Here is a 72,089-nt window from a genome sequence, read left to right on the forward strand (position 1 = left end):
TGATTACGTGAAGGAACCGGTGCCTAATAGCCTAATTAAGGAAGCTAATTGATGCATGTCCAACTAAATGTGGTAGGTAATTAAATAACTAAAACAACCCCAGGAAAGTGCGGTGGATGTAGCCATGGGTCCGTCCTATGGATGGGTGGTCCTGGTTGGCCGGCAACTTTTCTCAATCATGATGGACAGCAAGAAGATTGTTCAAAGGACACGAACAACAAGGGCATTGACCTAGAATCTAAGTTACAATAATCTCAGTTTACGCTGTTTTAGGGGAATGGAATGGGACTATGCCTTATGGTAGAGAGGTCGAGCCTTGCATCCCTTTTGTTTCCCATTATCCTTGAACCAAGTGCAGCGTGAATCTGCTTCGAACTTGGCGTTTATGTGTAAAGTGATTCGCTCGGGTTTGACGCTAGTTACCATTTAGGAAATGACCAATAGGGAAAACCCTAATTTAGGTCGGTCCTAAGTGGGAATGGTGAGAATACTTCTGCTACTTGGCAGACGTGGAAAGTCCTAGATCGCAAACCCTGTAACATTCCATGGGAGTGCCAGGAAGAGCTTTCTAGACATCCTTTCCGATGGACTGCTAAGACGTGTCCTAAAGACAGCAGATGGACATGTTATAGTTGGTATCAGAGCGAACCAACGAAGGATTTGTTGTAAGAAATCTCAATAAAAAGAAAGAAAATAATGGTGTTCCAAACATTTTCTTACTTTCGATGCTGTCTTGTAGAATTATGAAGCATGGAACAGGTTCTTAGTGTTCCGAGTCATGTTTATGAGTGTGATGCATTCCACAGATTATCAACAGAGGTTTAAGATGATGAACATCCTAGAGCGTATCTATAATCCATCGCCTTTGTACGTGGAATGAAGTTGGACGGGTGCGTCAGGAATCTACTATATAGCTGCCCACCAGTTTCCATACCTTCAAACCAACTTAAAGAGGATCAAGTGGTTGGAAGACCTGAAGATCGTGAAGCTGTTCATTTTTGTGGAGGCTTACGTAAACTCAACTTTACATATTCGAGGTCGGAGGGTTGACCTGAACTCATATGTATATGAGGAAGTTACCCATGTAATCCCCGCCAATAGGATCAAGGTATTGGGGCGCTATGAGAAGAATGGGTTCCAAAGGAAAGGATACCCCGATCTTCCAATGACTTACCGATTCTTGAAGATCCATGATCCCAAACCATACTATTATCCAGTTCCTGTAGATGAATGTAATACAACATTATTCTCCCCAAACTAAATGTAAACAATTACTCTATCATCTCTGGAAATGTTGTACTCCAAAAGGGCTATGCCCATATGAATGCAATAAGACTTCTTTTTATCAATGTCTGTTTTGTCGATGAGAATTGATAAAAAGTTAAGTGGCTAGGATTCTTGATTGATAGCTAAAATGGAGATGAAATATAAATCATAATGATTAACGAGTAATAACGTTAAGAAATTTTTATCCAGGCACAACCCCAGGTACAGATTCCCAGTTTGCCTCCTATATCAAGTACTACTATAATCCATGAGAAGAAGTTTCTTCTCAAGCAGATTAAGCCGCCTGAATTGGATGGGAAAGGCAGAACTGTCCAAGTGGATGCTGAAATTTGGATTGAATCTATGGAGGATTACTTTGAAACAGCCGATACTACAACCGCCAACTAGGCTATGCTCGCCAAGCTAAAGCTCACCAGCAAAGCCACGCTTTGGTGGAAACAATGGTGCAGAGATCGAGGGATAGTGGAAGGATCTGTTACCTGGGAGAAACTGAAGAAAGCCGTGCAGGGAAGATACTTACCACCTACGTATCGCACGCAGAAAATGAATGAGTTCTATGAGCTAAAACAGCTGGGACTCACTCTTGATGCATACTATTCTAAATTTGTCTCACTTCTTAAGTATGTGCCGCAAATGGACATGACACAGCAGGTGTCAAAATTTTGTGCTGGTTTAAACCCACTAGTGAATACCCGTCTCGAATCTATGCGCCCATCAGATCTACAGGATGCACTCATTTGAGCTGCGCCTATAATTCAGGAGATGTAGACTAGGCCAAGAGGTCAAAAAACTTGGTCTTTCAATGACCCGAACAGAGGAGCATTTAGGCCTCAAATGAAGAGAGTTCAAGGTTAGAATCGGGGACAAAGGAAGAAAGCAAGGACTAATAATGTCAACAACTTTGTCCCTACCCAAAGCAATGGCCAAAACCTCTGTTGTTTCCACTACAACGAACCCGGTCATTTCAAGAGGCAATGTCACAAGCTTGGAGGAGGACATCGCCAAGCACCTTTCCAAGGAACCGGCCGTGGACAGGGAGCCGCTACCCGAGGTAGAGGAAGAACTGCCTGCGTTGCCAACAGGGAAATGTGCGAAGAAGAAGATCCGACTATGGAAGTAGAGTTTGAAAGGGCGACAGTCCATGCCGCTCTCCACAAGAAAGGGCGGAATCGCCAGTTCTCGGTGATTTAGACACCGTCGGACTATCAAGGTAAAGGTTTCAAGACCTTGATTGATTGTGGCAATACACATTCCTTTATCTCACCAGCTTCTGCAAAAATATTAGGAATAGCCACAATAGAAGCACCTACCTTGCTTGTGGAATTAGCAAATGGTCGTGAGGTCACTTGTACTAGGCAAACTGCTAAGGTGGAATTTTTTCTGGGAGGAAAGGTGACTTCGGTTAAATTCAAAGTCATGAACCTAGGTATCCATGAGTGTCTACTCGGTATGGATTGGCTTAAACGGAATGACGCCCACATTCATTGTGAAAAGGGCCAAATTTCCTTTTGAAACTTTGAAGGGAAATTGGTTACAACTCAAGGTGAAGCAGGGAAGCCAAAAATTCAATTGGCCAAAGTATCTCGGATTATAAAGGGAGTCATAGAAGGACTACGTGTCTACTTGATTAAGCTCAACAAGATAGATCAGAAGCAAGAGTCTAGTGAAGGACCTTCATGGCTAAAGGAATACACGGATGTATTTCCTGAAGAGTTGACAGATCTCTCGCCTCAAAGAGAAGTGGATCATGAGATCAAGCTAGTGCTAGGAGCTGCGCCAATTGCAAAGAGACCTTATAGAATGTCCATCCTGGAAGCAATTGAGCTGAAGGAACAACTTAAGCAACTACTAGATCAAGGCTACATTTGTCCTAGCAGTTCACCATGGGGAGCTCCAATACTGTTCCAGAAAAAGAAAGATGGAATGCTTCAATTGTGTATTGATTACAGAGGGTTGAATAAATCAACTATCAAGAACAAGTACCCTATTCCTAGAATAGATGAGCTTCTTGATCGTCTTTAGGGTGCGAAGATCTTTTCCAAGATTTATCTCAGGTCTGGTTACTATCAGATAAGGATCAAGGAAGAAGATATCCCAAAGACGGCCTTCAACACAAGATATGGACACTTTGAGTTCCTAGTTATATCATTCGGGCTTACGAATGTGCCTGCCACCTTCAACAGGTTAATGCAAGATATCTTTAGGCCATATCTTGATGATTTCATACTTGTCTTCTTCGACGACACTTTAGTATATTCTAAACAGGAAGAAGATCATGAACCTCAACTTCGGATTGTCCTTGAGACAATGAGGTCACACAAGCTGTATGCTAAGATGAAGAAATGTGCATTCTTCAAGCATCAGATTGAATATCTGGGATTCATCGTATCAGCGGAAGGAATCTCAGCGGACCCAACCAAAGTCAGAGATGTGCTAGAATGTCCAATACACACAACTGTCAAAGAAATACGAAGTTTTCTTGGATTCACAGGATGGTATAGGGTCTTCATAAAAAACTACGCTTTGATTGCAGCACCTCTGACGGACTTACTGAAGAAGCAAACTTCCATTGCATGGTGAACTCTTGAACAAACCAGCTTTGAGAGATTGAAGCAAAGTTTGATATCAGCACCTATCCTAAAACTTCCAATCCTCAGTAAGGAGTTCAAGGTAGTAACTGATGCAAGCGCACTTTCCTTAGGATGTGTGCCCATGCACGAAGGTCATCCTGTAGCATACTCTTTAAGGAAACTGAAGAGCCATGAGAAGAATTATGCCACTCATGATCTAGAATTGTTAGTTATCATCCATGCTCTAAAGCTTTGGAGACACTATCTATTGGGTAACAAGTTTACTCTAGTGACTAACCATAAGAGTCTCAAGTGGATCTTTACCCAGAACGAGCTCAACATGAGGCAACATCGATAGATTGAAGTGCTAGAGGAGTATGATTTTGAAATCAAATATCGACTAGGAAAGGAGAATGTAGTTGCTTATGCACTCAGTAGCAAGGCATTCTTTAACTCATTAATCTTGCAAAATCCATCAACAGCTAGGTCTCTAGCTACAAAGTTGTCCATGCCAAGCAATCCAATACTTGAGCTAGCTAGAGAGGAATCATGCCATGACCCAGTCTATCAGAAGATGCTAAGGGAGATCTCTATCAAGGACTAGGATCAAAAGCTACAGACTAAGTATTATGAATTCTCTATCAATAGTGGACTTCTCTACTATAGAACAAGAGTATGTATACCGGCAAGCCAGTCACTTAAGCAGAAGATATTGTGGGAAGCTCGTGATTCCTCTTTCTCAGGACATCCTGGCTATGCGAAGACTCTCAATGCAATTAGGAAGAGCTACTATTAGGAGAGGCTTAAAGGCGAAGTTCTCAAATATGTCACTGAGTGTTTGTCTTGTCAACATATCAAAGCCGAATATGTCAAAATGCCAGGAAAGTTACAACCACTCGAGATTCCCCAAATGAAATGGGAATTAATCAGTATGGACTTTGTTGTTGGCCTACCCCAAGTTCAGGGAGAATACACCTCCATTATTGTTGTGGTTGATATGTTGACTAAGGTTGCACACCTTATTCCAGTTAAAGACAAACTATAAAGCCTCAAATATTGCAAGGTTGTTTATCAAGGAGATATTCAAGCTACATGGGCTACCCAGAAGAATCATTAATAGTGATCGTGACTCTCTCTTCACATCACACTTCTGGAGAGCTATCGTTGAAGCCATTGGAACTCAACTCTGTTTCAGCATAGCTTACCATCCCCAAACTGATGGCCAAATAGAGCGATTCAATCAAGTCATAGAGGATATGCTAAGGGCACACTGATGTCCTGAATTCAATACTTGCCTTTGGTGGAATTTGCCTACAATGATTCTTACCAACAAAGCATTCAGATGGCCCCTTTCCAAGCATTGTATGGTCATGACTGTCGAAGTCCCCGAAACTTCTCAGATCCAACCTTGAGGGTTGAAGCTTCAAGGCAGATGTTGGAAGAGATGGATGACCAAATAAAGTCAATAAAATAGGACATCCAAGCCACCAAGGATAGATAGAAGGCATACACATATATGAAGTGTCAAGATAGAATCTTCAAGGAAGGAGGCATGGTCTTCATTCGGGTACGCCCAAAGAAGAGTTCTCTATCCTTAGGAGATTGCAAGAAGCTAAGTCCAAGGTATTGTGGACCATACAAGATCCTCAAGTTACTAGGAGCTAATGCGTACACTACAAGGGAATGGGGCAATAGCGACACTGATTAGCAATGGCGGATATCGGCGTCGCTATAGGCGTCGCTATTGGCGTCGCAATTGGCGTCGCTATATGCGTCGCATTTGCGACGCATATAGCGACGCCAATTGCGACACCGCAGGGAAAAAAAGCGCGGCCGAAACCAGAGCGCCGTTTTCATTTTCTTTTCTTCGCCTTTTGAGAGCGAGAGCGAGGGAGGGAGCGAGGGAGAGAGCCAAGGCTTTGTGAGAGAAGAGGAGGAAGAGACCTGCCGCCGCCGCCGCCGCCGCCGCCACCGTCGTTGTTCGCGAAGGAGAGGAGGAGCCCTCGTTGCAAAGAGAATCCGCCCACACTCGCCATATCTCATTGGTGAGTCTCCCTCTCTCTTTCTTTTACTTGTTGAAGGTTTAAATCATTCTCTTTTGTTTGTTTAGGAGAGGAAATGAAAGAGAAGGAGAGGGAGAGGGAGAGAGAGGGAGAGAAAGAGAGGGAGAGGGAGAGAAAGAGAGGGAGAGTGCATTCTCTCTCTCTCTCTCCCTTTTGCTTGTTTAATGTTTAAATTACTTTCTTCTTTGCTTGTTTAGGAGAGGAAACGAGAGAGTAAGAGAGAAAGAGAGGGAGAGGGAGAGGGAGAGGGAAAGAAAGAGAAAGAGAAATAGAGGGAGAGGGAGAGGGAGGGGGAGGAAATAGGAGAGGGAGAGAAAGAGAAAGAGAGGGAGAAGGAGGGAGAGTGCATTCTCTCTCTCCCTCCCTCTCCCTTTTGCTTGTTTAATGTTTGAATCACTTTATTTTTTGCTTGTTTAGGAGAGGAAATGAGAGAGAAAGAGAGTGAGAGGGAGAGGAAGGGAAAGGAAATGAGAGAGGGATAGAAAGAGAAAGAGAGGGAGAGTGCATTGTATCTCTCCCTCTCCCTTTTGCTTGGAGGATGTTTAAATCACTTTATTTTTTGCTTGTTTAGGAAATGAGAGAGAAAGAGAGATAGAGAGGGAGAGGGAGAGGGAGAAAAAGAGAAAGAGAGGGAGAGGGAGAGGGAGAGGGAGGGGGAGGGGAAGGAAATGAGAGAGGGAGAGAAAGAGGGAGGGGGAGGGAGAGGGAGCGAGGGAGAGGGAGAGGGAGAAAGAGGGAGGGAGAGGGAGAGGGAGGGGGAGGGGTGGCTCGCATGAGGGAGTTATGCCAACAAGTTTTTCGGCACAACGTCCTGGACCATTGGAGGAACATACCAGAGGGGAGCAAGGAGTACATAGTAGCATCCTTGCACGAGGAGTTCCTGGTGCCAGCCGCAGTGGATAGATTCTCTACGGGCTGGATGATGGATTGCATGCGTGCATACATGTCACATAGACGATCCGACGCATGCAAGGCAATCAAGAGTGGGGCTCCAAAGCCCGAGTGGTTAGATGCAGACGACTGGCACCGACTGAGGGAGGAGGCTACAAATTCACCAGGATGTTGGAGTCAGCAGAGTGGGAGGCGGCGAGGGCACGAATCGAGGCCGGATCGGTACATCATCTTGGGAGTGGCGGCCACAGGACATATTTGGAGGACTTTGTAAGTTTCTCTTTTGTTTTGCTTATTTGTTTTTTTGAGATATTCTTTGTACTGACAATCATGTTTCTAACAGTTAGCATTTTGTTTTCTTTGCAGCACTCCATTACAAATTGCAATCCGCAAGGCCTTGAGACTCGATATGCGGAGAGGCACGGTCTCAGATCATTGATCGACCGATTGTATAGACGCGGCGGCCCAGTAAGTCACTCATCTTTCTTGTCCATAGTTACCATGAGATATTTGAATGCATTATTGTATGGTGGATTGATATGTTGTTTCTTTTTCTGCAGAATCCGTTTGATGCTCCTTTACAGCGGGAAGAGCTTTCGGGGGACGACGATTTGTAGCTCGCCCTTGGATCCTTAGAGCTCACATACCTTTAGTTTTTAGTCGCCCGATCTATGTAGACATTTTCTATGTATTAGTGATATTGTTTTATGATTGTACCAATCGCATTTTATGCGATATCATGTATTTATTTCATCCATCAGTTTTATGATTTCAGTATACATTCTTTTTGTTTGCAAACGCTTTATATGCAGCAGTGCAGAAACTATTTTGTATGGCTCTCATACAGCACACAGTGCTACAAATTTTTTTTTTCTCTATTACCGTCGCTATTTGCGTCGCAAATTTACTGCACGCGTTGCTATTGTCGTCGCTATCAGTGTCGCAAATTCTCTACAACCGTCGCTATATGCGTCGCTATTTACGTCGCAAATGCAACGCATATAGCGACGCATATAGCGACAATTCTATGGCGTCGTCAATAACGACGCTTTTTGCGACGACGGGGGCAAATTTTGTTGTTTGTATTTTCGTCACTTTAAACGTCGCTATAAGGTCTATATCTTGTAGTGGTATAGACTACAACTCCCTGAGAGCCTAAAGGTTCATAATGTATTCCATATCAGCCTATTGAAGAAGTATGTACCTAATCCTAACCATGTACTTGATGACCAACAATATGTAATGCCTAGTCAAGGAGTCCTTGAACTACGGCCTAACAGGATCTTAGATGTTAGGGAGAGACAACTGAGATCTAGAACCTTGAGAAAATGCCTCGTCCAGTGGAAAGATTATCCCAAGGAGGATGCCACTTGGGTAGATGAAAGCACTCTCAACCATCAATATTCCCAGTTTATCTCGAGATGAGGACATCTCGATTCCTACAAGGGGAAGAGAATGTAACATTTCCGATTTCTAAACCCGCATTCTACTCAAGAACCTCCTCTTAATAGGAGGTTAGGAGGATAACAATTGAAGATATGGAAATTTTTTTAAAAAATTATCCCCTCTTTCCACCAGCCGATTGTCATGCTAGAGGAGAGGGAGGGAAGGCACTATGACCTAGCTCCTTGCTAGAGCTCATTGGAGGAGTGAATGCCATGCATAAGGCCACGTGGGGAAGGGAGGTTTCGCTCCCTTCACCTAAAAATACCTTGCGTGGAGGGAAGTGAGGGGAGAGCTGAGTGTAATGCTACGAGAAGGTGAGGGGGTGGAGATTTGACGCCGCTAGTCGAAGGCTAAAGGAGTCGTGGAGGAGCCATGTTGCTCTGCCGCACCGTGAGGGAGGAGGGCCGCTGAAGGCGTCAGCTGCCGTTGCCGCCAACACGCCGCCATTGAAGTCATCTTTTTCTCTCCACGTGGAGTGGCCACACCCACAGAAGCTTCTCACAAGCTTCTTGAGAAGCTTCTAAAGGGAGGAGCTAAGCCCCCCTTCTTGTGGATTTCTTAAGCCTTCCTCTTGAAGGTTTTTTAACCTGTTTTCCCTCGGAATTTAACCCTTCACAGGCGATCTATACATTCCCCCTTCTTCCATTTTTCAATCCATTAAGTCCATTTAAAACCCCCCTTTTCCCCATGGGGTTCCATAAAAATCTTTTTTATTAGCCACCTTTGAGCCTCGGGTTTCGAAAAACCTATTTTCCTATTGTCTCTCAAGAGGGTTTTTATAACCCCCCCTCCCCGAGGTTTAAGCACCCCCTTCCCCGTGGAAATCCTGATTTCCGAGTTTCAAACCCCTTTCCCATCGGCCCTATAAAGCGGGTTTTTCAAACCCGGAGTTTAAGCCCCTTAGCATTTCCACAAAGTCATTCTTGACGGTTGTAAGGTCCTAATCGTGAAATCCCTACTTCAAGGAGGAAACTTATAAAGCCTTCTAAAGCCCATTCCGAAAGATGGTGCAAGCGGTCACAAAGGGAGTTTCGCATTCGAAGGAGACGGGCCAAGATCATAAGTCCATGACCAAGGCGAGAAGGTCGAAGTCTCGATGGCTCCTAAGAAGGCACAAGGCGCAACCCCAAGGAGGATCATCTCCTAACATCCATGTGGACATTTCACCACAAGTCCAGGTTTTTCTTCCTAAATTTGATTAACGTCGTAATATGTCGATTGTGCATGGATCATTTAGGAAATTAGGATGCACTTTTTTGATTGAAATACTTTGGATAAATTAAAAGGAAATAGCTTAGGATCAAGGAATTTGTTATTTGTCTTTTTCCAATGGAACGAATGAAAGGACATGAGACGTCTATGCATTCTTAGCAATTTGTTATATGCATTACAAGTAACGAATTTAGATCAATTAAAGATCATCTTTATAAAGTCAAAATTATTATTGTACACTTCGATTAGGCATGGAAAGAATAAATCCCATGTCGCGTTATTTTGCATCTTTCCTTTGAAATGATTTATTAAAAGAAGGTTGCTAATAATCCGTAGGAATTTGCAAGACATGGAAATGGTTCTTGAGCTGCATAAAGTAGATTAAACTCTAGTCGATTGGCTTAAATCTCAATCAAATACTTAAATAGTTACGAAAGGTTGTGTAATGCTCATTCAGCGTACGAAAATCTCATTTAGAAAAGAAGTTAGAAAAAGCTGCATGGTTCAATCATAAAACCCTAAAGTTTACTAGCATGAATCTTGAATGCATGTTATAAAAGGATCAATTGGAATTATTCTATAAGTTAACATATGCTTTGATCTTAACCCGAAAAGTTAGGGTTTGTAAATCAAATTATACAGAGGCAATGAATCATGTGGTTACAAAAATGGTAGCATAATTATCTTCAAGAATAGACAAGTAAAATTGGTTTAACCTAAACACCTAAACCACAAGGGACTCGTTTACGAATGGTTAAATCAATGCAACATATCTCAAGTGCTAGCTAGGACTTAGCACGTTGAGGATGTGACCTAGTCACTCTTATGGCCAAAGCTGAAACTCTTATACCCTAAAGACTTGCCCACATTCACGGAATGTAGGGACAATAGGACATACTTGTGAGAAATGATCTAGGGTTTTTACCCTAAGGATCACTCGCTAAAAGGATGAAACTCGATTTGAATTTGGAGCCCTAGGAGCGACAATGCCGACCTAGTGCAATCAGGAATGGATTGTTATGAAGACACCCTAACCCTGTTCCCTATCTAATCGTGATTTCATGATTAGAAGACGCCATTCGATGGGTAAAATAGTCCCATGGGTTTTGATGCGACACTTGTTTTCCTGATTATGGCAATGCACATTCCTTTATCTCACCAGCTTGTGCAAGAAGATTGGAAATAGCCACAGTAGAAGAACCTACCTTGATTGTGGAATTAGCAAATGGTTGTGAGGTCACTTGTACTAGGCAAACTGCTAAGGTGGAATTTTTTTGGGGAGGAAAGGGGACTTCGGTTAAATCCAAAGTCATGAACCTAGGTATCCATGAGTGTCTACTCGATATGGATTGGCTTAAACCGAATGATGCCCATATTCATTATGGAAAGGGCTAAATTTTCTTTCGAAACTTTGAAGGGAAATTGGTTACAACTCAAGGTGAAGCAGGGAAGCCAAAAATTCAATTGGCCAAAGCATCTCGGATTATAAAGGGAGTCAGAAAAGGACTACATGTCTACTTGATTAAGCTCAACAAGTTAGATTAGAAGCAAGAGTCTAGTGAAGGACCTTTATGGCTAAAGGAGTATGCAGATGTATTTCTTGAAGAGCTGACAGAACTCCCGCCTCAAAGAGAAGTGGATCATGAGATCAAGCTAGTGCCAGGAGCTGCGCCAATTGTGAAGAGACCTTATAGAATGTCCATCCCGGCAGCAATTGAGTTGAAGGAACAACTTAAGCAACTACTAGATCAGGGCTACATTCGTCCTAGCAATTCACCATGGGGATCTCCAATACTTTTCCAGAAATAGAAAGATGGAACGCCTCGACTGTGTATCGATTATAGAGGGTTGAATAAATAAACTGTCAAGAACAAGTACCCTATTCCTAGAATAGATGAGCTTCTTGATCGTCTTTAGGGTGCGAAGATCCTTTCCAAGATTGATCTCAGGTTTGGTTACTATGAGATAAGGATCAAGGAATAAGATATCCCAAAGATGGCCTTCAATACAAGATATGGACACTTTGAGTTCCTGGTTATGTCATTCGGGCTTACGAATGCGCCTGCCACCTTCTCAACAGGTTAATGCAGGATATCTTGAGGCCATATCTTGATGACTTCATACTCATCTTCTTCGATGACACTTTAGTCTATTCTAAACAGGAGGAAGATCATGAACCTCAACTTTGGATTGTCCTTGAGACAATGAGGTCACACAAGGTGTATGCTAAGATGAAGAAAGGTGCATTCTTCAAGCGTCAGATTGAATATCTGGGATTCATTGTATCAGCAGAAGGAATCTCAGTGGATCGAGCCAAAGTCAGAGATGTGCTAGAATGGCCAATACACACAACTGTTAAAGAAATACGAAGTTTCCTTGGATTGACAGGATGGTATAGGGTCTTCATCAAAAACTATGCTTTGATTGTAGCACTTGTGAAGGACTTACTGAAGAAGAAAACTTCCATTGCATGGTCAACTCCTGAACAAACCAGCTTTGAGAGATTGAAGCAAAGTTTGATATCAGCACCTATCCTAAAACTTCCAGTCCTTAGTAAGGAGTTCGAGGTAGTAACTGATGCTAACGCACTTGCCTTAGGATGTGTGCTCATGCACGAAGGTCATCCTGTAGCATACTCTTCAAGGAGACTGAAGAGCCATGAGAAGAATTATGCTACCCATGATCTAGAATTGTTAGCTGTCATCCATGCTCTAAAGCTTTGGAGACACTATCTATTGGGTAACAAGTTTACTTTAGTGACTGACCATAAGAGTCTCAAGTGGATCTTTACCCAGAACGAGCTCAACATGAGGCAACGTTGATGGATTGAAGTGTTGGAGGAGTATGATTTTGAAATCAAATATCGACTAGGAAAGGAGAATGTAGTTGCTGATGCACTCAGTAGCAAGGCATTCCTTAACTCATTAATCTTGCAAAATCCATCAATAGCTAGATCTCTAGCTACAAAGCTGTCCATGCCGAACAATCCAATACTTGAGCTAGCTAGAGAGGAATCATGCCATGACCAAGCCTATCAGAAGATGCTAAGGGAGATCTCTATGAAGGACCATGATCAAAAGCTATAGGCTAAGTATTATGAATTCTCTATCAATAGTGGACTTGTCTACTATAGAACGAGAGTATGTATACTGGCAAGCCAATCACTTAAGCAGAAGATACTGTGGGAAGCTCACGATTCCCCTTTCTCAAGACATCCTGGCTATGCGAAGACTCTCAATGTAGTTAGGAAGAGCTACTATTGGGAGAGGCTTAAAGGTGACGTTCTCAAATATGTCACTGAGTGTTTGTCTTGTCAACGTATCAAAGCCGAACATGTCAAAATTCCAAAAAAGTTACAACCACTTGACATTCCCCAAATGAAATGGAAATTCATCAGTATATACTTTGTTGTTGGCCTACCCCAAGTTCAAGGAGAATACAACTCCATTATGGTTGTGGTTGACATGTTGACTAAGGTTGTACACCTTATTCCAGTAAAGGCAAACTATAAAGCCTCAGATATTGCAAGGTTGTTTATCAAGGTGATATTCAAGCTACATGGGCTACCCAGAAGAATCATTAGTGACAGTGACTCTCTCTTCACATCACACTTCTGGAGAGCTATCTTTGAAGCCATTGGAACTCCACTCTGTTTCAGCACAGCTTACCATCCCCAAACTGATGGCCAAACAGAGCGAGTCAATCAAGTCATTGAGGATATGCTAAGGGCACATTGCTGTCGTGAACCAAAAAGGTGGATTCAATACTTGCCTTTGGTTGAATTTTCCTACAATGTTTCTTACCAAACAGAGCATTCAGATGACCCCTTTCCAAGCATTGCATGGTCATGACTGTCGAAGTCCCCTAAACTTCTCAGATCCAACCTTGAAGGTTGAAGCTTCAAGGCAGATGTTGGAAGAGATGAATGACCAAATAAAGTCAATAAAACAGGGCATCCAAGACACCAAGGATAGACAGAAGGCATACGCGGATTTGAAGAGTCAAGATAGAATCTTCAAGGAAGGAAACATGGTCTTCATTCGCGTACGCCCAACGAAGAGTTCTCTGTCCTTAGGAGATTGCAAGAAGCTAAGTCCAAGGTATTGTGGACCATACAAGATCCTCAAGTGCCTAGGAGCTAATGCATATAGACTACAACTCCTTGAGAGCCTAAAGGTTCACAATGTATTCCATATCAGCCTATTGAAGAACTCTATACCTAATCCTAACCATGTACTTGATGACCAAGAAGTTGTAATGCCTAGTCAAGGAGTCCTTGAACTACGGCTTGACAGGATCTTAGATGTTAGGGAGAGACAACTGAGATTCGGAACCTTGAGAGAATGCCTTGTCCAGTGGAAAGATTAACCCGAGGAGGATGCCACTTGGGTAGATGAAAGCACTCTCAACCATCAATATTCCCAGTTTATCTCGAGATGAGGACATCTCGATTCCTCCAAGGGGGAGAGAATGTAACATTTCCGATTTCTAAACCCGTATTCTACACAAGAACCTCCTCTTAATAAAAGCTCAGGAGGATAAGAATTGAAATTATGGCAAATTTTTTTAAAAATTATCCCCTCTTTCCCTCAACCGACTATCATGCTAGAGGAGAGGGAGGGAAGGCGCTATGACCTAGCTCCTTGCTGGAGCTCGTTGGAGGAGTGAATGCCATGCGTAAGGCTGCGTGGGGGAGGGAGGCTTCCCTCTCTTCACCTATAAATACCCTGCATGGAGGGAAGTGAGGGGAGAGCTGAGCGTAACGCTATGAGAAGAAGAGTAGGTGGAGATTTGATGCTGCCAGTCGAAGGCTAAAGGAGTCGTGGAGGAGCCACGCTGCTCTGCTGCACCATGAGGGAGGAGCACCGCCGAAGCCGTCAGCTTCCGTTGCCACCAACATGCCCCCATTGAAGTCATCCCCTTCTCTCCACGTGGAGTGGCCACACCCAGAGAAGCTTCTCAAAAGCTTCTTGAGAAGCTTCTAAGGGGAGGAGCCAAGCCCCCCTACCTGTGGCTTTCTTAAACCTTCCTCTTGAAGGTTTTTTAACCTGTAATCCCTCGGGATTTAACCCCTTCATAGACGGTCTATACATCCCCCTTCTTCCCTTTTCCAATCCATTAAGTCCATTTAAAACCCCCCTTTTCCCGTGGGGTTCCATGCAAATCTTTTTAAATAGCCACCTTTTAGCCTCGGGTTTCGAAAAACCTCTTTTCCTATTGGCTCTTAAGAGGGTTTTTATAACCCCCCCCTCCCCAAGGTTTAAGCATCCCCTTCCCCGTGTAAATCCTCATTTCCAGGTTTCAAACCCCTTTCCCATCGCCCCTACAAAGTGGGTTTTTCAAACCCAGAGTTTAAGCCCCTTAGCATTTCCACAAAGTCATTCTTGACGGTTGTAAGGTCCTAATCGTGAAATCCCTACTTCAAGGAGGAAACTTATAAAGCCTTCTAAAGCCGATTCCGAAAGACGGTGCAAGCGGTCACAAAGGGAGTTTCGCGTTTGAAGGAGACGGGCCAAGATTATAAGTCCATGACCAAGGCGAGAAAGTGGAAGTCTCGATGGCTCCTCAGAAGGCACAAGGCGCAACCCCAGGAGGATCATCTCCTAACATCCATGTGGACATTTCACCATAAGTCCGGGTTTTTCTTCCTAAATTTGATTAATGTCATAATATATCGATTGTGCATGGATCATTTATGAAATTAGGATGCACTTTTTGGATTGAAATACTTTGGATAAATTAAAAGAAAATAGCTTACGATCAAGGAATTGGTTATTTGTATTTTTCCAATGGAACGAATGAAAGGACATGATACGTCTATGCATTCTTAGCAATTTGTTATATGCATTACAAGTAACGAATTTAGATCAATTAAAGATCATCTTTATAAAGTCAAAATTATTATTCTACACTTGGATTAGGCATGGAAAGAATAAATCGCATGTCGCATTATTAGGCATCTTTCCTTCGAAATGATTCATTAAAAGAAGGTTGCTAATAATTTGTAGAATTTGCAAGACATGGAAATGGTTCTTGAGCTGTGCGAAGTAGATTAAACTCTATTCGATTGGATTAAATCTCAATTAGATATGTAAATAGTTATGAAAGGTTGTGTAATGCTCATTCATCGTACGAAAATCTCATTTCAAAAAGAAGTTAGAAAAAGCTGTATGGTTCAATCATAAAACCCTAAAGTTTAGTAGCATGAATCTTGAATGCATGTTATAAAAGGATCAATTGGAATTATGCTATAACTTAACATATGCTTTGATCTCAACCCGAAAACTTAGGGTTTGTAAATCAACTTATACATAGGCAATGAATCATGTGGTTATGAAAATGGTAGCATAATTATCTTCAAGAATGGACAAGTAAAATTGGTTTAACCTAAACACCTAAACCACAAGGGACTCGTTTAGGAATGGTTAAATCAATGCAACATATCTCAAGTGCTAACTAGGACTTAGCACGTTGAGGACGTGATGTAGTCGCTCTTATGGCCAAAGCTGAAACTCTTATATCCTAAAGACTTGCCCACATTCACGGAATGTAGGGACAATAGGACATACTTGCGAGAAATGATCTAGGGTTTTTACCCTAAGGATCGCTCGATAAAAGGATGAAACTCGACTTGAATTTGGAACCCTAGCAGCGACAATGCCAGCCTAGTACAATCAAGAATGGATTGTTATGAAGACACACTAACCATGTTTCCTATCTAATCATGATTTCATGATTAGAAGACGCCATTTGATGGATAAAATAGTCCCATGGGTTTTGATGTGACACTCGTGCAACAAGTTGTAGAGTCGCATGAACTTGTGAATTGATCACAAGGGAATGGCCAATTCCTCAGAATGAGATTGGCAGATTCTTACGCAAGTTTATCTTGCAAGAGGATGAATAATCATCCTAATATAGTACCTTTCTTGGGTAAAGTGACCAAGATTAGGGGATTACATAATTTCTTGGAAGCAAAAGACCAATCAGTAAATTGGAATAACATATTTACTGCTAATTGAACTTAAGGTATTGATTAAGTCGGGTTAATAGGGTATGACCCTAACCCAAGGATATAAGGGTTAATAGACAAACCCTTGGGGATCTTGCCAAGTCGCAATTGATCCCGGATTGAGTGCTGGATGCATTCGGAAAGAAGAATTCGCTCCTTAGTAGTTGGCCAAAAATAACGACCACTGGAAATGATTGTGCTTATAACAATTTTGAGAGCATGGTTTTGCTTTGTTTGCTCAAAGAATAAAAGGATGAAAAGATATCTAATGCTTCAGATTGAAGGCCTGAAGGGAGAGGCAGCTTCAGTTACCCCCGACTGCCTGCCTGACCCTAACCAAGGGGGTTATTAACAGCAGCAGGAAGCTAGACCGAACCCGCCACGAGAGGTCTCTTCATTAAGCACTACTTGGAGTAGGAGGATGCTTGGGTGCCAGAGGGGGCTCTGGCCGTAAATCCCTTGCCTTCCGGGCCCTGCACAAGAGGCCAACGTGACTCGGGATTGGATCTCGTGGTCCGCATACTAGTCCACGGGCGAAATCTTGGATTAGTAATCCCTGTGGATTGCTAGATAGCCTTTGGGTGGATTATGGATAAGCCTACAGGCTAGACTTTATAAATGTATTTCAAAGATAAATATGATAAGCTGTGAAAAGGAACTTGTTTGACATTACTTTTTTATGTCAAGTGCTATGATTACGTGAAGGAACCGGTGCCTAACAGGCTAATTAAGGAAGTTGATTAATGCATGTCCAACTAAATGTGGTAGGTAATTAAATAACTAAAACAACCCGAGGAAAGTGCGGTGGATGTGGCCATGGGTCCGTCCTATGGATCGGTGGTCCCGGTTGGCCGGCAACTTTTCTCAATCATGATGGAATAGCAAGAAGATCGTTCAAAGGACACAAACAGCAAGGGCATTGGCCTACAATCTAAGTTACAATAATCCCAGTTTACGCTGTTTTAGGGGAACGGAATGGGACTATGCCTTATGGTGGAGAGGTCGAGCCTTGCATCCCTCTCGTTTCCCATTCTCCTTGAATCAAGTGTAGCGTGAATCCACTTTGGACCTAGCATTTCTCGTAAAGTGGTTCACTCAGGTTCGACGCTAGTTGCCGTTTAGGAAATGACCAATAGGAAAAACCCTGATTCAAGTCTAAGTGGGAACGGCCAAAATACTTTCGCTACATGGAAGATGCAGAAAGTCCTAGATTGCAAACCCCGTAACATTCCATGGGAGTGCTTGGTAGAGCTTTCTAGACATCCTTTCCGATGGACTGCTAAGACGTGTCCTAAAGACAACAGGTGGACACGTTACAGTTTGAGAAGAAATCGGTCACTGAAATTTTATATCTTCAAACTCGTTTGAAGAATCTTCAATATAAGGTTGGTACTTCTATGCACTCTCATATCAAGGCTTTTAAAGATATTATCAATCAGCTTGGTGCTGTCGGTGATCGTGTTGCTAAAAATCAGATTGTTACTCAACTTCTTCATACCATTAAAGATCCTTTATATGATAATATCATCACTATTTTGTCTAACAAGGATGATATCCACTTTGACAAAGCATGTATATCTCTTATTGAATATTCTCAAAGTCATGAGCATCATTTGGAAACGTCAGATGTTGTTTTGGTCACTTGCGAACAAAGGGATTTTGATATTGCTTTTGTGGCTCGCAAGCATCTCGCTTCACGTTTTCAGCAGGGTGGACGCCCTAATCAAGGTGGTAAATCTTCTCATCTTGCTTATTCTAACAAGTTCTTATTGTGATAAGAAAGATCATGTGGCTTCTGATTGCTGGGCACGTCAATATGATGAGGAGCATGGAGTTACTACAAAGCAACCTCGCTCGTCCAAAACTTTTCCTCCTTGTGATTATTGTGCACATATAGATCATCCATCTCGTTGTTGTTATAAACGCATATATGATGAAGAACGTTCTCGAGCTTATATTGTTCAACAAACTACAACTGATGATGATCATAGTCATCAGGAGCTCAATTTCGTCCATCATGATATCTCTCTAGAAAAGGTACTTCATGTTCATGATGGTTCTCTATTCATCGTTGATTCAGGTGCCACTAGAAACATAACATACCAATCACAGTGGCTTCACAATTATCGTTCTTGTGGATGATACGACTTGTCAAGTCAAAGGAGTGGGTGATTTATATCTGGGGACTATTTCATCCACTAGAATATTAAGAGGAGTTCTTCATGTTCTAGATTTGCAAATAAATCTTCTTTCTGTTGCTCGTCTAGTTGATATTGGTTTGTTTGTTGGCTTTGATCATAATCAATGTCGTAAAGAGAAAGATGGACATACTATAGCAGTGACTCGTCGACATGGGAATCTATTTGAGCTATCATTGAACGATACGGTTGCAAATGTTGTTACTGCCCCTGGAGATGCAGATTGCAAATTATGGCATCAATGATTTGCACACTCCGATTTTGCCAAAATTCTTGATCTTCATCGTCATGGTCTTGTGCAAGGTATGGATCTTAAATCTCATCCACGTATGGGAATATGTGAGTACTGTGCACTTGGAAAACACAATCGTTCGCCTTTCCACACTTCTACTTCATCACATTCCTGTGCTCTCTTGGATTTGGTTCATACCGATATTTGTGGTCCTTTTCCTGCCTCAAAGTCTCAATATCGATATTTTATAACTTTCATTGATGATTTCTGACAGTACACACATGTCTATCTTCTTCGACATAAGTCTAAGGCTTTATTTATATTTAAACAATACAAGATAAGTATGAAATTTCAAACTGGATTCTCTATAAATACTCTTCGCAGTGATAATGGCGGTGAATATGTATCCAATCTATTTGATGACTTCTGTAAGGATCAAGGTATTCATCATGAGTTGACAGTTCCTTATTCTCCTCAACAAAATGGTGTTGTTGAGCGCAAAAATCGCACTATTCTTAATGCTATACGTTGCATGCTTATACACTCTGGTTTGTCGCAAAAGTTTTGGAGTACTGAAGCAATTCTAACAGCCGTTTTTATTCAAAATCATCTTCCAACAACTGCACCTACTGGTAAATTTCCTATAACAATTTGGATAGGGAAGACACCTTCAGTCTCTCACTTTCGCACATTTGGCTGCATTGCTTATATTCATGTGCCCAAGGACACTCGACATAAGTTAGATCCTCCAAGTTTGAAGGTTATTTTTCTTGGTTATTCAGATCATGCTCTCGTTGTGCTCTCGAATCCTGTCAAAATCGCTTGTCAATCGGAGTTCTGGATCAAAAGTTATGACAGTTCATGATTCAAGACAACAATTCTGTTCGAATTTGCGATTCTTTATTTAAAACTATAATTCTAATTACAGCTCGTTAATCCCCAATTACAGTTAGTTAATCGCTCGTCTTCGTTAATGACGTTGATTACGACAAGCAAACATCTTGCTATTTTTAGCGATGTTTTATTCTCGTTCACGTTCTTTGTTCGACAGAAATAGCACTTTTCTTATACGCGTCATCTCGTGTTGCACATCACGTCTCTCTATTTCGGGCTTTCTTTTTAGTCACTCAATATTTTTCGTCATTCTTACATGCATCTCCCTATTTTGATTGTCACGCGTCTCAACTACGCTCGTCTTGTTCATGGTTTGTAGATTCTGCGATCTCATCTTATTTGTTTTCTCTCGAGATACAGGAATGGCCAATTACGTAATTGTTAACGGAAATTCGTTTACCCAATGTTCGGTTCTCTTCTTCCAAGGACAAGGCTTTCTTGGGTGGAAAGCAAAGATGATGCTAATTCTTGAAGGTGATGAATTATTTGAAGGCACGTTATTTGAACAATGCAAAATTGATCATACTGATTGGATTTATCCTGACAAAGTGGCTCCTCCTTATATATTGTCTACACTTCTTGACTCACTTATGTTGGATGTCTTTCCATCTGGAAACCTTTGATGCTATTTGGGAGTATCTTATCTCAACATTTGTGTAACATTTTCGATTTCTAAACCCACATTCTTCACAAGAACCTCCTCTTAATAGGAGGTAAAGAGGATAATAATTGAAATTATGGCAATTTTTTTAAAAAATTATCCCCTCTTTCCTCGAGCCAACTGTCGTGCTAGAGAAGAGCGAGGGAAGGCGCTATGACCTAGCTCCTTGCTGGAGCTCGTTGGAGGAGTGAATGCCATGCGTAAGGTCGCGTGGGGGAGGGAGGTTCCCCTCCCTTCACCTATAAATACCCTACATGGGGGGAAGTGAGGGGAGAGCTGAGCGTAACGCAACGAGAAGGAGAGTGGGTGGACATTTGACGCCGTGAGTCAAAGGCTGAAGGAGTCGAGGAGGAGCAACACTGCTCTACCGCACTGCGAGGGAGGAGCACCGCCGAAGCCGTCAGTTGTGCCGTTGCCGCCAACACACCGCCATTGAAGTCATCCCCTTCTCTCCACGTGGAGTGGCCATGCCCACAAAAGCTTCTCATAAGCTTCTTGAGAAGCTTCTAAGGGGAGGAGCTAAGCCCCCCTTCCTGTGGCTTTCTTAAGCCTTCCTCTTGAAGGTTTTTTAACCCCTTTTCCCCCGAGATTTAACCCCTTCATAGGCGATCTATACATCCCCCTTCTTCCCTTTTCCAATCCATTAAGTCCAATTAGAACCCCCCTTTTCCCATGGGTTTCCAAACCAATCTTTTTTATTAGCCACCTTTTAGCCCGGGGTTTCGAAAAACCTCTTTTTCTAATGGCTCTCAAGAGGGTTTTTATAAATCCACCCCCCCCCCCCCCCCCCCCGAGGTTTAAGCACCCCCTTCCCTGTGGAAATCCTCATTTCCGAGTTTCAAACCCCTTTTCCATCGGCCCTACAAAGCGGGTTTTTCAAACCCGGAGTTTAAACCCCTTAGCATTTCCACAAAGTCATTCTTGACAGTTGTAAGGTCCTAATCCTGAATCCCTACTTCAAGGAGGAAACCTATAAAGCCTTCTAAAGCCGATTTTAAAAGACGGTGCAAGTGGTCACAAAGGGAGTTTCGCGTTCAAAGGAGACGGGCCAAGATTATAAGTCCACGACCAAGGCAAGAAGGTCGAAGTCTGGATGGCTCCTAAGAAGGCACAAGGCGCAACCCTAGGAGGATCATCTCCTAACATCTATGTGTACATTTCACCACAAGTCTGGGTTTTTCTTCCTAAATTTGATTAACGTCATATTATGTCGATTGTGCATGGATCATTTATGAAATTAGGATGCACTTTTTCGATTGAAATACTTTGGATAAATTAAAAGGAAATAGCTTATGATCAAGGAATTGATTATTTGTATTTTTCCAATGGAACGAATGAAAGGACATGAGATGTCTATGCATTCTTAGCAATTTGTTATATCCATTACGAATAACGAATTTAGATCAATTAAAGATCATCTTTATGAAGTCGAAATTATTATTCTACACTTCGATTAAGCATGGAAAGAATAAATCGCATGTTGCATTATTAGGCGTCTTTCCTTCGAAATGATTCACTAAAGGAAGGTTGCTAATAATCAGTAGGAATTTGCAAGGCATGGAAATGGTTCTTGAGCTGCATGAAGTAGATTAAACTCTAGTCGATTGGCTTAAATCTCAATCAAATACGTAAATAGCTACGAAAGGCTATGTAATGCTCATTTAGCGTACGAAAATCTCATTTAGAAAAGAAGTTAGAAAAAGCTGCATGGTTCAATCATAAAACCCGAAAGTTTAGCAGCATGAATCTTGAGTGCATGTTATAAAAGGATCAATTGGAATTATGCTATAACTTAACATATGCTTTGATCTTAACCCGAAAGTTAGGGTTTGTAAATCAACTTATACGTAGGCAATGAACATGTGGTTATGAAAATGACAACGTAATTATCTTCAAGAATAGACAAGTAAATTTGGTTTAACCTAAACACCTAAACCACGAGGGAATCGTTTAGGAATGGTTAAGTCAATGCAACATATCTCAAGTGCTAACTAGGACTTAGCACATTGAGGACGTGACCTAGTCGCTCTTATGGCCAAAGATGAAACTCTTATACCCTAAAGACTTGCCCACATTTACGGAATGTAGAGACAATAGGACATACTTGCGAGAAATGATGTAGGGTTTTTACCCTAAGGATTGCTCACTAAAAGGATGAAACTTGATTTGAATTTGGAACCCTATGACCAACAATGCTAGCCTAGTGCAATCAGGACAGATTGTTATGAAGACACCCTAACCCTGTTCCCTATCTAATCATGATATCGTGATTAGAAGACGCCATTCGATGGGTAAAATAGTCCCATGGGTTTTGATGTGATACTCGTGCAACAAGTTGCAGAGTTGCATGATCTTGTGAATTGATAACAAGGGAATGGCCAATTTCTCAGAATGAGATTGGCAGATTCTTATGCAAGTTTATCTTGCAAGAGGACGAATAATCATCCTGATATAGTACCTTTATTGTGTAAAGAGGACGCTTGGGTGCCAGAGGGGGCTCTGGCCGTAAATCCCTTGCCTTCCGGGCCCTGCACAAGAGGCCAACGTGACTCGGGATTGGATCTCGTGGCCCGCATACTAGTCTACGGGCGGAATCTTGGATTAGTAATCCCTGTGGATTGCTAGATAGCCCTTGGGCGGATTATGGATAAGCCTACAGGCTAGACTTTATAAATGTATTTCAAAGATAAATATGATAAGCTGTGAAAAGGAACTTGTTTGACATTACTTTTGTATGTCAAGTGCTATGATTACGTTAAGGAACCGGTGCCTAACAGGCTAATTAAGGAAGTTGATTAATGCATGTCCAACTAAATGTGGTAGGTAATTAAATAACTAAAACAACTAGAGGAAAGTGCGTTGGATGTGGCCATGGGTCCGTCCTACGGATGGGTGGTCCCGGTTGGCTGGCAACTTTTCTCAATCATGATGGACAGCAAAAAGATTGTTCAAAGGACACGAACAGCAAGGGCATTGACCTAGAATCTAAGTTACAATAATCCTTTATACGTGGATACTTTGGAACCTCTTTTGGATATTACTTGGCTTGTTATAGATTTACTTGGGTCGTACATGATGTACTTGGATTCTATCAGATGCTTGACCACGTACATGCTCTTGGTGCTCTCATGATGTACGGTCTTGGCTATGAGATATCTTATGAATTTACATGCTATATCTAAGCTTGGTTGCTCATTTTCCATCAAATTTTGTGCTAGTGGGAGTTTTATGCTTATGGTTTTGGATTTACCGAGAGCTTGCATGTTATGCATTTGAGCCATTACTTGAGATTTGAGACTAGGATCTCTTACACATTCTTGACTATGATATTTTCTTGGTAGATGCTTTCGTGTCTACTCTTGGATTCTTATGAGCTTATTTAATCTGTCTTCATTGACCATGCATCGACCTTTGTCATGTCTTTCCACCAATGGTGTGTACATCTTGCTTACCACTTACAAAATGTATCGGTTGTACTGACAGACTCTCTTGACAAATTTGGGTATTTGGCTCATGTTCATTGGCTATCATACAGCCTCTCTTATGACTGCTTGATGCATGATTGGACTTGGCAGTCACTATTGTCATTGGATCTCTATTAGCTCACTATTTGTTCTCATTTACTCACTACTATCATTTATTATAGCAAGTTGTTTTATGTGGACTATGATTTATTTACTGAGCTTAATCATGTCCTTTTTATGTACTTTTGGTACTATTTGGTAGATAGCTAGTCATTCTAGGAGTTTCTCTTATTTTTAGCTTGTTTTGGCAGTGGTTTTGGCATGTTTACTACTAATTACAACAGGCTGCTTTCTGCGTAGTCTACCTCTATTTAACTCATTATGGTTGGTCATCTCAAAGATACGACTTTGTTTAACATTGCCAAGTTGGATGGCATCAACTATGGCTACTAGAAATCTCAAACATGGCAAGTTTTGGTATAGAAGTAAGCCACTAAGAAACAAATGTATTAAACCCAAGAGTATAGATGATGATGACTGGGCTGATTTAGAGGCATTATGCAAGTCCACTATCATTTTATCACTCTTTGAAGAGGTCCATAATAATGTTGTTGAAGATGAAGATCATAGTGCATGGAATCTATGGGAAAAGATTCAGGAACTTTATGCAGAATAAAGCCCTATTTCAAAGATGTATTGACTTAAACAATTAATGGATCTTTGCATGAGGGAGGGGACCCCACTATCTGCTTAGTTTAGCTAGTTTCTTTCTATCATGAAGAATTTTCTTCAATAGGTTGAAATTGCAAGATGTAGAGAGTGCTCTTTTGACTGAAGAAATTAATAGGAAAAACAATGATGCTTCCTGCAATTCACATGCTTTATCTGTTAGAGGTAGAAAAAGTGACAAGAAAGACAATGAAGGTCATGGGAAGGACTCTTAGAAGTCCCGATCTAAGTCAGGTGGACGCAGCAAGTCCCATGGACATAAGTCTAATCTTACATGCCATTACCGTGGGAAAGTAGGACACATATGGCCATAGTGCCATAAGATGCACGATGACAAGTGTAAAGAAAAGGAGAAATACAAAGTGCATGAGAAATCTAATGATCATAGCATTATACCTGTAAAGTCCAGCGTAAAAATTGAGGAGATAAATGCTATACAACCTGAGGAGTCCGATGGTGACTACATCTTAGCAGCCTCTTCATGTGATGCCTCTCAATTGACCAAGGCTCAGTCTATTCATGTACAAGGTTGGCTCTTGGATTTGGGTGCATCTTTTCATATGACCCCCTATTGTGAGTGGCTTCATACCTATCATAGTGTATTTGGTACTATGCACTTAGGTGATGATCACCCTCTTGCTATTGTTGGCATTAGTAATGTCACTCTACAATTTTCCTCTCTCGTAGCTCTCAAATTCTACAAAATTTATGTCATGTACCCACAGCACTGACTAGAAGTCTTATGTCTACTAGAAAAATTGATGATATAGGTTATCATATATGCTTTGGCGATTCTGTATGAAAGATAACTCGTGGCAAGCTTGTTCTTGCAAGAGGTGCCAAGTCTAGCAACCTCTACCCCTTGGTTGTATCTCATACTATTGGCCATGTTTTGTCAATGGGTTCTATCCCACATGTATCTCTCTGACATTCTCATCTCAAGCATATGTCACCTAAGGGAATCAAAATGCTTAGTAATTTACAGTATCTTCCAACTTTCGACTACTCACATATTGAGTTACATGATAATTGTTTATATGGTAGGTAGACTATGAATTTACATAAAAAGTTTGGTATTCAATGCATGGGTGAGCCTTTGGCTCTTGTGCATTCGATTATATGTGAACCCATACCCTATTGAGAGCTGAAAACATGAGTGGGTTACCTCTTATCCACCCAACCTCCAATCCTCACTAAGAGAGCTAAAGAAGGGCACTACCTAGCGAAAGGGAGGATGGGCTAGGACATCCCTTTCCTCAAAGAGAATGGAAAGAACCAAAACACAACTTCACGAGAGAATTTGTAGCCCATATTAATAGAAATAAATATGGTGGAAGGTTAAGAGAGGTGATGGCTCCTAAATTCTCCTACAAACATATATATAACATGAGAAAAGAAGGATTCCCCACCAATAGAGCATATGGCAAGTCTTACTTAAGTTTAAGTATGAATGTAGAAGGAGAATCAGAAGAGAGTACATATGATCTAGACACAGTATTAGAATATGAGAGAGAGAGAGAGAGAGAGAGAGAGGGAGACAAGAGGAGAAGAGATAGAGGAAGCTTGCCATTATGTATTTATGGAATGTTACATAATAAAAGAGACTCACTCATAGCTTACCTCAAGAGATGGACTAGCATGAGGGAGTTCTAGAGTGATCTCATTTGCTTATCATTCTCCTTCTTTACATCTCCATGGGTACCTTATATAGCCTCCATGAGAGATTAGATTAAGCTAATCTTCTTGATTAACATAATACTAGATGATGTATGGTATCTTTGAAAATATGGAGAATAGTGGATGGGACAAGTCCCCACCTTGGTCATCATGCAAGAAGCCAAGGGTGGTAGTCAACAAGATAGAGAAAGGGAGCTAGATTATAAGAGCTGGGTGCCCAAATCATATTATTATAATCTATTTACAAGAAGGATAAAATGGGAAGTTGATGTGATAAGGGTGAAAGAGAGAAGAAAATTGCATGCAGCCAGTAGTCTATTCCTTCGTAACCTCAAATCGGTGAAGAATCTGAAAAAAGTTTCTTCAGCAACTTTGTAGACCAGTTAAAAATGATCGGGTCACACGAGAATTTTCTTGAAATTCACTTTTGTATGGGATTTATTGAAATTATAAAAAATGGATTCCAAAAGCTGCTTTGACTTTAGTTCCTTATATATATATAAATACATATAAGCATGTGACAGAGGGGGTCCATGCTTGTAAGATTTTGTGTAAGATTTAAATGACACCATGATATGGACATTGACTTGTGTACAAGGGTGAGGTGCCCTCTAATGATGGTAATAGATCCCAAATCTTGATGATGCAAGTGGAACCCACGTGTAGTTAGAGGCTAGTCCTTTGGAAAAATCTATGTACTCACTCAATGCCTAGGTGTAATCCATTTCCAACTTCACTAGGATAACCCATCCCTTTTACCCTTTACATTGACATCCTTGCTAAGAACTTGTTCCCCCTACTTGCTAGAGTTATCATAACTGAGAAGCAATGTAGCGTACACAATGCTTGAAGAGTAAACTCAAAGTGATAAGATGTCGGGTTTAAGCTATGGGTAAGGCTCTTGATAGGGGTTTCAGCCAAATTTTGTGGTAGAAATCTGATTTGTCAAAAACTTGGATCATTAGCCCTCCCCTTAGGCTAGAGGCATTCATGCCTCTAGCTTACTAATGATGGTCCAATAGAGCAAGGAGGCCTGCATCCCCTCATTGTGGCTCTTCGTCGAATGACTGCTCCAAAGTGTCCCTATTTCTTTGAAAATAAGGCTTGATTCACCATCCATTTACCCTTATCTTGTGAACCCTCCCATCCATGTAACCTAACTTATAGCTGCCATTTGAATATCTCCTTATGAATATGAATGGCCCTTCCTACTTGAACACAAGTTTAGCATCCTTTCTGTTATCAAAGTGGTTATCATAGCATAGCACAAATGATCCTTTCCTTATGTGCTTGCTAGCCAGCTTCTTATTAAATGTCTTCCTCCTCTCTGTAGCCTGCATAGAATATTGTTGGACTACTACTTCTCTTTCTAACTCCAACCTCTCTATATCAAAGATCCTTTCCTCTAACTTATTATCTTAATTCTTCTCTCAACTGGCTACTAAAACACGTAAGCTGGCCAGTTCTACCTCTATAGGAAGCAAAGCCTCTTGGCCGTAAAAAAGGTGAAATGCAGTATAGCCAAGTGAGGTTCTGAATGAAGTCCTGTGGGCCCAAAGAGCTGCACTCAATTTTTTATCCCAGTTCTTGGGGTGCATGTGTACTTGCTTGGTAAATATCTTACAAATCAGCCCATTCACCTTTTCAACCAAACCATTACACTGTGGGCAGTAGGGAGTAGAATGCCTGCGCTTGATTTTTAGCCTTTTCATTAGCTCTCCCACTAGATTGGCCCTAAAACCATGACCTTGATCAAAGATAATTTCTAAAGGTGTGCCAAACCTGCAACAAATGTCTTCAAACACAAATTTTCCCACTTCTTGGGCTGTGATCCTAGTAGTTGTTGAAGCCTCTGCCCACCTCATCATGTAGTCCATGCCCATTATGATATATTCCTTGCTAGACTGAGTTCATGGGAGTACCTATTGCATCAATCCCCCATTATCAAATCATGGGCCATATGTAGTTATGGGATTTTATTCCTCGTACACTAGCTTTCTTGGTCTAGCCTTTTGGCAAGCATCACAAGTGCGACACCAATGTTGCACATCTCGATGCAGACTAGGCCACACAAAATCAGCTTGGAGAATCTATGTGGTGGTTATTTCTTGAGCAAAATGTCCACCAAAAACCCCCTCATGGAAGCTCTTAATCACATCCATAATCTCCTTTGTTGTTGGCACCGTTCTAAGCACTGCATCCTTTCCTTTGCAATACAACACATCATTTATCAAGCGGTATTTAGTAGCTTTAGTAGCCAGCCACCTTTTCTCACTCTTACTCATATGTGTAGGTACCTCACCATGCTCAAGAAAATAAAGCACATCTTATAGTTGAAACTTACCCTGAAGCAAGGGGAGCTTTACTTCAATGATGTCCACCATTACCTCTTTCAAATTTTCAGCTGCTGCTAGAGCATCTACATCACCGTTTGTGCGCCTTGGCACAAAATGGATTTGGGCTTTCTGTAGCTTCCTCATGAGAGTTTTATCTTCTCTCATATTCACTGCTAAGTTATCACTTTTACAAGCCCAGATTGCTTTCATTTGCTTAAAAATTAGCATAGAATCCCCAAAAACATTAAGTCAAGTGACACCATGTGAGAGACACCACCTCAAACCTAAAAGCAAGGCTTGATATTTTGCCTCATTGTTAGAATGGACATCCTCCAAGGAAATACCTTCTCCATAATCTGTCACCTTCGGGACTGAACACCACTATTCCTACTGCCACTATATCTTTAATACGCTTCTAGGCCCCATCGAAGTAGAGGGCATGAGCATTCTCTACTCGTGGTGGGTCCTCAAGAGGAGATGTCTCCTCTTTTACCTTTCCCTTCTCTTTTTCCTTCTTTTGATGGCATCTATGGATCAACAAATCAGCTAGACAAGCCCTAGTAGAGTCCTCCACCTTGAAGTTGTAGTCAAACTCTTGGATTTGTATCATCCACTTAGCAATTCTAGCTAAGACATCCATGTGTTGTAAGGCATAGGGAAAATGCTCTTCTGTCCTAATCACTGTGAGTGGACTAGGGAGAAGATAAGGATGAAACTTTCTTAAAGCAAGTATTAGAGACAAAACCATCACCTCCACCATCTTGTACCCTCATTTTGATACTGTCATTACTCTGCTAGAAAATTAAACTGACCTCATCAAGCCAGTTTTAGCATCCTTTTGTATTAGTGCTGCCCCTAGAGCATCTTCCTCAAAACTTGAGTTGACAAAAAACTCTTGATCCCAACAAGGCTGTAAAATTATGGGAAGGGTATTGAGATCCTTCTTCATCTCATGAAAGCACCTTTTGCTTTCGTCATTCTATAGGAGCTCTTCAGAGTGGGTCAACTACTGTAGTGGAAATACTAATTGGGAGAAGAGATGAATGAATTGCCCCATATATCGCACCTTCTGAATGAAAGAGGTTAGTTGCGTCATAGAAGATGGTGATGGCACCGCCAATAGGGCCTTAATTTTTTTTGGATCCGCTTCAATGCCCCTCCCAGTTATGACATGCCATAACAAAGTTACACTTCTTTTGCCAATGCAACACTTATCATGTTTTAATTGCCCCCCCATTTGTGCGAGGCGGTTGAAACCTTCATCCACCTTACCTAGATGTAGAGCCTTAGAACTATAAATAAAAAAATCATCAATAAAGACTTTGATAGACTTACTAGAATATGACTAGAAGACATAATTCATGAATTGCTGGAAGGTAGCTGGGGCATTTGTTAATCCAAATGGCATTACTTTGTAAGAAAAACACCCCCAAGGCGTGATGAAGGTGGTCTTCTGTTGATCCTCCTCAACTATTTAGATTTGGAAATAATCTAAATACCCATCACACATAGTGTATCTCTCATGCCCGGCCACCTTGTTGAGCATTTCATCCTAAAAGGGAAGAGGGAAGTGATCTCTCTTTGTTGCAGCATTTAGCGGCTTGTAGTCCACACAAATCTCACATTTGCCGTTCTTCTTAGGTGTCACCACTATAGGTGAAACCCACTCTGAGTCTCCTAGTATTGGATAGATGAAACCTACCTTCAAAAGTCGTTGCACCTCATACTAGAGCATCTTGTTGAACTACTCCCAACCGTCGTAGCCGTTGCACCACTAGCCTTGCTCCATCTTTTAGATTAATGTGATGTTGTACTGTCGTTACATGTGATGTGTTCATAATCAGAAATAAAAAGTGCAAAGTGTTTTATCACCACTTCCATGTAGGCTTCCTTCTCCTCAGCTGATAGATTCTTAGCCAACATTTTTTCTAACCCCTTCTTCTCGACCTTTGGAATCTACTATGGAATTTCACTTCTAGAAGGCCCTTTCAATGTAATCCCCATGACTTCTAGAGAGCTTTCTTCCTCCTCATTAGAAGACTCGCCCTCTGTCGTAGATGACCAATCCTCACTGGAACTCTAGTCATTAGCAGTGGTCTCTAACATGAGATCCTCCTATCGGCCCTCCTTCATATTGTAGATAGTGCTCTTCCATTTTTTCTACAACCCCTTCTGTGGCCTAAGCTCTAAGGCCCCTGTCTCTCCCAATCTTGTTTGGATTTCATTCCCATTATCCATGGTCTCCCAAGAATGAGTGGATAGCCGTCTCCCTTCACTGGCATCACATATATGTCAAGCTCCAATTGCACTCTACACACTTTTACCTTGACTTTCTTTATAACTCACAAACAGTTTACTACTACATTGTTAGCCATTTCGGCCCCAAACAAAGTAGTTTCACTTACCTCTAATCCCAAACGATGCATCAACTTTTCTTTCATGACATAAATCTATGCACCTCCATCCACATATGTCTTTGATACTCTCTGCCCATTGATTTCGGCTTCCACTAGAGACACAATAACTTTCGTCTTTCTAGCCTTGATTGCATTCACGTGTTTATTCTTCATGGGTCTAATGCTTACCATCTTTGACCATTGTCGTCGCATTGTTGGAGATAGATGCACTAATTGTGACAAAGAAATTTTTGAATCTTGATCCCTCACATCAGCAAGCAAATCATAAGCTCTAGTACCTTTACTTAGGGAAAATTCCTTTGGCTCGATGCATCGGTGTAAGCGAGCCCTCCTCTTTTTACTGCGGTGCTTGTCTTTGCAGCCTTTGAAGACTCTGCCTCTTCTTCCTTATTTTCAAACTCCTCTGGTGGTGTAGGCTCCATCCTCTCAATTCTACGGGATTTATTCATGGGCATTGCTTCACCTCTGCTACTTTTTCCTTCCCTTTAACATCACTCTCATCCAAATTGATCATCCTGACATCATGATTCTCTAGCGGATGGACAGGCAAGGACGGCACCTCTGCAAGTAGTCGAGGATGCTGGAGAACTTGAACTGGCCGTGGAGGCTCTTGATTTGGTGGAACAAGCCTCTCCCCAGGTGCCATCACTTGTTGTCTCCTCCTTCTTGATTGGAACCCATTTCCTAGCAGATGCTTAGGATGAGGGAAAAAATACATACCATGGCCAGTCTCCCCACAATTATAGCAAACATACTCCAATTGCCGTCATTTACGAGGGGAGGGGGCCATACTCCTTGCACTAAATTCAATGAAAGGCTTTCAAGTTGATTAGTAATGTGTTGTAGGAGCTCTTGCTATGGCATCTTTGGTTCAGGTGGGTTCTTTTCTATTTCTCTAGGCCTTGGAATGGTTGGTAAAACCTGAATGAGCTCAACTCCCCCCTTCAACTGGGCTTGATGCTTCAGTTTCCTATCTTTCTCCCTTGCATAAGTGATTGATTCTTCATAGGATGTGGGAAACTTGCCTTTGACCTCCGTTAGTAGAGGGAGGCAATCACGTAATCTCTCTCCCTCGACTAAGGAGGCTATCCATTTATCCCACAATTTTATAAACATGCCTTCATATTCTTGGTACTCCCCTGGTAAGGTTTGGAGAAGAACTAGGAGTTGTCTCCAAAGATCTTCAAGAGGCTTTGTATCTTGGTACTCTTGCAAGAATGCGGTCTTGAGATCCTCCCAATTACCCCTTCTTATAGCCTCCTGGAGAGCTTGATACCACACTGGAGCATCATCCTTTAGAACTAAAGAGAAGGCCCGTACTTTGGTCGGTTCATCATCCTGGCCTATGACTAGAAAGGCCATTTCTAAGTCATCCAGAGAGTCTAGAGCTTTCTCCCCTTTGTGCCCAAAAAAGCTTGGAAAAGCGATGATAGGAAGATGTTGATCTAGCTCAATACAAAACAAAGATGAACACGTTTAGGCCCAAGTCCTATCTTATTAAGGGTAGAATAAGTGGATTCACAGATGCATTAATTTCAGCAAGACAATAAGGGCCCAATAAGCCCCTTATGATATTTTGGAACCTGAGCTTTGTGCTAATTATTATGTGCATGGTTTTCCTAGTAAGAGGACAGATAGGTCCGTACAAGTCCATATGGTTAATGGGATGCACTTAGAGTAGAATGAATATGTGCACATTAACAAAGATGTTATAATCCAAAATAGGTAATATTATGGGATCAGAGGACAACAAGATCTCTCTCAATCTCTTAGCTCTAAAATAGAAGACCAACCTTTGCTGAAAATGTATCTTTCTACTAATGCACACATCCACCCTAATATTTTGAACCGATTGAAAGTTGTAGAAAATAGGAGTATTCATTTATGCATTAACTATAATTTTCCACTACAAACTTTCATGAAGCGTGTTGTTGAAGCTATAGCCTCTTAGATCCCACCATTCAAGAGATGCAAAGGATTTGCTCATTTATCAGAATTCTTTTTTCTGTTGGCAAGGTTCTCTAACTGCCTCACAACTAACAAGAACTCCTAGAACGGCTGCCTAGCAGGCTAGTAGAACAGGGTTACTAGGACTTCCGTCTAAAACAGGTCTTTCGATGCCTGGCAATGTCTTTACAGGAGGCAATGACTACTCAGACCTCCCTCAAACATACTAAACCGAAACCTCAGGACTTCATGCCTTGGACGCCGGTCCCCATTAAGAAAAGAAAAACCCCTTAACAAGTACCCAAACACATATAACATAAAAACCACAGTACTCATAAAGGAAAGATATCACTTGGATAGGGCCACGAGAAGCTTCCACACAACAAAAGGTTCCTTCCAAGCTCTTTTTCCGAACGTGTCTAGCATAGAACTAAAACAAGAAACCATTAAACACACCTGCTGGTGCGCAGATCGGTCGCTGTATGCTCACGTATTGAATCCCGGAAGGTCCCCAAGAACAATGAACTCTACTTTTTGCACAAGTTACAAGGTAAAAAGCATGAACGACAAGAGCAAGAGACCAATTGGGTTCAATCTCCCCCTTGCCTTGTGTGAGCACTTCACAAAGCATGTATTTTATGTATATTTCTTCTTCATGCTCAATAATAGCCCAATTTACAAAAATATATCAAGCTTTTAGCTTTTGAGTTTGCTTTTACAAAAATAGGAATAAAGCTAATGGACGGTGCCCAAAGAGTCTAGCACGCCCAATACAATGTCCAAATAGAAATAACATATCCGTGCGCATATGCGCATACAAAATAATGATAAATAATCGATGCCTCAATAGACATGACAAAATATAGGCGTGGCGCCTATCAAAATATAATCCATAGGTCGAATACTCGCTAGACTCCAATGCTTTCCTCCGCCACTGCTGCTATCTCTACACATCAACTGAAGCATTCACAATCGTTAGTAAAATAATACAATTAAACTGACAAAAGTGAATACCTAGCAGTCTTTAGCTACATAAATAAATCAACTGGTTAGAAATAAATCCTAACCTTAATTTATTACGAGTGCGCACTCTAAACTCATAAATGTTTATTAATTTAATATGCATTTTGCGGAATCACCCGCTATGGAATCACCCATGTACACACTAAATTAATGAAACGCCCGAAAAGGAAAGGCGTCCCCATCAACTTCTCGCACAAAGAATCCACTTTGTGTATGAGCCCCGGTCATCAAAGTTTACGGAATCCACCGTAAAACCTCACGAAATCCACCGTGGCATGGAATCCACCGTGAAATATGCCTCTTGGCATCATATGAGATTGAACCCAATTGGTCTCTTGCTCTTGTCGTTCATGATTTTTACCTAATTAACCTATGGGTCCAATATAACAACGGTAGATTGGTCTCGGCTACTCTTTGCATCACCCATATCAACCATCATCTGCCATATATTGCATGCTCTGATAACATTCCCCACAAACAACTGGGTCATGTTTCATCATTGATCACAATATCCAAACTAGGACCACAATTAAAGAAGAGGTCTTCCTCATAAGCAAGATTTGCCAGTGAATCCGCAAACTGATTCCAATAACGTGGAATCAGCTGAAAAGACACTCTCTCAAATTCCTCTAGTAAGGTCATAGCAGTCCGATGATACATACAAAGAATGGGATTCCGCACTGTGTATGTCCCATCTAGCTGATTCAGGATCAACTGGGAATCCCCTTTTATTAACAACCGACAAATACCACCTTGCTTGGCAATATGTAGTCCCATAATCAAGGCTTTATACTCCGCCATATTGTTAGTGAATCCTACCTCAAGATAAGCAGCTCACTTCATCGTAACTCTTCGTCGGGGATCTCGGATTACTACTCCAACACTCCCTTTTTTATTAGGGCCCCTGGTTGCTTCGTCAAAATATAATGTATACGTCCATAATGGGTTTACAGAGCCTGCCATCACAAACTCCTCTATTCGTAATTATGATAATCAAAGTTTAGCATATTGAGAGGATGAACTGATGGCTCCATCCCACCTTCTTCATTGAACTCAACAGGGATACTTATCAACAGTCGTAAGTAGTGATGGTAGAAGACTTTAATCTCCCACACAAAGGTTCCATCTTCTTACTCAATCACTTTGTATCCTTTGCTTCACCAGATGCGTTTCCCCTAATGGTATCTCTGCTCCAAATATGGGTGCTCTAAATAAGGGATTAACCGACCCATCAACCGACTTTAAGCTCTTTTGCAGGTCTCAAATCATCCCCAGCATGGACCTGCAATGCATTTCTTGATATTATCATACTTAGAAATAATAAGGTTTAATCTTATTAAGATTAACCTTATTTTTAAACTCTACTCCCTATAAATCAGCTAATAGGGCCGTAGACCTATTTTTCCTGAGCCTAACAATCTTGCAGGGGTCATCCATTTAGGTTCCAGCTTCCCTGGAAATAGCTCCCTACGTGCATCATAATATAGAACTAATTGCCCTTTTTTAAAGGTATACTTCTTCACTCTAAGGTCATGCAACTGCCTCATTCGACGTTTAGCTACCTCCTGGTGTAATAAGCTCTGCAACTTCAGCTCATCCAAGTGGGCTATGGTCGTGAAACGTTCAAAAAGGGAATCCTCATCTCCCAAAGAGTGGTTAATTGCAAACCGTATGCTTGGCAACTCAATCTCAAGGGGTAACACACACTCTTCCCCATAAACCAATTTGAATGGAGTATGGCTGGTAGCTCGCTTGAACGTTGTATTATACGCACATACTGCCACATACAACTTCCTATCCCAGTCTCATTTCTTCTCAGAGACTATCTTAGACAAGATTCCCACAAGCTATTTATTAGTACTTTCAACTTTCCCATTTGCTTGTGGATTATAAGGAGTCGTTTAATTATGCTTGATTTGCCAAGCCTCAGTCAAGCTTTTGATCACTTTGTTCAAAAAATGGGTCCCATGGTCCGACACTAATTCTTTCGGTGGACCAAAGTGGCAGATAATCTGCTCTAAAAGGAAACTTGCAGTCTCTTTTGCATTGTCCTGCCTAGTCCCCCGCGCTTCTGACCATTTTGTAAAATAATCAGTGTGGCTACTATAATGTACCTCTTTTGGATAGTAGACGACAGGGTGATAGGACCCACAAAATCAATGCCCCACTTCTCAAATGGAAGGGTAGCCATGATAGGCGTAAGTGGGCATTTCCTATTCTCTCTACTGTCATGCCTTTGACAGGTATCACATCGCTTCACATACTCAAAAGAATCTTGGAAGATGGATGGCCACCAATATTTAGCTCTTAAAGCCTTTTGCGCCATCAACCGTCCCGCAAAGTGCCCTCCACATGTAGAGTCATGGAACTCTTCTAAGATAAAAGGAACCTCGTCAGGCATCACACATCAGCGATAGATATCATCAACACCTTGCCGATATAGTGTCCCTACAATCAAGGAAAACTTCAATGCTTGTTGTTTGATTTTCCTCTTTTCAGCTTTTGATAGACCAGCTCCCGTCTCTTTCAACATTATATACATGCCCTACTTCTCACGGGCGGTCAGCCTCAATTTTTACATGGCCGGCCATGGCCTAGGCCCTTTTTCTCCATTCTTTCACTTCTTAGCCGGTCCTACTACCCTTCTAATTTCACAATTTGCACAGGATGGAGCCTGGCGCTCTTTGCATTTAAAGGTGCGCTTTCTTGCTTTGAACTCCTCCAGACTTTGGCGTCCGCACCTTCGACTTTTGGTAGTTCCCCTACCTTTGGATTTTTTTCAGACTTATTATTATTCTAGGGGCCTTCTCCATGCTGGCTCTATGCCTTTTCATGCTTCTTAGACTTTTCTATTTTACCGCTTTTTACTATTGCTGGTGTTGCAGTAAACATTACCCCCCTCCTAGCCGAGTGCTAGTCCCATGGCATTGATGGATGCTCACCTGGAAGATGGGAGTGTTGGTGGTGAGGTGGCCTCTTGAGTTTGTGGAGATGCCCTTGTTGAGGATGGTGTTGGAGGGATTCATCCTTAAAATTGAAAATGGTGTTGAATTGGGTTCCGTCGGAAAGGTTTCTTGACAAAGGTTTGCTTTGTCTGGACACCAATTTTCCTTTGAGATTGGAAATGGTGTTGGGGTAGATCCATTGGTTGATGTGCTGTGGCATCCACAAGTATCGCTCGGGCGCCTTTTAAAAGCCATCTTTCACTTGATGCTTAAAATCGTCCTAGCTGTAGCCGCCGCCTTCGATGTTGAAGATTTTTCCCTAAATATCGGATTTTTTGGAAAATTTTAGGCACATTCCGGGCTCAAAACTACGCTTTCACCTGAAAAGTGAAATGACCCCATCTACATGTCCTATCCTTGCAAACATGGAGTCGACCATGATAGGAACCTGCATGGGGCCCTTGACTTCCCAATAATCTACAATGTCAATGTACGGACTCCCAAGGGATGCTTGGTTTTTAGATTGGAGGATATCCTTCCATCCATTAATTGCTTCCTCAATGATTTCTCCTCCTGTCCAGACCCAACATTTAGGGTGAAATGCTTTATTTCATTAGGCCAAGAGGGCCGAACAATTTTTGTAGTGAAATGCTTTATTTCATTAGGCCAAGAGGGCCAATCGTCTGTTTAGTACTGGTGCACATTGAGAGACATCTACCACTTTTTTCTATAGCTCAATGCCAATTGACACTAAGGAGAGGGAGGATCCCCCTCCCCTCCCTTATTTAAACCCTGGGCCGCTTGGAGAAGAAAGGAAGGGAGTGCTGCCGCCAGTCTGATGTAGTCAACGTGAGAGAGAGAGGGCTTGAGGGAGCATGCTGCTGCCGCCTGATTCTTTCGAAAAGCCGTTGCCACCTGATTTTGCCGCTATGCGCTGACATGGGCTGCCACGTCGTCGGTAGGAGCCGCCTTCATCCGCCGTTGATAGTTGGCCTTATTACCCCCCCCCCCCCCCCAGCAAGCTTCTGGAAGCTTAGAAGCTTCCAAAGGGGGGACCTTCTTAGCCACTTTTTCCTTGGGCTTAAAAAACCACACTCGCCCCCCCGGTGTCTAAACCCTTAAAGCCCCCCTTTCCCATGGGTGTTAGAACCCTTGTATTTATCCCTTAAGCCTGTCCCTTAGGCTTCAAAACCCTTCCCCCCCCCCATTTTTAACCCCCTATAAGCCCTTTTTCCTTGGGCTTCAAAACCATTCACCCCCCCCCCCCCCCCCCCCCCCCCCCTTGTTTAAACTCATAAGTCCTCTTTTTCTTCCCCTTAGCCCCTTTTCTGTGGCCTCTTGAAACTCTTTCCTCCAAACTTGCCTAAGGGTCCTTAGACCCTGACCCTTACCTATAACCTTTAAGGTTACTTTTTCCTTGGAGTTTCCCCCCTTAGGGTTTTCCCCCCATAAAAGGTTACTCCAAATAACCTTTTCTTTTTCCCCCATGTTTTGTTAAAATCCCCCTTAGGCCATGCAAAAATACCCTTGGAACTCTCCCGCATCTTGTTTCTTTTTCCACACGTAAAAGAAAGAGGAATGTTAAGGGTCATTTGACACCTTCCTTTTCCACTCAAAAAGCCTCGAGGGAGCCTTCTAAAACTACTTTCGACGGACGGTGCAAGGGAGCGACAATGGAATTTCGAAGAGGAGTTGTAAAGCTGCTTCCACGTCCGAAAGACTACAATTGCGATGCCTCCTAAGAAAGTCCAAGGCACAACCGCGGGAGGGTCATCTCCGAGCATCCACGTGGACATCTCACCCCAATGCCATGTTTTCCTTCCTAATTTTTCAATGTTGAAATTCAATCATGCAAGGTTAATTATTGGATATAGGATATATTTTTGTCCTAGATGTTCACGACGAAGGAACTTAGTCATTAATACTTTTATTGAAACATGCAAATTAACGAAAGCATAAACGTATTTATTGAAAATAGCTTTATGCATTGAAGTGAATTATAAACTAGATTATTGTCCATTAAAATAGTATACTTCATTTAAGCCTAGATGTATAAACTACGTATCGCACTATTAACCCATATCCTCTTCGCAATGAATCATCATGGAAAGTGCAAAGCATGAAATGATTCTTACGATGCATAAACTCTATGAAATTATCGTTTGTCAACTGCATAAATTATCAAGAAAAATATTGCTTATTTAGCATGAATTTTGTTTGCAAAGTAAAGGGAAGATTAGTTGAAATTAACCTAACCTATTCCTGACCTCAAATCGATAAGTTAGGGTTGAAAAAAAAAATCAATTTACGCATAGACAATGAATCATGTGGAAGTAATCTCGAAATTATCTTCTAGAGTTAACCAAATTGGCATAAATCTAAAACACCTAAACCGCGGAGTACTCGTTTAGAAAAAGTTGAATTCCAAAGAATTCACTAGGGAATTTAATACGTGAACTAATCATATGTATTGTTAAAACTGATATTCCTATACCTTAAATACTTGCCCACATTCACTGAATGTAGGGACAGTGAAAATATAATTGGAAAGTGAGCTAGGGTTTGTCCCTAAGAATCTTACAAGATGAAACGTGGAAACCCTAGGTCTAATGACGTTAGCCTAGTAACCTAAAACAGATTGTTTCGTGACTCCATTGTCTCATAGTTCGATGCAACAGTTGCACAACAAGTGCAGAGTCATATGATCTTGTGATTGGATGAGTGACAATAGCAAAGGCCCTTGCTATGGGTGCAGCAGAGCGGTTGGAGGAGAGTCCCTAGCCTCTACAGTGAGATCCGCCTGCAAGAAGTCCTCTGGCAAGGATTCTACCATCAAATACGGTCGTGTATTGATTGCCATTATTCACAAAGCCACCAAGGAAGTAGGGTGAATTGAAGAGATAATTGCACCCTCTCAGCCACTGCACCATGAGGAAGACAGATCCAACGAACGCACCATGAGAGAGAAGTGCCTGAAGTACCATCCACTCAAGCCAAAGCTAGGGCATAAGGAAAGGTGTAGACCTCCAAGATCCAAAAATAGAGGAAGGAAAAGATAAGTAAAGAAGAGAAAGATAAGTTGAAAATAGCACAAGAGGAGTCTAGGAGAATGCAGGTGGAACGAAGGAGAAAATAAGAGGAAGAATTTGAAAGAAACAGAGAAGAGTCAAGAAGAGCCGAGGAGAAGAGGAAGAGGAGAGCGGAAGATGAAGCTGAAGAAATGAGGAGGAAGGAAGCTACGGACTTGGTAGAGGCAACTCATAGGTCTGTAGAAGAGACCCATGGAGGGGGAGAGATGAGCCCACTAAGCCTGCATCATGATGTTGGAGTTAGTGGCAATGTAGAAATAGCCCCGGTGGTTGTAGGAAAGGGCAAGGCCCCACTGCACCCCCTCCCCTCTTCACTTGCGCCACTCCTAGCTGAAACCACACCCACCACGACATAGGAGTCAGTGCCAGCTATGGATACGACTTAATTAATGGCAATTATATAGCTCCTGGCTAACAAAGTGGCAGAGATTGCCCCCAAAGCAAGAACAAAGAGACCAGCCGTAGCAGATGCAGAATCACAGCAAGACCCTAAGCAACAAGAGTTGGAAGTATTGACTACTACGGCCCCTCTTAGAATGCCACCGGTAGTAGACTACAAATCATACATGGCTGAACTCCCCACTCAGTTGAGCCAGGCTAGAGAGGAGAAGAAATCAGTCTTAGCAGAGCTGGACATTGAAAAGAAAGCCTCAGCAGCTTTGAGGCTCAATGCATCCAAGTAAGCTATAGCTCATCAAAAAGAGCTTAAGGCCCTAAAAGAGGACTTGGATGCCAAGACAAAGGAAGCTTAAGAGAGTGAGGATCATTTGAGGCGAAGTCTCCAGGAGGAAGAATAGCATGCACTAGCCCTTCTAAAAAATCAAAAAATGTTAGTTCAACAATATAATGAGCTAATGGAAAGGACCGCTCACTTGGAGATGCACTGGTAGGAAGAAAGCCAGGAGTCAAAAGAGCAACAACAAGAGCAAGAGGATGCCGTGGTATTCCAAATATGGTATGAAATAGAGGAGTAAGGAAGACTAGAAAGAGAGATCCAAGTCCTAGAGCAAGAAAGGCAGGATGCCACAGGAAGAAGCACACAGGAGCTGAAAGATGACTTGGATAACACAAAAAGTGATGTGGAAGCCCTCATGGCTATGGCAATAACAGAAAGAAGACTGCACTTTGCAGAGTTAGAAAGCTGCAAGAAAATTTGGGAAGAGCTGTCTGAGAGATTCATAGAGGCAGAACTGCAATTTACCATTGCGAAACAAGGAAGGAAAATAGCTGAAGAGCAACCGAACCGCCACAATAAGGAGAAGACGCAGATGCTAGACTTAGTGAATGAGCAACAACAGGTGGTAATGATGCTATCTTGAGAAATGGAGGAGGGGACGAAAAAATGGAAGAAAAGACACAACAATGGGAGCAGCACAACTTCGAAAGAGTGCATGAACTAACAGAACACGTGGCGACAAATGAATGCAAAAGAATGTTTGCAAAATCAAGAGTAGAGGCTGTTGAAGTGTGCTGAGACACTCAGAGACAAGCCTTCTTGAGCATAGTGTTGAATGTCACCCAAGTTGTAGTTTAGGACTCAATGAAAAGGATGAAGAGGAAGTTGGAATTGATATCTCATGCCTTAAGATACAGCCTTCAATAACACACCCTTCCAATCGGCACGGGTATTACTGCGGCACAACAACGCATTACCTGCGGTAAGCCGGCCTTTCCATTGACGAGCTCAAGAAACTAGGGTTTGAAGTACAAGTGCAACAGCCACCACTTGAAGACCAACTAGCGACAAAGCAAGCCACGGAAGAGGGGCCGGACTTTGAGCAAGAATTGGAGGAAGAAAATCACAAAGAGCCCAGTCCGCCCCTCCCTGAATTACCACCGAAAGGGTCAGAAGGGGCACATATTCCTCAACACGTAATAGCAGCTCGAAGAAGAAGGCAAGAGCTTGTGGAGCAAGCCCAGAGGAGAGCGAGAGTACGGCCATAGGAACTCCCTGAAGAGCCTATCCCGATGCACGAGGATCCCCATCCCGTCAATTGGTCTCAAGAGTTGGCTATATGGTGACAGTAGGAGTTCTAGACACAACTCTTTGAGCTGTCCTTTTCCTATCCACAAGCTTTGGATCATGTCCTACCCTCGGAGATGGTGGCAAGAATCAACGGAATGGCCAATAACCTCACCAACATATGGATAGAGGAGAGAAACATTGCGGTTGGATGGAGGCATGAACCAACAGATTATTGGCAAGACAAAGTGAACCGGATTCCCAAGACCATCCAAGGCTACAAGGCGTAGCCAAAGTGGAGGAGAAGGATTTGTTATACAACTTTGATGTGCTTGGGCTGCTTTCTATAGCTCATTGCCACTGAGAGAGATCTACCATTTCCTATATTTTCCACTGAGAGAGATCTACCACTTTTTTCTATAGCTCAATGCCAATTGACACCAAGGAGAGGGAGGATCATGTTGCCGCCTGATTCTGCCGAAAAGCCGCTGCCACCTTATTTTGCCTCTATGCGCTGACACGGGCTGCCACATCGCCGCTAGGAGCCGCCTTCATCCGCCGTTGACAATCAGCCTTATTACTCCCCCCCAGCAAGCTTCTAGAAGCTTAGAAGCTTCCAAAGGGGGGGCCTTCTTAGCCACTTTTTCCTTGAGCTTAAAAACCACACTCACCCCCCCGTTTCTAAACCCTTAAAGCCCCCCTTTCCCGTGGGTGTTAGAACCCCCGTGTTTTATCCCTTAAGCATGTCCCTTAGGCTTTAAAACCCTTTCTCCCCCCATGGTTTTAGCCCCCTAGAAGCCCCTTTTCCTTGGGCTTCAAACCCGCTCACCCCCCCCCCCCCCCCCCCCCATGTTTAAACTCATAAGCCCTCTTTTTTCTTCCCCTTAGCCCCTTTTCCGTGGCCTCTTGAAACTCTTTCCTCCAAACTTGCCTAAGGGTCCTTAGACCCTTACTTATAACCTTTAAGGTTACTTTTTCCTTGGAGTTTCCCCCCTTAGGGTTTTCCCCCCATAAAAGGTTACTCCAAATAACCTTTTCTTTTTCCCTCATGTTTTGTTAAAATCCCCCTTAGGCCATGCAAAAATACCCTTGGAACTCTCCCACATCTTGTTTCTTTTTCCACATGTAAAAGAAAGAGGAATGTTAAGGGTCGTTTGACACCTTCCTTTTCCACTCAAAAAGCCTCGAGGGAGCCTTCTAAAACTACTTTCGACGGACGGTGCAAGGGAGCGACGGTGGAATCTCAAAGAGGAGTTCTAAAGCTACTTCCACGTCCGAAAGACTACAATTGCGATGCCTCCTAAGAAAGTCCAAGGCACAGCTGCGGGAGGGTCATCTCCGAGCATTCACGTGGACATCTCACCCCAATGCCATGTTTTCCTTCCTAATTTTTCAATGTTGAAATTCAATCATGCAAGGTTAATTATTTGATATAGGATATATTTTTGTCCTAGATGTTCACGACGAAGGAACTTAGTCATTAATACTTTTATTGAAACATGCAAATTAAAGAAAGCATAAACGCATTTATTGAAAATAGCTTTATGCATTGATGTGAATTATAAACTAGATTATTGTCCATTAAAATAGTATACTTCATTTAAGCCTAGATGTATAAACTATGTATCGCACTATTAACCCATATCCTCTTTGCAATGAATCATCATGGAAAGTGCAAAGCATGAAATGATTCTTACGATGCATAAACTCTATGAAATTATCGTTTGTCAACTGCATAAATTATCAAGAAAAATGTTGCTTATTTAGCATGAATTTTGTTTGCAAAGTAAAGGGAAGATTAGTTGAAATTAACCTAACCTATGCCTGACCTCAAATCGATAAGTTAGGGTTGAAAAAAAAATCAATTTACGCATAGACAATGAATCATGTGGAAGTAATCTCGAAATTATCTTCTAGAGTTAACCAAATTGGCATAAACCTAAAACACCTAAACCGCGGAGTACTCATTTAGAAAAAGTTGAATTCCAAAGAATTCACTAGGGAATTTAATACATGAACTAATCATACGTATTGTTAAAACTGATATTTCTATACCTTAAATACTTGCCCACATTCACTGAATGTAGGGACAGTGAAAATGTAATTGGAAAGTGAGCTGAGAGGGTGCAATTATCTCTTCAATTCACCCTAATTCCTTGGTGGCTTTGTGAATAATGGCAATTAGTATTAGTACACGACCGTATCTGATGGTAGAATCCTTGCTAGAGGACTTCTTGCAGGCGGATCTCACTGTGGAGACTGGGGACTCTCCTCAAGCTGCTCTGCTGCACCCATAACAAGGGCCTTTGCTATTGCCTTGATGGTCTTTATGATGAATTGATTCCAATCAACTTCTTCAGGGTACCTTGCCGCTATGCTTTCCAACACCAGGACGCTGATCCAATCACAAGATCATATGACTCCGCACTTGTTGCGCAAGTGCTGCATCGAACTATGGGACTATGGAGTCACAAATCCCCCTTAGGCCATGCAAAAATACCCTTGGAACTCTCCCGCATCTTGTTTCTTTTTCCACACGTAAAAGAAAGAGGAATGTTAAGGGTCATTTGGGACCTTCCTTTTCCACTCAAAAAGCCTCGACGGAGCCTTCTAAAACTACTTTCGACGGACGGTGCCAAGGGAGTGACGGTGGAATTTCAAAGAGGAGTTGTAAAGCTACTCTCATGTCCGAAAGACTACAATTGCGATGCCTCCTAAGAAAGTCCAAGGCACAGCCGCGGGAGGGTCATCTCCGAGCATCCACGTGGACATCTCACCCCAATGCCATGTTTTCCTTCCTAATTTTTCAATGTTGAAATTCAATCATGCAAGGTTAATTATTGGATATAGGATATATTTTTGTTCTAGATGTTCACGACGAAGGAACTTAGTCATTAATACTTTTATTGAAACATGCAAATTAAAGAAAGCATAAATACATTTATAGAAAATAGCTTTATGCATTGAAGTGAATTATAAACTAGATTATTATCCATTAAAATAGTATACTTCATTTAAGCCTAGATGTATAAACTACGTATCGCACTATTAACCCATATCCTCTTCGCAATGAATCATCATGAAAAGTGCAAAGCATGAAATGATTCTTACGATGCATAAACTCTATGAAATTATCGTTTGTCAACTACATAAATTATCAAGAAAAATGTTGCTTATTTAGCATGAATTTTGTTCACAAAGTAAAGGGAAGATTAGTTGAAATTAACCTAACCTATGCTTGACCTCAAATTGATAAGTTAGGGCTGAAAAAAAAATTCAATTTATGCATAGACAATGAATCATGTGGAAGTAATCTCGAAATTATCTTCTAGAGTTAACCAAATTGGCATAAACCTAAAACACCTAAACCACGGAGTACTCGTTTAGAAAAAATTGAATTCCAAAGAATTCACTAGGCAATTTAATACGTGAACTAATCATACGTATTGCTAAAACTGATATTCCTATACCTTAAATACTTGCCCACATTCACTGAATGTAGGGACAATGAAAATGTAATTGGAAAGTGAGCTAGGGTTTGTCCCTAAGAATCTAACAAGATGAAACTTGGAAACCCTAGGTCTAACGACGTCAGCCTAGTAACCTAAAACAGATTGTTTCGTGACTCCATTGTCTCATAGTTCGATGCAACACTTGCGCAACAAGTGCGGAGTCATATGATCTTGTGATTGGATCACAAGGGAATGGCCAAGTTCTCGCAATGAAGTTGGCATGTCCTTACGCAAGTTATCTTGCAGGAGGATGAATAATCATCCTAATTTAGTATCCTTCTTGAGTGAGGAAAATTGATTGAAACTAAAGACCATCCCATAAACTGAAATAACTGATGAACTTAAGGTTTGACCAATTCGGGTTAATAGGGTACGCCCTAACAAAGGATATAGGGGATCTTGCCAAGTTGCAAGTCATCCCGGATCGAGTGCTAGATGCATTCAAAAGGAAGGATTCATTCCTTAGCAGTTTGCCAACAACAAAAACGATCAATGGAAATGTTTGTGCTTGCTACAAATTTTAGAGCACTGTTTGTCTTTGTTTGATCAATGAATTAAAAGATAAATGGATATCTATACTTCAGGTTGAAGGCCTAAAGGGAGAGGTAGCTTCCATTACCCTCGACTGCCTGCCTAACCCTAACCAAGGGGGTTGTTGACCACGCTGGGAAAGTGGACCGAACCCGCTGTGAGGGGTCTCTCAGTTTAGCACTACTTGGAGCAAGAGGACGCTTGGGTGCTAGAGGGGGCTCTGGCCGTAAATCCCTCACCTTCCGAGCCCTGCACAAGAGGCTAACGTGACTTGGGATTGGATCTCTAGGCCGGTATACTGGTCTACGGGCGGAAACTTGGATTACTGATCCCTGTGGATTGCTAAATAGCCTTCGAGCGGATTGTGGATGGATAAGCCTACGGGCTGGACTCTTTGTATTTCAAAGATAAATATGATAACCTGTTAATAAGGAACTTGTCTGATATTGTTTTTCTATGTCAAGTGATAAGATTACGTGAAAGAACCAGTGCCTAACGGGTTAATAAAAGAAGCTGATTGTTACATGTCCAACTAATGTGTTAGGTAATTAAATAACTAAAATAACCAGAGGAAAGTGCGGTGGATGGACCATAGGTTTGTCCTACGGATGGGTGGTCCTGGTTGGCCAGGAACTTTTCTCAAATCACGATGGATAGCTGAAGATTGTCAAAGAACACGAACAACAAGAGCATTGACCTAGAGTTATCTTTGAACCCGATTTACGTTGTTTTAGGGGAACAGAATGGGATTATGCCTTATGGCAGAGAGATTGAGCTTTGCATCCCTCTCGTTTCCCATTCTCCTTGAACCAAGTACAACATGAATCAGCTTCGGATGTGGCGTTTCTGCGTAAAGTAGTTCGCTTGGGTCTGACGCTAGTTGCTGTTAGGAAATGACCAATCAGGAAAACCCTAATTCAAGTCGATCCTAAGTGGGAATGGCTGGAATACTTCTGCTACGTGGCAGACACAGAAAGCCCTAGATCGCAAACCCCGTAACATTCCATGGGAGTGCCGGGCGGAGCATTCTAGACATCCTTTCCGATGGACTGCTAAGACGTGTCCTAAAAATACAAGCGGACACGTTACAGTTGGTACCAGAGCCGACCAACAATTGAATTTTATATCATCTTAATAAAATGAAGTAAAGCAAATATTGATGTTCCAAAAATTTCCTTACTTCCAATGCTGTCTTGCGGAATTACGAAGTGTGAAACAAGTTCTTAGTATTTTGAATCATGTTTATGATTGCAATGCATTCTCCGCATTACAGACAAAGGGTTGAGATGATGAACATCCTAGAGAAAATCTATAATCCATCATCTTTTTACATGGAACAAAGATGGATGGGTGCCTCAGGAATCTACTATATAGCTGACCACCGGTTTGCTTATCTACAAACCAACCTAAAGAGGATCAAGTGGTTGGAAGACCTGAAAGTCCTGAAGCTGTTCATTTTTGTGGAAGCTCAAGTAAACTCAACTTTACATATTCGAGGTCGGAGGGTTGAGATGAACTCATATGTATATGAGGAAAAAACCCGTGTAATCCCCGCCGATAGGATTAAAGTGTTAGGGCACCATGAAAAGAATGGGTTCCAAAGGAAAGGATACCCTGAACTTCCAATGACTTACCGATTCCTGAAGATCCATGACCTGGAACCATACTATTATACAGTTCCTGTAGATAAATGTAATAAAACATTGTTCTTCCCAAACTAAATGTAACTGTTGGCTTATCATTGCAAGAAACGTTGTATTCCGAAAGGGATATGCCCATATAAATACAAATCATACTTCTTTTTATCAATGTCCGATTGTGCATGAGAATTGATAAAAATTTAAGTAGCTACATTGCTTACGTGATAGCAAATTGAAGATGTAATATAAATCAATAATGTTTATCGTATAATAATGTTAAGAAATCTTTATCCAAGCACAATCCCAGGTACATGTTCCTGGTTTGCCTCCTATATCAAGTACTGCTGTAATCCAGGAGAAGGAGTTTCTTCTCAAGCAGATTAGGCCGCCCGAGTTTGACGGGAGAAGCAGGTCCGTCCAAGTTGATGCTGAAATTTGGATTAAATCCATGGAGGATTACTTTGAAGCAGCCGGTACTGCACCTGCCAATCAGGCTATGCTCGCCAAGCTAAAGCTCACCGGCAAAGCCAGGCTTTGGTGGAAGCAATGGTGCAGGGATCAAGGGATCACGGGGGAGGGATCCGTCACCTGGGAGAAGCTGAAGAAAGTTGTGCAAGGAAGATACCTACCACCTGCATATCGCACACAGAAAATGAATGAATTCTATGAGCTAAAATAGCTGGGGCTCAGGCTTGATGCATACTATTCTAAATTTGACTCACTTCTTAAGTATGCACCGTATATGGACATGACATAGCAGGTGTCCAAATTCTGTGCGGGTTTAAATCCAATAATAAATACCCGTCTCGAATCTATGCGTCCATCAGATCTTTAGGACACACTCATTTGAGCGGCGTCTATAATTCAAGAGGTACAGTCTAGACCAAGGGGTAACAAAACTTGGTCTTATAATGACCCGAATAGAGGAGCATTCAGACCTCAGATAAAGAGTGTTCAAGGTCATAATCAGGAACAAAGAAAGAAAGCAAGGACTAACAATGTCAACAACTTTATTCCTACTCAAGGAAATGGCCAAAACCTCTGTTGTTTCCACTACAACAAACCCAGTCACTTCAAGAGGCAATGTCCCAAGCTTGGCGGAGGACATCGCCAAGCGCCTTTCCAAGGAACGAGCTATGGTCAAGGAGCCGCTACCCGAGGCAGAGGAAGAACTGCTTACGTTGCCAATAGGCAAATGTGTGAAGAAGAAGAAGAAGAAGATCCAACCATGGAAGCTGAGTTTGAAAGGGCGATAGTCCATGCCGCCCTACACAAGAAAGGGCCGAATCGCCAGTTCTCAGTGATTCTGACACCGTCGGACTATCAAGGTAAAAGTTTCAAGACCTTGATTGATTGTGGCAGTACACATTCCTTTATCTCACCAGCTTGCGCAAAAAGATTAGGAATAGCCACAGTAGAAGCACCTACCTTGCTTGTGGAATTGGCAAATGGTTGTGAGGTTACATGTACCAGGCAAACTACTAAGGTGGAATTCTTTCTGGGAGGAAAGAAGACTTCGGTCAAATTCAGAGTCATGAATTTAGGTATCTACAAGTGTCGACTCGGAATGGATTGGCTTAAGCCTAATGACGCCCACATTCATTCTGGAAAGGGTCAAGTTTCCTTTCGAAACTCTGAAAGGGAATTAGTCACAACTCAAGGTGAGGCTGGAGTGCCAAGAATTCAATTGGCCAAAGTATCTCGGATCATAAAAGGAGTTAAAAAAAGGATTACCTATCTACTTGATCAAACTCAAAAAGGTAGATCTGAAGCAAGAGTCGAATGAAGGACCTTCTTGGCTAAAGGAATACGCAGACGTATACCCTGAAGATTTGATAGAACTCCCGCCTCTAAGAGAAGTGGATCATGAGATTAAGTTAGTACCAGGAGCTGCGCCAATTGCAAAGAGACCTTATAGAATGTCCATACCAGAAGCATTTGAGCTGAAGGAACAACTCAAGCAATTGCTAGAGCAGGGCTATATCCGTCCTAGCAGTTCACCGTGGGGAGCTCTAGTATTATTCCAGAAAAAGAAAGATGTGACACTTCGATTATGTATTAATTATCGATGAGCTTCTTGATCGTCTTCAGGGGGCAAAGATCTTCGCCAAGATTGATCTTAGGTCAGGTTTCTATCAGATAAGGATCAAGAAAGAAGATATTCCCAAGACGGCCTTCAATACAAGATATGGGCACTTTGAGTTCCTAGTTATGTCCTTCGGACTTAAGAATGCACCTGTCACCTTCAACAGCTAAATGCACAATATCTTTAGGCCATATCTTGATGATTTCGTGCTTGTCTTTTTCGATGATACTTTAGTCAATTCCAAACAGGAAGAAGATCATGAACCCCAACTTCGGATTGTCCTTGAGACAATGAGGGCACATAAGTTGTATGCTAAGATGAAGAAGTGTGCATTCTTCAAGCATCAAATTGAATATCTGGGATTCATAGTATCAGTAGAAAGAATCTCAGTGGACCCAGCCAAGGTTAGAGATGTGCTAAAATGGCCAATACCATTCAAAGAAATACGCAGCTTTCTTGGTTTGACAGGATGGTATAGGGTCTTCATCAAAAACTATGCTTTGATTGCAACACCTCTAACGGACCTACTAAAGAAGCAAACTTCCATTGCATGGTCAACTCCCGAACAAAATAGCTTTGACAGATTTCAGCAAAGTTTGGTATCAGCACCTATTCTAAAACATCCAGACCTCAATAAAGAGTTCGAGGTAGTATATGATGCTAGCATACTTGCCTTGGGGTGTGTACTTATGCAAGAAGGTCATCCAGTAGCATACTCTTCAAGGAAATTGAAGAGTCATGAAAAGAATTATGCTACGCATGATCTGGAATTGCTAGCTGTCATCCATGCTCTAAAGCTTTGGAGAACTACCTGTTGGGTAACAAGTTTACTCTAGTAACTGACCATAACAGTTTCAAATGAATCTTTACCCCGAACGAGCTCAACATGAGGCAACGTCGGTCGATTGAAGTGTTGGAGAAATATGACTTTGAAATCAAGTACCGACCAGGGAAAGAAAATGCACTTTGTCGTAAGGCATTCCTTAATTCTCTAATCCTGCAGAATCCATCAACAGCTAGATCTCTAGCTACAAAAGTATCTATGCCAAACAATCCAGTACTTGAGTTAGCTAGAGAGGATGCATGCCATGATCCGGCCTACCAAACAATGATAAGGGAGATCTCTATCAAGGATCAGAACCAAAAGCTGCAGGCTAAGTATCATGAATTCTGTATTAATAATGGACTTTTCTATTATAGAACAAGGCTGTGTATACCAGCGAGTCAGTCACTTCAGCAGAAGATACTGTGGGAAGCTCATGATTCCCCTTCTTTAGGACATCCTGGCTATGCCAAGACTCTCAATGCAGTTAGAAAGAGCTACCATTGGGAGAGGCTCAAAGGTGACGTTCTCAAATATGTCACCCAGTGTTTGTCTTGTCAACGTATCAAAGCCAAACATGTCAAGATGCCAAGGAAACTGCAACCGCTTGACATTCACCAAATGAAATGGGAATTCATCAGTATGGATTTTGTTGTAGGCCTACCCCAACTCTAGGGAGGATACAACTCCATCATGGTTGTGATTGACAAGCTTACTAAGGTTGCACACCTTATTCCAGTAAAAATAAACTATAAAGCCTCAAACATTGCAAGATTGTTTATCAAGGAGATATTCAAGCTACATGGTTTACCCAGAAGAATCATTAGTGATCGTGATTCTCTCTTCATGTCACACTTCTGGAGAGCTATCTTTGAATCTATTGGGACTCAACTCTATTTTAGCACCACTTACCATCCCCAAACAGATGGCCAAACAGAGTGGGTAAATTAAGTCATCGAGAATATGCTAAGGGCATACTGCTGTCGAGAGCCGAACAGGTGGATTCAATACTTGCCATTGGTTGAATTTGCCTACAATGCTTCTTACCAACAAAGCATTCAGATGACCCCTTTCCAAGCATTGTATGGTCATGACTGCAGAAGTCCCCTAAACTTCTCAGATCCAACCTTAAGGGTTGAAGCTTCAAGACAAATGTTGGAAGAGATCGATGACCAAATAAAGTTAATAAGAGAGGACATCCAAGCTGCAAAGGATAGACACAAGGCATACGCGGATTTGAAGCATCAATATAGAATCTTCGAAGAAGGAGACATGGTCTTCATTCGCGTACGCCCAAAGAAGAGTTCCCTATCCTTAGGAGATTGCAAGAAGCTAAGTCCAAGGCATTTTGGACCATACAAGATCCTCAAATTCCTAGGACCTAATTCTTACAGATTGCGACTCCATGAGAACCTAAAGGTTCACAATGTATTCCATATCAGCCTATTGAAGAAATATGTACCTAATCCTAACCATGTACTCGATGACCAACAAGTCGTAATGCCCAGTCAAGGAGTCCTTGAACTAAGGACTGATAGAATCTTAGATGTTAGGGAGAGACAATTAAGATCTAGAATCTTGAAAGAATGCCTCATCTAGTGGAAAGATTATCCCAAAGAGGATGCCACTTGGATAGATGAAGGCACTCTCGACCATCAATATCCCCAGTTTATCTCGAGATGAGGACATCTCGATTCCTCTAAGGGGGAGAGAATGTAACGTTCTAATTTTTTTTTGTCTTCACGTGAACTACCTCATATAGGAAATGGGATAATGATGTAGCATCTTGAAAATTTATTAAGATTAATGGGAAATTTTTTTGCTTATCTTTCCATCGGCGACGATCGTGCTGGAGGGGGAGAGGGGAATAGAAGGTCTAGCAAGCTCCTGGCAGGAGCTTGCTCTCCCTTAATGCCATGCCAATTCACACAAAGGAGAGGGAGGATCCCCCTCCCCTCCCCTATTTAAACCCTGGGCAGCTTGGAGAAGAAAGGAAGGGAGTGTTGCCACCACTGTGATGTAGTCGACGTGAGAGAGAGAGGACATGAGGGAGCATGCTGCCGCCTGATTCTGCGGAATAGCCGCTACCACCTGATTCTGCCGCTCTGCCCTGACACGGGCTACCACGTCACCGGTAGGAGCCGCCTTTATCCGCCGTCGATAGTCGGCCTTATTACCCCCCCCCCCCCCCCAGCAAGCTTTTGGAAGCTTAGAAGCTTCCAAAGGGGGGGCCTTCTTAGCCCATTTTTCCTTGGGCTTAAAAAACCACACTCACCCCCCGTGTCTAAACCCTTAAAGCCCCCCTTTCCCATGGGTGTTAGAACCCCTGTGTTTTATCCCTTAAGCCTGTCCCTTAGGCTTTAAAACCCTCCCCCACCCCCCCCACCCCCGATATTAACCCCCTATGACTAAACCCTTAAAGCCCCCCTTTCCCATGGGTGTTAGAACCCCTGTGTTTTATCCCTTAAGCCTGTCCCTTAGGCTTTAAAACCCTCCCCCACCCCCCCCACCCCCGATATTAACCCCCTATAAGCCCCTTTTCCTTGGGCTTCAAAACCACTCACCCCCCCCGTGTTTAAACTCATAAGCCCTCTTTTTCTTCCCCTTAGCCCCTTTCCCATGGCCTCTTAGACCCTTACTTATAACCTTTAAGGTTACTTTTTCCTTGGAGTTTTCCCCTTTAAGATTTTCCCCCCATAAAAGGTTACTCCAAATAACCTTTTCTTTTTCCCCCATGTTTTGTTAAAATACCCCTTAGGCCATGCAAAAATACCCTTGGAACTCTCCCGCATCTTGTTTCTTTTCCCACACGTAAAAGAAAGAGGAATTTTAAGGGTCGTTTGACACCTTCCTTTTCCACTAAAAAAGCCTCGAGGGAGCCTTCTAAAACTACTTTCGACGGACGGTGCAAGGGAGCAACGATGGAATTCCAAAAAGGAGTTGTAAAGCTGCTTCCACGTCCGAAAGAGTACAATTGCGATGCCTCCTAAGAAAGTCCAAGGCGCAGCCGCGGGAGGGTCATCTCCGAGCATCCACGTGGACATCTCACCCCAATGCCAAGTTTTCCTTCCTAATTTTTAAATGTTGAAATTCAATCATGCAAGGTTAGTTATTGGATATAGAATATATTTTTGTCCTAGATGTTCACGATGAAGGAACTTATTCATTAATACTTTTATTGAAACATGCAAATTAAAGAAAGCATAAATGCCTTTCTAGCAAATAGCTTTATGCATTGAAGTGAATTATAAACTAGATTATTGTCCATTAAAATAGTATACTTCATTTAAGCCTAGATGTATAAACTACGTATCACACTATTAACCCATATCCTCTTTGCAATGAATCATCATGAAAAATGCAAAGCATGAAATGATTCTTACGATGCATAAACTCTCTGAAATTATTGTTTGTCAACTACATAAATTATCAAGAAAAAGGTTGCTTATTTAGCATGAATTTTGCTCGCAAAGTAAAGGAAAGATTAGTTGAAAGTAACCTAAAATGTGCCTGATCTCAAATGATAAGTAAGGGTTGAAAAAAAAAATCAATTTACGCATAGACAATGAATCATGTGGAAGTAATCTCGAAATTATCTTCTAGAGTTAACCAAATTGGCATAAACCTAAAACACCTAAACCGCAGAATACTCATTTAGAAAAATTTGAATTCCAAAGAATTCACTAGGGAATTTAATACGTGAACTAATCATATGTATTATTAAAACTGATATTCCTATACCTTAAATACTTGCCCACATTCACTGAATGTAGGGACAGTAAAAATGTAATTGGAAAGTGAGCTAGGGTTTATCTCTAAGAATCTTACAAGATGAAACTTGGAAACCCTAGGTCTAACGACGTCAGCCTAGTAACCTGAAACAGATTGTTTCGTGACTCCATTGTCTCATAGTTCAATGCGACACTTGCACAACAAGTGCGGAGTCATATGATCTTGTGATTAGATCACAAGGGACTGGCCAAGTTCTCACAATGAAGTTGGAATGTCCTTACACAAGTTATCTTACAGGAGGATGAATAATCATCCTAATTTAGTATCCTTCTTGAGTAACGAAAATTGATTGAAACTAAAGACCAGCCGATAAACTGAAATAACTAATGAACTTAAGGTTTGACCAAGTCGGGTTAATAGGGTACGCCCTAACAAAGGATATAGGGGATCTTGCCAAGTTGCAAGTCATCCCGGATCGAGTGCTGGATGCATTCGAAAAGAAGGATTCATTTCTTAGCAGTTCGCCAACAACAAAAACGATCAATGGAAATGTTTGTGCTTGCTACAGTTTTTAGAGCACTGTTTGGCTTTGTTTGATCAATGAATTCAAAGATAAATGGATATGTATACTTCAGGTTGAAGGCCTGAAGGAAGAGGCAGCTTCAGTTACCCCTGACTGCCTTCCTAACCCTAACCAAGGGGATTGTTGACCGTGCCCGAAAAGTGGACCGAACCCGCCGCAAGAGGTCTCTCTATTGAGCGCTACTTGGAGCAGGAGGGCGTTTGGGTGCCAGAGGGGCCTCTGGCTTTAAATCCCTTACCTTCCAGGCCCTGCACAAGAGGCTAACATGACTCGGGATTGGATTTCGAGGCCCGCATACTAGTCTATTGATGGAAACTTGGATTAGTGATCCCTATGGATTGTTGAATAGCCTTTGGGTGGATTGTGGATGGATAAGCCTACGGGATGGACACTTTGTATTTCAAAGATAAATATGATAACCTGTTAATAAGGAACTTGTCTAATATTGTTTTTCTATGTCAAGTGATAAGATTATGTGAAAGAACCAGTGCCTAACGGGTTAATAAAAGAAGTTGATTGTTACATGTCCAACTAATGTGTTAGTTAATTAAATAACTAAAACAACCCGAGGAAAGTGCAGAGGATGGACCATAGGTCCGTCCTACGGATGGGTAGTCCCGATTGGCCAGGAACTTTTCTCAAATCACGATGGACAGCTGAAGATCATCAAAGAACACGAACAACAAGAGCGTTGAACTAGAGTTATATTTGAACCCGATTTACGCTGTTTTAGGGGAATGGAATGGGACTATGCCTTATGGCAGAGAGGTTGAGCTTTGCATCGCTCTCGTTTCCCATTCTCCTTGAACCAAGTATAGCATGAATCAGCTTCAGACTTGGCATTTCTGCGTAAAGTAGTTCACTTGGGTCTGACGCTAGTTGCTGTTAGGAAATGACCAATTAGAAAAACCCTAATTCAGGTCGATCCTAAGTGGGAATGGCCGGAATACTTCCGCTACGTGGCAGACGTGGAAAGCCCTAGATCGCAAACCCCATAACATTCCATGGGAGTGTCGGGCGGAGCTTTCTAGATATCCTTTTCGATGGACTGCTAAGATGTGTCCTAAAAATACAAGCGGACACGTTACAGTTGGTATCAGAGCTGACCAACAACGGAATTTCATATAATCTTAATAAAATGAAGTAAAGAAAATGTTGATGTTCCAAACATTTCCTTACTTCCAATGCTGTCTTGCAGAATTATGAAGCGTGGAACAAGTTCTTAGTATTTCGAATCATGTTTATGACTGCAATGCATTCTCCACATTACAAACAAAGGGTTGAGATGATGAACATCCTAGAGCAAATATATAATCTATCACCTTTGTACATGGAACGAAGATGGATAGGTGCCTCAAGAATCTACTATATAGCCGCCCACTGGTTTGCTTATCTACAAACCAACCTAAAGAGGATCAAGTGGTTGGAAGACCTGAAAGTCCTGAAGCTGTTTATTTTTATGGAAGCTCACGTAAACTCAACTTTACATATTCGAGGTGGATTCTTGATGTCGAAATGCATCTAGAAAAACTCTAGCTCGTTGACCATCCACCTCCATTTGATTTTTCATGAAAATTGGCTGGTTGACTTGTCCCGACCATGTTTCCACTTTAAAACAAGCTCAAACCGCTTCTAGATGAGCTTAAAGTTGAGTTCTAAAATGCAGCTCTCATTGACGACCATGAGATAGGGCAACTCAGCCCGTCGAACCCCAGGAACAGATCTGCACATCAACACAACCACAAAGAGCATCAAGCTGATACAAAACAAGCTGATACAAAATAGATATACAATAAAACACATCAAAGCTCTCACCCTACCCCTTGTCAGGACCAAGGCATGAAATCCACAAGGAGTAGGTCTAGGATAAATTGACAGAAAGTCTAATGCTAGTCATGAACCAACTGCTCCAACACGGCCAAGCCAAAAAGAACTATCAAAGAGGTCGCCCTAAGTGGTGGTCTGAACTACTGTCCTAACTGAGGGCAACTCAACTAGGAAATCGTACTAGGCGAGGACTCCTATAGCCTAATCAAGAAATATGTTCTCTTAGCACATTGTCCATTTAGCCTTTTATTTTCCACACTCGGGCTTGTAAGAAGGAGGGAGCTGAGTGGTGACCCAAGGAGAACAAGGTATCAACCTTAGGTCCTGTCTCGGTACCCAAGAACTTACCAAGCCCTTGCAAGGCAACACTTAATCCTACCTCCCACAAACGTACTAACCTATACCTAGGACTTCATGCCTTGATTTTGAGTCCCCAACAAGAAAACGAAATCCCCCACAAGTACACAAATGCATATAACATAAAAGAATGGTACTCGTAGAAGGAAAGATATCACCTCAATTGGCCATAAGAAGCTTTGGCACAGCAAAGTCCTCCCTCACTTCCACGTGGTCTATTTGGCACTGCAGTAAAACAGAAAACCATAAAATGCACCCGCATTTCACAAATAAATGGCCCTCTTTGCCTAAAGAAATAGCACATTTTACTACAAACTAATTGGCCCTCTTGGCCTAACAAAAGTAGATCATTTGGTTGCATCTAATGGATGGTCTTTTTGGCATATATAGTACGTCTTAAGGATAGTATACAATAGGAGGACTAGCCCCATACTACTCATGCCAGTCAACTAAAAGCTTGATCCGGGCCCTTTGTAGATCCACTAGCCCAAGCTTTTCTACTGATATCTCAGTAATAATGGCCATCACTTCTTGGGTATTATGAGGTGAATGAATGACATCATTAGCTTGATATAACTCATCTTCTTGTTTTTCATTCAAATGGATTGCTTGTCCCAACTTTCCAGTAACTCCTCTTATAGGGAGAATCATGGATTTATGATCATTCAACCCTTCCCTATTTGGATCATTACATATATCAATGGTACAACCCAAACTAGGCAGAGCTTCACGCCTAGGCACATCACATAGATGCATCTCAGGGCGGTCCCTATTGTTAGATGTAGCATTATGGCCTTTAGTCGTATCCTCTTGGGAATCCATCAAAGCATGTCCACATGCAATTCGTGGCCCTTCATCTGACACACCAATAGTATTTTTAGGGGTTTTGGGCCTCCAAACCCATCTTACATTTCTCATTATATGCTTATACATTCTCGATTTGCCACATTGGTCTAATGGAGTCAATGTGGACTTATTCCTATAGCGAGATTGCCTCACATCTTGAATGTTAAAATACGTGGGATCTAGAACGTGGCTATAGCGGCTTGTAAGCATAGACTAAACTCATGATGACATTGACCAAAGACCACAACTGTTACACAAGTGAATTATGTTTCAAGACGGGAGCTTGGACTCATAAACACAATCTTGTGTAGGACTCTGACAAGTACAAGACTGACACTAACCGATAAAGAAAAGCATCATCATGTATTCATTCATCTATCAAAAGAGATAGTCAAGTACAATGCTTTATACTTGTTGGATGGGTACAATTTTCCCTCTGCATTTGGGATTCTTGCAACCTGCATGTGTTCATCCCAAACTGCCTCATGCAAAGAGGCTACATTAGGTGTGATTGCTAATATCTCAACACCCCTCCTCAATCACAACCAGAAAGTACAAAGTGTGTAGAGGCTTTAGTGAAAGTAACACCTGCAAAGTGTGGACACGCCATAAACATGGCAAAACACCAAAGGCTATCATAGAAAAGGCTAAGTGTTGATACCACAAACATGATGGACATCTAGAGGCTATAGCAGGGGCCTTACAGAGGCTGTAGTACAAGGCTACATGAGGAGTTTTACAAGCTTATGATAAAGACATTTGGGCTAGACATTACAAGGCTAAAAAAGTCAATAAAAAATACGATCAAGAATGGTGAGGCCCTTGCGGTTTGTAGCATTTCTTTTGACATAGATCTTCGATTCATTGCAGTTCTTCTTGTCTAGCTTCCTATACTTGTACTTCACTTTGTTTGCCACTTCAAAGCCTTCATGATTTTTCTGTTTTTTCTTATTATTATTCTTCTTTTGGTCCTCTTGATCTGCTTCTTCATTGACTTTGCTTGCAATAGTTGCATCAATCTTTATGTCCATGTCCCCCTCAAGCAAAGGTATCATTGTCTTTGAGGAAATAGAAATGTCTTTAAAATCTTCAAATCAATTCATCGATTGCTCTTCAAAACAAGTAAATCCATCCGTCCGTGCAAGTGGAATAAACAAGTCTTCCATGTAGTTGAATTGAGTAACACCAGTAATGTTACTCTTCATGAGAAGCATCTTCATAAAAGACTTGATTTTGGTCATTCCCATGATGGAAATCAGTTTCAAATGACTGATAATAACCAGCAATGAGTTGAATTTGTATGTATCAAAAGACACAAGCAATGTCAGTGAAGTATCAAAAGATACTAGTTTGAAATTTGATGTTTATTGCTTGAGTTTGACTTAATGATCTTCAAAAACTCTTAATAGCTTCCCCTCCTTGCTGATTTTATGGTTTAATAATTGCTAAAAACTTTATATTAGAGTGGCCTTGGCTTGGTTTAAGTGGCAAGAGAGAGAAAATGAAGGAAAAATGAGTTTCAAGGTAAGTGGCTATGGCTGTCCTGTCAAAACAGGGACCATCAACTGGTAAATGAGCTCCCACAAGCTCCACATGTCGAATTTGCTCAAACCCTTTAAGATGGAGGACCCTCACTAATGGTTCTAACTCCCCCTAAGAGGGTTTTACTCGTTTTTCTTGAGTTGAGAGATCTAAGCCTTCAAACTAGTCGCTGTTAAAACTACGCCCAGATTTGGAAAAATAAAGATGTCGGGCATGGTGTGCATCAATATCCTTGATTTTTGTGCCAATAAGTTGTGACTTGATTTGAAGAACAAAATGCACCCAGATATGGCTTGCTTGATGAGATATGGCTGCTCGAACAGAGGTATGTAGGTGCTGTCCACAGACACTGTCCACAAACACAATTATGGCAGCGACTCTGAAAAGAGGCAATGCTAAAGCTATAGTTGCCCAATCTCAATGATTGAGGTGCCAAGGAGGAGCTCTACAAGTAGAGAAACACGTCTCCAGAAGGAATTTCAGAGAGATTTGGCATGTGGAGAGAGATATGAAAGCTTCAAGTTGACAGGATGCTACTGGCTATGGCTGCCATGGAAGCTTCATTGAAGGTAGGAATGCAAATGAAGTTGGAGATAGGGTCTAGTACTAAAACTAAGCCAAGGAGAGATGGAAAGGAGCTGAGAGTAGTGAAAGGAGAGTTGGGCCATGCTCAGGTGAGCTCTGATACCATGTTAAAATATGTGAGATCTAGAGCATAACTATGGCGGCTTGTAAGCATAGACTAAACTCATGATGACATTGGCTGAAGAACACAACTGTTACACAAGTGAATTAGGTTCCAAGTTGGAAGCTTGGACTCATAAACAAAATCTTGTGTAGGACTGACAAGTACAATACTGACACTAACTGATAAAGAAAAGCATCATCATGTATTCATTCATCTATCAAAAGTGGTAGTCAAGCACAATGCTTTATAGTTGTTGGATGGGTACAATTTTCCCTTTCTGTGCATATGGGATTCCTTCAGCTTACATGTCTTCATCCCAAATTTCCTCATACAAAGAGGCTACATTAGGTGTGATTGCTAATATCTCAACATTGAACACTTCTACTTAGCATAGGTGGACCTTGGGCATGGTACACCTTCTTCATATGAGATGTCTTTACTTGGCTTTGTCCACTCTGTAACTGCTTATTCCTAGGAAGTGTGCTTTTACTAAAAGGAATAGTATCTACTCGAAAGCATGATTCATCCATAGATTGAAAAGGCTTTCCAAGAGCCTTACTAGCAGCACAACTAGGACGAGTCATAACACGCTTATCCATACTCATAGGCACAATGGTCCTATCAATGCCACCATTGCAACTACCTCTCGTGGAACTATTGCAAGCCTTGATGGGACTTGCTGGGCGTGGAATCTTTTTATCCCCAAGATGCATATTCTCACTACTCGTCGAATTTCCATTTCCCGCTTGCAGATTCTGGCTACCAAGGTCCCTTGCCAAGCTTGTCTTGGTATTAGCGAAAGGATTTTCTCTTTGCAAAATTGGCTGGATATTTGGATGCACTTGCAACGTGTGAGGGAAACTCTAAAAGTTTTCCCAACATCTTCGAATATACTGCTCATAGTCAATTGCATGCCCCTTGGCCTCATTTAGTGACTTAGGATCTCGCTTCCTCACTTGGATTCTCCTATTAATCTCAAAGCCGCTCATAGAGAGCTCACATAGGACATCACTTAGCAATGCAGTAGCTCTTCTTGGCCAAAGCCTAAGAATATCGTCAAAGGCTCTAGCATATTCTTTAGGAGAAGGGTAAGACTCTTGTCTTATCTGCATAAGCTGCCCTAAGACCTGGGTCATAGGCACCTTCTTTTCATATTCATCTAAAAATTTATAGTGTAGCTTCTCTAATGATCTAATCGACCCTCTTGAGAGGCTCCAATACCATTTTCTAGCCTCTCCCGTTAGAGTGCTAGAAAATACAATCATCCGATGAATATCATTGAACCCACTTGCAAGGCAAGTTAGGCCGTATTCTTTTAAGTGCAATATTGGGTCCTCATTTACAAGCCCATGAAATAGTGGGAGATCCCTATAAGGAGGAGGGCATTTAGTCCTCTCATTTGGGATGAGCACTGGACTATTAAAATCTTCATAATCATGACCTAACTCTAGTGTCTTAGGGTCTCCAACCTCTTCCATTTCCAGCTTTACTAGTGTAGGGAGGCTAATATTATCATTGCCTTCCCTTTTTGCCAACTCAAAGAGTGGTCTAAGGAGTCCTATAGCTCTTAGCATGTCATTCCAATCCATTCTTAGAGGATCTTCCATATCTTGCCCCTTCCTAGGCAGTTCCATGATGGCTTTATCTAGGAGCTTCTACCCCTCCTCAAAAGCAAACTTATCCTTAGCACTTAGGACCTAGGGGCCGTGCATTTTAAGCAATGATTTTTCTTTACATCTAGGGTTTCTAGCATCCTTGTGATACCTAAAATTTTGGCATGATGCCCCGCCACATGGGATGTTTTAGCCATAACTACACTCCACTGTATGTCGAGTTTTGCCCATGGCACTACGGCTTTAGCATAATCACTTGTTGATGCCATGACCGCCATAGCTTCCAACATACTTGTTCCATGCCATCTAGGTTGATGGATGGTTATACATGATTTCTCTTGGGTAGAGACCACACCAAGGCGAACCTGGGCCCATGCCATCGCATTAGAGGATGGGGTGACCACTAACTGGTTACTCTTTTCGTCACCTAAATTATCTTCTATAGAAGACTCATGCTCTACATAACTAACTAAATCCATCAGTAAGTTTTGTATAGGGAACGCCAAGGTTTTCCATCCTTGAACAAACCCTATTTTAAGGGCACCTTAACACACTACTAATGGAGATTATAAAAATATGTCCCTTTACAACCTAGATTTAGAAATTTCCACTTATAGACAGCTCCCGAAAAAATGCACCACTGATGGGACCTTAAATGGGCCGGCATTGGCTATGGCACTAGCTAGACCTCATACACACAATAGACAACCCCACCACGTAGCCTCGTGGGCAAGGAGCATTTGAGACTCGCTCTACACTAAATGCTAATGTTGATTCTGTGTTTGTATTAAGTCATAATCCAATTTTTACCATCACATGTCCTCATAGGGAGATTTCATAACATATAGCCATAGTGCCTTGTAGCACAAACATAAGGAAGCACCTCTCGGCTGATTGTCACGGCTCCACTACGACTCTCCTACACCTTGGGGATTGGCCCCAAGATGCGTCGCTCCAACATAAAGTACACATGAGAAAAGCTCCACTCTTTCATTTTGAATATATTCTAGGAGATACAATGTGTCCTTACCAAATAATTCCCCAAGAAAACCATTAACTAGCCTATAGCTTAGGTTGTCTTCCCACTAAAGCATAGGTCATCATAATGGAAAACATGTGCTATGCATCTAGCTCTTCATATTCCGATACCATGGTTGATATGCACATGAAAAAGTGGATGATCCTAATGTGCACAAACATAGTTTTCAATTAGAAACGTGTCATGTACAACCAGGCTTTCCAATGCTCATTCACTAACTCGTTGCGCTAATGTAAGAATAGCACCGAGACAACGCTCATGCTACTATCCTCTTAATTAAAATACAATGAACCCTATATCATAATATGCATCAGCAAAATCAACAATAAACAACACTCAAATTGTATCATTCAAACACCCCACCCCCTATTTTTAGGTAGTGCATCTGTTGAATAGGTATAAGGGTTCATTTTGTCATGTTTTGATGTATGAAAAGAGATAAAACATGAACTTTGACAAGGAGATAGGGAAAACTGAGACTAAACCTCATGCTTTGTCACTACCGTACATTCACAAACACTCATTATATTTTTCCTTATTTTTATGAAGCGTATTTTTATCTTCCCCTATTTTTTCTTATTTTTAGCATTTATTTGATAATAATCACTATTAGTTTTTTATTTTCCTTATACCAATCATTTTAGCATACTGAAATTCAATTTTATGTTCATTTTTCTCCCATATGAACACATTTCAACCACCCAAAACGACAAAACCATCATTTTACCCTTAAAAACCGCAGTTTGAGTTTTATGAGATTTAAATAGCACATGTAAATCATTATGAAATGATAATTTTTTTATAGACAGTAATTAGACATGATGCAACGGGCACTCAAACAAATTTTCATCACATGAGAACATCATTTCCATCATAAAATGTCAAAAAAGCTTCATTTCCTTCATTAAAAATAGTCATACCGTGTTTCTACAAAACCTGAGACGCATTAAATAACTACATGACCAGCGGATGGAGCCTCCATTACTCTCAATTCCATGATGCACATCAAGCTTCAGCATCTCCATTAATCTCCATCATCATTTGCTTCAATCTCCATCTCGATTCCTCCTTCAAGATAATGCGCATGAACAACCCATAGAGGGGAGAGAGGGAGGAGAGAGAAAGATCAAAAAATGAGATTTTTAAATTCTCCATTAAAACATGCAACCATCTTGTTCGTCTGTCTACCTTGATCGAGAATCTCCCTCTCTCTCTCTCCAAACGGGTTTGAATAATCGGAGAGGCATTGAGCAAAAATGAGGAGGCATGTTGACGCTTCCCTCTATTTGACAGTTTTTAAACTAGTTTCAAGGCTTTTATTACGCTTAAGGTTTAAAACATTAAAATAACCGGTTCATCTTTTTGTGTTCACACTGTCTCGCAAGTGGATTTTTCAATTTTGAAGGCTGAAACGAACTTCAATTTGCTTGTCGATTGGACAGGCGGCTTCATGGCATTGAGCTCCATCAAGCTGGCCTCTCTCACATAGTTTATGGCTTCCTGATCTAGTAGCTACTTTATAATACCGAACCTTGTGGGGATTAAATGGGGGGTCAAACAACCTTCGATTAACAAACCGAGACTTGAGTTGGATTCTTGATGTCGAGATGCATGTAGGAAAATTGTAGCTTGGCCATCCACCTCTGTTTGATTTTTCATGAAAATTGGCTCATTGACACATCCCGACCATTTTTGTGCTTTAAAACAAGCTCAAACCACTTCTAGATTGGCTTAAAGTCAGCTTCTAAAATGCAGCTCTCAAAGGATGGCAAAATTACATGCAGCTTTTCATCTAGCTATCAACCTAAAAATTTCTCAATTTATAAGAAATTGTAAATTTTTTAAAAAATATTTATGAATGGGCAATAACAATGAATGCCCATTCAAAATCAAAAACAATTTAAAGCATATAATATATACTTCATAAATGTCTAATCTTTTTACTCTTAAGGGTTAAAGTGGATTCTCTAATGCTTGATATTTGTTAATTTAACTCTATCTTTTTGCATATATTTTTTGTGTGAACATTAATTTATATTAAATAAGTAAAAAGAAAGTTATTACATCGATGACTTTTTAATTAGGAAATGTAACCTTGGGCTTAACTTGACTATTTAGGGTATCTTGCCAATCTCTACTAACATTACTAACTTGACTTGAATCAAAACTATGACTTTAACCAAAAATGATCTCTTTGAGGCAGTCACAGTGGCTATTTTGTTGGTAAGTCCAAAGTTATGTACAATCATTTACAGTGGTAGTCATAAGTGGTAATCTTGTTCTATGATTTGCTCAATTTGAATGAATCTACAATCCTATGCTCTCTCGAGAAGGGTATCCATTACTTCGTCAAAGGATGAAGTGGTGGCCAAGTCTTCCATTAGAGCTTCTCTCCTTGCAATCTCTAGTTTTTAAGCCTCTAGTCTATATTTCCATGCAATCTCTTGATTTTCATCCGCAGCTCCTAGCTGATTTGGTTTGGTGTCAAGTCATTTGTTGCATTTCTACTCCAACTTTGACCTGTGTAACCTACATAAAAACTTCAAAAATGAATGTATGAACAAGATTCTACATACTCTTTTCAAATATTTTCTTATTCCTTGATAACCAAATGCACCACAAATAGAGTCCTCTTAACCAATTCCAAATTATTGGGGGAAATCCATTGATTTCTCTCATTATTAGTTATTTCCATGTGATTGTAGAAGGGTGATAAGGAGCTATTAGCACTTGCATAACACTCAAGATATTAGTTTTGGCTTCACGGGTTGAGAAATAAATAAGGGATAGTTTCCATACCTTTGTTTCATCCTTGACATATATTGTAGAAATTACACGTTATAGTGGACAGAACCTGAGCATAGAGTAGAGAACAAACAACAAATATGAGAAGGACAAAGAGAACTTTAATTTCAAATGAGTTGATACAAAGATGGATCTGTCCACCCATGCACATCCACTGTGAAGCTTAGATGGTGATCTAGACAGATGATAGGTGAAGAGCTTAGGATAGCTGGAAGAACTATGATTGGGTAAAAGATAAATTGATGATGGCTTTAGAGGGGTCGTCCTTTTATAGTTTGGAAGGTAGTCAAATTGGCATGTCTAACCATATTATGAATCTTTCCTAGTAATGTTCAAACTTGCATTTAGGATAGGCCAAATTTGGAATTCACAAGATCAAATCTTTCGTATGTGGAAAGATAAGAAATTAAAAGGTTAGTAGTTCAATAAGGCTCAAGATGATGTAAATGCCATTTTGAAGGGAATGCCTAGGAAGATAGATGTGTCCATTGAAGAGCTTGCTCATGATATGAAGTTGTTGCCATACTTGGGGAAGTTACTATATGTATATCCTCTACATCACATGCGTTCAAGGCCTATTTATAAATATCCTTATCACTGAAAATTTCCTAAATAAGATATAACCCTTTTCTATTCAATCTATAAATAACCCTTTTATATTATACCCTTTTGTATGTAAAAATGTATAAAATTTATTTTTAAATACCTTATTTTGAACCCATGTGATGCACACATATATTCATGAGTAACTTACCTAAGTTGCCATAGCGCTCTCTTCAAGATTATGTGAAGGATGATAGGATGCTTATATCCACCATAGGATACTGGGATGAAGTAGAGAAGAAAAGAGTCAAAGTACATTAAACTCAAACAAATATAGAGAAAATCTTCAAGTATCCAACCATCAGAAGAAAACTAAAGCACATGGTTGGTAGCAAGTCTATGGTAAACTCACATCAAAAGACATAAGATTGATCAATAGATTGCTTATACAAGATGATTGGGTGTTTGATTTATTTTTTGAGACATGTGTTTATATAGTTGTTCTACTAAGATGATATATCTAAGTGATATAATAAAAATATATATATCCTGTGGTAACTAAATAATATATTTAGATATCATATTATCAATAGGAATAGCAATCGCATGCACTATTTAGAAAGGAAGACATTGTATTGCTCTGGAGCATGATAACCTTCAAGTCGTATTTGTAACTTCAAAGTATCCTTGAATTGCTAGATTAGGATCAAGAAGTATGTGCAAAGGTCATAGTGGACATTGAGAAGGTCATGCCTGCATCTAAGAAGCTCATGTCTCCTCTATCTAATGAATCAGTAGAACTTGTAGTGCTTGTTGATATCGAAATTGTTGAAGTAATTGAGGAGAATGAAGAAGAAGATGATGATGACAATAATATTAGTGGAGGATGAAAAAAGACCAAAGAGCAAGAGCAATATCTTAAATATGAACAAGTTGTGGATGTATAAAAAAGGATATTTTTGTATTAGATCACTATAGGTTTTATATATAATTATTTTTTCATTTTTCTTAAAGTGAGGTCTCTCAATCTATCATACTCTTTTGCATATTGTAGTTAAGCATTCACCAAAATATACTAGCTCACACTAGTATACTTAATAGTTTACATTTGAATATTGTAGTTTCTATAATTTTAATATACAATGTAATGAAAAATATAAATATCTCTTAAATTGTGTGTAGAATAAATAGTACTTGTAGAGTTATTAACTCATACTAGGATTTGAAAATTTTAGTTTTCATATTTTTTCATACAAGATTATTATGTAGATATTAATTTTTATTTGATAATCTAAAATTTTACTTATGTAAAAGCAAGCTAACAATATATATGTGAAATGATAGCATGTTAGCAGTATGTTTTATTGATCAAAGATATGAATTGGTAATGATTGTATACTTTGGTAAAAAAGTACAAGGAGATCTTTCTTGTCAATTAACCATCAAAGTTCTCTCGATCTAATTTTTCAATTTTTTAGATAATTATCATGTATCATGTCTAATTATTTATAAATTTTTAAACAATTTAATTTTATTATGTAAACTTAATGATATCAAGATACTAGCTTGTCTATTAAAAAATCCTTTAAAAATTACTTAATTTAAAAAATTATAATATTTTTATTTAAAATTATATAACAATATTTTTTTTAGAATTATTGTATTATTTTTCACCCAAATTTTCAAAATGAGTCATTTTTAAAAGTTTTTGAGAGAATTGAGAGGAATCTCCTTTGGAGAAGTATGTAGCTTACGCAAAAGGTTTGCAATTATGTTCTATGAAACAATAATCCTCTTGGGTTTTTTGTGAGTGGACGCATAGTGCCATGACACCGTAATAATAGGGAGCGAGAGCTTTCTGAATGCAATACCACTATAGTTTGTAATATTTCTGCTCAAAAATATTATTGAACTTGACTCCCCGCACGCCGTGTAAAACCCGTGCAAGGTTATCTCCCATATCGTAATTATTGGCAGCTTAATCCGTACCCCGCACGCGCCAAAAATGAGGCCTCCACATTGTGAAATCGAGGCCGAGGTTGAAGACTGTAAAAGCCGCGGGGGAACACCCTTTTTGAAGGGGCAATTGGATAAATTTTAGGCAAAATTTTCTAATTATCCCTATGCATGGCTGGAGAAGAGGGAGTGTGGGGAGGATACAGGAGAGTGGGAGGCTGTCGTGCTGAGGAGGGGATTAGAGAGAAGGAAGAAGAGGCCGTCGGGCTGCCAAAAAACGCCCCCGTGCTGAAGAACCGTCGCCACCATACGCCGCCAGCGCTACTGTCGAATGCAGCGCTGCTGCTACTGCCCATCCTCGCCTTCATCATAATCCCAGCCCCCTTTCGTTCGACGTCATAATCCTTCCAAATCATTACCTTCCTTTTTCTCCCACGTGGTCCTTGGAAGTAGAAGCTTCCTAGAAGCTTCTTAGAAGCTTCTAAAGGAGATCCTCTTAAGCCTTGTGCATGCGTCTAATTTTCGGTCGTAATATCCACACCCTATAAAAGGGTAATTCCTGCGCGAGGGAGAAAGCAGGCGGGCTTGGAGGCTGTTTTGCCAAAGCTAGGAATCCGCGGAGTTCAAGTCATCAATGATGGCTCCCAAGAAGACGCAACGCGCACCCGCGGGAGGTTCCTCCCCGAACTTACACGTGGACATCACCGCGGATCCACAAGCTCAGGTTCCATGAATTTATTTCCACATAAAGCAATGCTTTACACACGCTTAATTCCATAGGGAGAATGCATTTTACGCTTATCGTTAATTCATGTGGTAGTGATAAAAGTATATTTGATAAATTATCTCTTTGAACGATGGACAAGGGTTGATGCATGTCATGAAAATTGGATCATTTGCATTTCCAAAAAGTTGTGAACATAAACTACTTGTCCGTCTTAGGAGCTTGGTAACTTGTTGCCTTGTTGTGCATTTCAAAGTGACAAGCCTAAAGCGCATATTGCCTAGCATTAAAAGGTTGAAATTGTTGGGTGCATCCTTGATTGGCCGTGAAAGAACAAGTGTATTTTGCATGTAGTTAATAACTTCCTTGTTATGTCTCGCATGGATAGAGTTGTTAACGTCTATTGCACGGCATGAAAATGAAACCCTGGTCAATTTCATAGTATCGGAATGGAACCACGAACTTGTAAGTTGCATGAAAAAGATGCTTGGAAATGGATTAAGTCAACACTAGCCTTAGTCTTGCATGAACTTCATTTATGATGTTGTATCTAAGGGTCGCATGTTACATATTCGTCGTGCGTAAATTTCACTTCATTGAGTTGCACTTAGAAAAGATCACATATCATATCAAAGTATGAAATTCAATGGCTTAGGCAAAAGGGCTGTAGGCATAATTCCTCAATGTAAATCCTCGTAGGTTTCATGCAAGTTATTCTCTAAATTATCATGCATAATGACTTTAGCAAGAAAAGTTAGGGATATTGCAAACCTCTTGGTGCGTAGAAGTAATGAATCGCATGTTTACATGTATTGTGACATCTTGAAACTATTCACATCCTTAGAACAAGTTTAGCATCTCTAGGAAAGGATCGTCCTTGTCGCAAGACAAGTAGGACAATCTACCCAAATCACTTGTAATATTATAACTGTTAAGGTTTCGTATAGGCATAACGAGTCGATACATTAAACACCTCAAGTACCAGCTAGGGCCTGGCATGATAGAAATATAGCCTAGTATCATACTTGGATGCCAAGTCGAGACCCTCAAACCCAAAGGTCCTACCCACATTCATGGAATGTTTGGGTCAATTGGACGCTCATGCAAACAACGATCTAGGGTTTCTACCCTAAGGATCGATCGACCTAATGCTAAAACTTGGATTGAGTTTGGAAACCCTAGGACGGAACGTTGGCCTAGTACAATTAAGATTGGGTTGGGTAAGAAGACACCCTAAAACCCGCATCTTGTCTAAACAAAATTCCTTGACTAGGAAACACCGATCAATGGATGAAATGATCCCATGAGTTAGGTGCGACACTTGTGCAACAAGTTGCAACGTCGTACGGCTTTGCGGTTTAATCACAAGAGAGATTTGACACTCCTTATACCGAGGTTGGCAGGTTCTAGCGCAAGTCTAACTTGCAAGAGGATGAGTAGACATCCTGTTACATCACCTTTCTTGGGCTAACTTGCCAAGTTAAGGGAAGTTACTTTTTGCCTGGTAAGCAAAGGATCAATCAAGTTAGAGCGACATGGTCGCCAGGATTTACTATTAATTTATGAAACCTAAGGTATTGGTTAAGCAGGGTTAACAGGGTATTGCCCTAACCCAAGGACAAAGGGTGAACAAACAAACCCTTGGGGATCTTGCCAAGTCGCAATTGATCCCGGATCAAATGCTTGATGCATTCGGAGAGAAGGATTTACTCCTTAGCAGTTGGCCAAATAAACGACCACCGGATTGATTGTGCTTGTAACAGTTTAGGAGCATTGTTTGCATTGTTTGCTCATGGAACTAAAGATGGAAAGATAACTAATGCTTCACGTTGAAGGCCTGAAGGGAGAGGCAGCATCAATTACCCCCGATTGTGTGCCTGACCCTAGCCAAGGGATTTGTTAGCCGCAAATGTGGACCCAACCTGTCGCGAGAGGTCTCTCCGTTGGGCGCTACTTGGAGCAAAAGGACGCTTGGGTGCTAGGGTGGGCTCTGGCCCGTACATCCCTTGCCTTCCGCGCCCTGCACAAGAGGCCAACGTGACTCGCAATTGGATTGGAGACCCTCATATTAGTCTACGGGCGGAATCTTGGATTCGTAATCCCTATGGATTGCTGGATTGCCTTCGGGCGGATTATGGATAGCCCTTGGGCAGATTATGGATTAGCGTACGGGCTGGATTTTATGGATGTATTCCAAAGATAAGTAAGATAACCTGTTGAAAAGGAACTTGTTTGGCACTGTTTTTCTATGTCAAGTGCTAAGATTACATGAAGGAACCGGTGTCTAATTGGCTAATTAAGGAAGCTATTTTATGCATGTCCAACTAAATGTGGTAGGTAATTAGAAAACTAAAGCAACCCTGAGAAAAGTGTAGTGGATGTGCCCATGGGTCCATCCTATGGATGGGTGGTCTCGATTGGCCAGGAACTTTTCTCAAATGAAACGGATAGTATGGAACTTCTCTCCAAGAAAATGAACAGCAAGGAACGTTGATCTAGAGTTTAGGTTACTAGAATCCCGATTTATGTTGTTATAGGGGAACGGAATGGGACTATCTCTTATGGGCAGAGAGGTCAAGCTTGCATCCCTCTCGTTTCCCATTCTCCTTGAAGAAGTGTAGCTTGAATTCTCTTCGACCCGGACATTTTTGCGTAAAGTAGTTCGAATAGGGCTCGTCGCTAGCCGCCGTTCTAGGAGTTTGACCACTAGGAAAACCTTGATTCAAGTCAGTCCTAAGTGGGAACGGCCGGAATACTTCCGCTACATGGCAGACTCAGAAGACCTAGATCGCAATCCCCGTAACTTTCCATGGTAGTGCCGAGTGGAGCTTTCTAGACCCTCTTTCCAATGGGCTGCTAACACGTGTCCTAAAAGGAAACAAGTGGACACGTTACAGTTGGTATCAGAGCGAAACAACGAAGGAGCTGTCTTTATAAGGAAACTTAATAAGAAGAAGTAAAGCAAATGTTTCTGTTAAGAACATTTCCTTACTTATCGATGCTATCTTGCAGAGTCATGAAGCATGGAATAGATTCTTGGTATTCCAGGTCATGTTTATGACCACAATGCATGCTTCAGATTATCGACGGAGGATCGCTATGATGAATATCCTAGACCGCATCTACAATCCATCACCTCTGTATGTGGAACGAAGATGGACGGGTGATTCAGGAATCTATTACATA

Source organism: Lygodium microphyllum, chromosome 7, assembly GCF_053477565.2.
Source record: "Lygodium microphyllum isolate KBCC chromosome 7, Lygodium_microphyllum_v1.1.10, whole genome shotgun sequence".
NCBI classification, from domain to species: domain Eukaryota; kingdom Viridiplantae; phylum Streptophyta; class Polypodiopsida; order Schizaeales; family Lygodiaceae; genus Lygodium; species Lygodium microphyllum.